The sequence below is a fragment of the Centruroides vittatus genome, unplaced genomic scaffold (genome assembly GCF_030686945.1).
Source record: "Centruroides vittatus isolate TY-2023 unplaced genomic scaffold, ASM3068694v2 contig_1476, whole genome shotgun sequence".
Classification (NCBI taxonomy): Eukaryota; Metazoa; Arthropoda; class Arachnida; order Scorpiones; family Buthidae; genus Centruroides; species Centruroides vittatus.
The window spans coordinates 457,982-530,070 of NW_027120915.1; the positions used below are offsets into that span (position 1 = coordinate 457,982).

The following is a 72,089-nucleotide window of genomic DNA, read 5'->3' on the forward strand; positions in this document are numbered from 1 at the left end:
AATATCTGCGAACACGCCAGATCGCACTAGACTGGCAGATTTGCTGAACAGTCTATCGGGACCAGTCCGCTATGAAACGAGACATCAGAAGCCGCGTGTCCGTCGTCAACGGGTGCATCTGTGTCCACTTAAATCATTCGCAACGCATGAAGGCGGGCTGCATGCGCAGCAACCAGCAACTGGGGTAACGTTAACCATTCGACACAGTGGCACGCCTGGCGTGGTGTCGTCGTCATCGCAAGTGGACCGCCGATGACATCGGCAGTCCACATTCATCCGTATTGTCTATGGATGAATCCCGCTTCAGTCTGTGGAGGAATGATGACCGTGGATGGGTGTGGCGGTATTTCGGGGAACGCTACCTGCCAGCCCTTTTTACCGGCCTTACACAGGGCATCATATTCAATCAGTGGACAGCTTTAGTGCATTTCCAGTACTGTGACAGCGGACCAGTATGTCATACAAATTATGGGGCCTGTGGTTTAGCCACTGGTGCAGGCCACACCCAACACTGTTCCAGCAAGACAATGCTCAACTATATATCACAAAGAGAACTCTCACCAGCCTGAATAGAATTCATATCCTTTCATGGCCAACAGCCTCGCCAGATCTCTCTCCCATCGAACAAATGTGGGACTTCGTCTGGCGTGAGGTGCAATGGGGACCACCACAACATACCATAGACGACATGCATGGCGCAGTGGACGCAGCTTGGCAGGGATACCTTAGGCAACCATTAATCGCCTCATTGATAGTAAGTATATCTCGCCGTATAGCGGCTTTTATAGCTGCCTGCGGGGGGGGCACATGCGTTACTGAATAGAATGGTCTGTTGCATATCTTTGTTTTTTTTTAATCATTTGTTTACCTCGGTCACCTTTACCAGTCCTGTAATGTAATTGTGATTACTCATTCCATCGTGGTGTTACGATTTCACTTTTGAGGAATTCATAAACCAGCTGCCGTTGACATGGAGGAACAAACTGTATATCATTCGTAAGCACGAAAACGGAGCTACAAAATCGCCAAAGGTCCGATTAATCATATAAGAACTTCGGGTCTGGACAGGAAACCATGTGATTTTTAATCAAAATTTTCTCGTTTCACGAGTTTGCCAAAATTTTGACCATTAGTAAAATGAAGCTGACTATGACCACTCTGTTAGTATTGTCACACAATAGCTGCACTGTTTGAACAACTAAAAACCCGTAATATCCATTAATCTGTAAAGAGACATCACTAGGAAGAACGTAACTGAATCGAAATATTGATAATTTTTTAGAATAAATAAAAAAAAGGTAAATAATTTAAATCTGCAGTCGCTTAAATCTTGTTCGATCGATCTAACAGTGAAATTCAATCTCTCAGGTTTTTACAGTGGCGTGCCGTCATTGGAAGCGATGGAAGCGCCGATTCCACCTTCCAATGACCTTCCCTTGAATTTTATAAAATATAAATTTTCATATTTTAACGTACTTTGAATTAATTAAAATTAATATTTTATTATAACTGCATTATGTATCTTTTACAAATTTCTATACTACATGTGAAAAAAAAACGATAAGATTGCTATTGTATATTCGAATAATTCGGTGGCGGAAGGAATGTCGAAACCGGGTCAGTCTCCAATCAGCCAGATTATATAGGCATTAGCACATGCGGTTTACAATGCACCAACCTCACCCGGTTTAGCTGGTAGAAGCGACACACTCGTAAAGAGTACAGCTTTATATCCCGGAGCGGTTGTGGGCTGTTACCCGCCTGCCTGTCAACTTCCAAGCAGCCAGATTATAGGCATTGGCGCATGCGCTTTACATAGCACAAACGTCACGGTTTAGCTGGTAGAAGCGACACACGCGTAAAGAGTACGCGACTTTATATCCCGGAGCGGTTGTGGGCTGTTAGCCGCCTGCTAGATATTCGGCCACCCTCGCTCGATTATGTGAATCACGAGCAGACTAGATCAACGGCGGCAACCCGCGGGCCAGCTACGGCTGGCGAAAAGTTTCTATCCGGCCCGCGAGATCTTTAATAGATTATTAAATTGGAAAAATAACTAATTAATAGTTATTTTTCCAATTCTTTGTAATTTTCGAAAACGATAAGAGAAATAAATGTAGTAATTAACTTTTTATATATTTATTTCATATTTGCAGACTAAAAAAATTACGAGTCACAAGAAGGCGTCAATTAACTACTACGGCGCGGAAAAAAACGTAAAATTTATTCTGGCCCATGTTATAAAAAGGGTTGCCCACCCTAGACTAGATTTATAACAACCCAACCGATAGGAGTTTACTGGCACGTTTTTATGATAGTTCTGTATAGTTGACAGGAGTTTAAAAAAACTCCATTAAAATATTTGATATATTTATTCTGCGTTTATTCCGCTCTCCCATCTTATATTACTTACGGATTTCGATGTTAAACCGGTGATATTACGATTTAGTATGTCTCATCTGTAAGGGGATGCAGAAAAAACGTGTACAATTCTAGTACAGTGTTAAAAATTAACTGTTACTTTGGCAGCATCATTTACAACCAAATTTAATGAATGAGACGTACAGTACATACAATGGTACAAAAAAAAAGCTCTAGAATTTATTTTCCTTAAATTTACGATTTATATATCCGTTGTCATAAAAATTTGTCTTTCCACTGTTTTCCCAAGACTACAGATATTCAGGTACAAAGTAACTGGTTTCGACTTATTTCTACTTAAGAAGTGACTAAATAATTAAGAGATTAGGGAATGGGGACATAAATAAAACCCTGTTGAAAGAGCCAGAATTTTACTTCAACAAAAGCTTAACAGAACCAATCACTCGCTCAGTACAGTGGGAAACTGATTTCCGTGTACACCTGGTATTAAAACGAATTAGTTAGAAAACGAATGACTATTAAGTTTAACATAGTTAGATTTTTACAGCTACGGTGAGAAACGTTTAAAATTTACAACAGCCCTGTGGCGTCCTTTGAGATATACTAGTGATGCGACAAAAGAGGCATTTGACATTGACCGGTATCGGCACCCTCGGGATTTGGCACGCACACACTCACTACACACCTACCTGGACCGGCACTAGTTCCATCCATTAGCTACTCGTATCAAGATATTTGACTAAGTGGATTGTTTTAAGATTTAAAAAGTAAAGACTATTTTATGTTATTTTTATGTACGTTTCTTTACAAAGCTATATTTTAATTATAATTTTCTTTAAAAGTATATTAATACAATCGAACAATACATTGTACCAGGTATGTATATCCACCGCACATTTTATTTCACCGAGTAAGTTTTTATAATTTATTTTTAATTTTAGCCCTTATATCGTGGCTAGCGATTCGGAATGTAATTGTGATATTAAAAATACATTTAGAGAAGTCTACAGTTTTTACTGGTTTATCGAACAAATGAATACGAATGGACCCTAGACCAGTGATTCTTAACAGGGGGCCGCGGCCCCTGGGGGTCCGTAAGAAGTTTGCCGGGGGCCGCCAAATTATGCAAAATTTCCTTCGAATATAATAAAAGAAAATTGATGTATAATCCGAATATCGTATTGAAAAGTGAAATAAGAAAGATAAAGTTTTCCTATTTAGTTTTTATTTATTTATTTTGTATTTCTTCCTACATACAACTTTGTTAGTACAGAAGAAATAAATGTAAATATGCTACTTACACCGCAGTATTTACTTCTTTTATTCCAAAGCAATTTTAAGAAACTATTAATGCTTGGAATTTTAAAAATAATTAGGAAAAATAGTAGGCTTTGAAAATTTAAATATTTTTGCAAAAGATATGCAAAATCCTTACCACAAGTGGGCGTTTTAGTTTTAGTTTAGTTTTAGCATCGACATTGGATCGATTTATCGACATGTTTCTTATTTTATTTTCTGTTAAAAATTAATGAGTTTTCATGTTTAATTGTGAAGTTTGAATGTTATTTAAATAGATAATGAAATAATAAAGTTATGATTTACATTTATTATATAAAAAATAAAGCAATAATAAAAAAATCAATTTATTATAGATAAATTATCAAATTATCAAATATAAATTATTATTAAAAAATGGGGGTCACAAAAAAATTATGAAATATTTGGTGGGCGGCGAGTATAAAAAGGTTAAGAACCACTGCCCTAGACCATCACTGACGCGCAATTAACTGATTGCCCCTGGAAGTCGGCTTCTTACAGAAACACAGCTTCCCTGTCATCAAATGTCACGGCACGCCACTGGGTTTTTAAATGTTTTCTTTAAAAAAAATACACTTAACTGTTTGTTTGTGGATCGATAAACCTTTAAAGCAAAAGTTTTATATCAAAACAGAGCTGAAATCACAAAGACACGTGACGAATTAATGTAATTGCTTTATATCGGCAGTGTATGTGCGTGACACGAACCACATTTCGATTATAAAACCTAAATACACAGCTACGTACGGATTCAGAATGTGCGATGTCTCAAACGATCAATTTCTACCTCTTCTGGATAATGGCGAATATCCGTAACGTTCTGGCATCGTAAGATCTTTCGTATTATTTATACTTAGTTCATTATCTTTGAATACACAACCGTTAACTTTTCTATACCAATGCACTTTACTGATATTTCCAAAAATAAATGTGTGCGCTACCTCTTTTATTTCTTATTAACGTATGTATTCTGTCTTAAATATTAAGTTTCAGGTCACAAACTCGTCTATACAGTTGCATTACGTAGCCTATTATATAATCACGCGATTTCTTACGTAAAATTCTATTGTACTCGACTTTATCTTCTTATCATGTATACAAAAATAAGAATGTTTGTTCGCAATATACTCCTAGGCCTTTCGACCAACTGCTACGAAACTCGGCAGTTACGTTTATACAGGGGCGAATCCTGATCAAAATTTTTGGGCATGCTGAAAGTTATAATAAGACTAATAGGTCTATCTCAAGCACTAAACAATAGGCAGAAACGTTATTTGGTGTGAATAAAAAAGTATGGACTATTATAAAGCCCATTATATCTACATGAAATATAATGAAAAAGTATGAAAAATTTATGATGATAATTTGATTTTTGTGGGCCCTTGACGCTGGCGCCCAGGGCTTAAGCCCTATTAATCCTTGTGTAGATTCGACCCTGTACCAGTGGCGTAGCGTGGCGGGGGCGGCCCTCCCCGGGCGGCATTTTTTCACAATAAATAATAATAATATCTTGTAAAAATTTGAACCATTTCATTTCATATTTTTGTCGCACCTACGATTCGGACCGATTGAAATGAGCACGGAATTTTTCATTACTTATTCTGTGACGAAACTGGGAATCCCCTTTTTTTAAATGAATATATAATAATGACATCTTGCTCATTGTAGCGACTGACAACACCGTCTGTACTGACTTGTAGGGACTCCCCGTATTTTATTTAAGGGGGCGAAATTTTCCTCCGATCCGGGCGGCTGACACCCACGCTACGCCACTGCCCTGTACATAATACATGTATACTGACTGGGTACCGCAAGCTTTCTATACAATCTGACCGTGTTAAATGCTTTGAATGACGTCATGCGAGCGTACTTGTATGCCGCGGCAAACCCCCACATCGAGTTCCCGCAAGCATGGCACTGACAAAACGGCTAGTTGCTAGCTGCCAATGTAAAAGAAAACACAAATGATAAGAGTTTACACATTAGAATAAATTATTATTGGCATATTTGTTCTCATATGAAAATATATTGACAGTTAAAACTTTCTCTTAAGCATGCGGCGCATGCGAGCAAGCCCAGAGAATTCGCTCTTGCGCTTAAATACGTCTAACTTAGATAATGTTGTATTGTACAGTACATCCCACCCCAAAGAATCTATTGAATTTCTGTAAATTAACTAATTTCTACCTGCATTAATTTGCTAGTTTACACGTAGCACAAAAATCTATTGGCAAAAAATTTAACAAAATAATAAACTAAATACAATTCTTATAAAGTATATATTATATTCACTTAATAACTGCGACAATGATATAGTGCGAAATAGACGCGCTATATAATTACTGCAACAGGTAACATATAGCACTTGCCTGCATGCAATCGAAAGTGTTACCTATAAATGTTACCGAAGTGTTACCGAAAAATCTATAAGTATTTCATTTTCCACATCTAACGACTCGGGTGTTTTCATTTCCGAACGGTACTTTCTCAATTCTAATAAGCGGCCTCCGGTAGCCAAGTGCATAAAACTACCAAACTCTGGTAGTTAATCGTGAGTTCGGGCATGGCAAACGGGCTGGCTACGTGGAGTTTTTCGGGTTTTCTTCACCTAAATAGAATCACACTTCTAACACGAATCCCTTTTCAAATATTAATAGTAGGCTAGTATTTTAAATAGTAGTCGTTGACTATCCTATCCTATCTTCCGGGAGGAGTCAACTACTACTTTTGCTCGAATTACTTCAACCGTCTTCCGCAACACTCTCTTCTTTCTATCGAACCAGCGGTATAGTGGCATTGGAATTGAAAAATTCAAAATACGAAGTTACCAGCCTGCACAAAATATGATTTAAGTGGTTTCGAGGGTCCGAGTTTAAATATTTGGTTTTTTTTTCGCGAAATTTGATTCGTCAGATGATTATTTGATATTCGACTGTGAATGGAAGTTTCTAAGAGTAGTTATATAAATCAAATACTATAATATAATAGAAGGGTTGGAAGTACGAAAGAATCTAATAATCTTAATGTTTGTTATTAATATTATTTTTTGCCTAAGCAACGCAATGCTCATCTGCTAGTATAATAGACGGCCGGATGGGGTCAAGGTGGCAGCCTACCGCTCTGGGTACCCGGGATCGAATCTGAAAGGGTCGAATAATCCCCAGGAATTTTTCGGGAGTGGTCCATCCGGATATATCGGGCTCCGTTCCTCACCATCCGGCCGTCCCATTGTGGGCCTGGCAAAACCCATAATGGGTTTGCTAAAAGAGGGCCTCTTAGTGCCCAGAAGGCGGAAAGAGTTTTGTAAAGAAAAGTATAATAATATTTCAATTGTCCTTCTTGCCAGTTGTTACAGGTAAATGAAAGTTGTTTACACGAAGTTTATCTTGATATTATTTTTACAAAATTCGATAATGTTTGTATAGCTAACTGCTAGCTCGATATATTTTTCACTGATTTAAACTTATTTATTATATAACTTTATTATACAAGTAACAAATATTTATTTGTTTTAAAATTTTAATTTTAAATTAATATGAATATTTAATAAGGAAAATTATTAATAAAATGTTCGGAGCTGACAATAAAACTGTGTAATCATTTTAATGCAACTGGCAACGTTTATTTTAATATTAAAAATTATAATTGTCTAAGTGTTGCTATCTTTATTAAAATTATAAATAATTACGTCTAAGTACTTCATTTTATACATAATAGAAAAAATAAATAATAATCGTTAACTTTTCTCACTACATAAAATACACAGCTTAAAATCGTTACAACAGCAAAGTAAGCAGAGATTCGATTGGGCAAAGCAAGCGGGTAAGAGAATTTATCAGATAAGGAAAGCGAAGCGAGTGGAGGCTGGTCAGAGGGAAATTGATTCTTTTCAAAGGGTTGAATCGTCACAAAAGTTTTGTTATGAATAGTGTGTATTGGGAAAAGTCGGTGAAGAGAGCTTAGAGTTGGGTCCTGTGGGAGTACTAGGGGCCTGAAGTCTTGTGGTTTTTCTCACAGTCTTTGTTATAAATGAATAAAATTTTACAATTTGCAATAAAAATTCTAAAATAATTAATTTTAGCAGTGTTTGTTTATCTTTCTATTCGTTATTGATCTATATTTCGAGTTATATTGTGTCAAGCTTTTTCAATTAATTTGTTTTTATTCTAAAATGTCTCAATGTACGGAAATTTAATTTTATATGGAGGAAACAAGCACTACTTTGTGTTTTACTTCGATATTGGAAATATTTATCAATTAAATTATGTAGGAATTTAAAAACATCTGGGGTTTCTTTTTTTTTGTTTTTTTTTTTTTTAGATTTCTGTAACACAATGATAAGAACAAATAGTTTTTAACTGTCTTATTCTACTTAACACGAGCTTATCTGAAATTAACAAATCGATAATTACTTCAACTTATTATTTATGTTTACGAGTAAATGGAAATTTATATTTGCTTTGTGACGTAAATAATCGAAGGAATTGGGAAAATGACATATCCTGCAATATTAAAAAAAATGAGTTATTAAAAATGTTTGATTTGTGCATGATTAGAGTATTCGAGGTGATCAGATAAGGCTTTTATACATTTATGTAAGAATAAATTCTGCATATGAACATATTTCCGATTCCCTCTCTAGCGAGGACATTTGGATTGGATTGGAATGATAGGATAGGGCAACACAAGGGGAATTTTCCAGGTGGAGTTTCTCTGGAAACTGGCCTCTATTTAAATGTTATACCCCGTTCGCACCGAGCATTTCAATCTAGATTGTGACCGAGGTCGGCGACTGTGCCTCGGTGCGAACACCCTCGACCGTTTCGATCTCGACCGAAACGAGGTTCAATCGCGATTGACTCGAGAGTGTTCTCGAAACTAGATCCAGTCATAAGAGAGATCCCACAATCCCACGCGCGTGAGAAAATACAAGATGGCTACAGAACACGTGTCGGGCTATCGGCAAAGAAGTAAAAACGATGTTTGGAGAGACGATGACATCTGTCTAGTATTAGATATATGGCAAGAAAAAGTATTTATTTCTAATCAAAACTTCCATTGTGTGTGTTGGTGTTTGTGACTTACCGAGTAGTTATGCCAGTTTTATCATCGCTTACAATAGCCGGGTTGTTCTCGAGCTGACTGCCTATGCGAACGCCACGACGTTCGACTGGCGACAGTCACAATCCAGATTGTAGGCAAATGAGATCGAAGTGAGTCGTGGATCGTGTGCGAACGGGGTATTAAGCCGGGAAACTCCACGCTGCTAGCCCGTCGATCGGGCCTAACCTGCGACCAACAAATTACTATTGTTCAAAGCATTTTTTTTACTTGACCATTGGCACTAGAGTAATATCGGGCAAGATTCTAGATGTTTATGAGGGGGTCGGGACCTTGACAGGGCGTTAGAGCATATTAATAGGAACAAAAAAAGTCTAATAAACTATGGGTGTACGAGCGACCCTTCGCGAGATATAGCCCTCGAAAGATGCGCCTACGTCAGTTCCGGCCTCGCTATCGCGATCGGGAGTCGCGTCGCTTGCCGTTAAAATTGCCTTTAGAAGACGTTTCCCCCCTTTTTTACTTCGTTTAAGAGCTACCGTGAATCGATCACTAGTTTAGCACATGGCGGCGTGTGGTGGCGCCCGTACGAGAGGTCAATCGGGCCGCCATGTTCGCTGCCATAAGTAACATTTATTTTTCGTCTCCGGTCCAAAAATAGGGTACCGTTGAACTCGTCTCGGTCCCCTGAGTTCAAATATATAATCAAAGTCCTGAAATTCCATAGGAAGTAATCTATAGTACACCCAATAGGGCTTGCTGCCTGTTAAACGCGCGATAGGCTTAGCGGAGAAAGCGGCTAAAGTGGCTAGAAAATATAGTGTCGAAATCGAGCTTATTTTCTGTCCCTCTATTGGAGGTTGCCGCTAGAGGCGCTGCTGTCAATCGTTGTGCGACGTTGGCTGTATCATCCTATGTTTATATTGGTTTTAAGTTGGATTTTTAGTAATAAAAGAATTTAGATCGATAATAAATCATATCACAAGCAATCAATTATTATATAGTATCATTTTATTAACATTTATACATAAAGGAATTAGATTTTATTAATGCTAATTAAGATTCTTTTTAAATCAAATAGCCTATACTGAATTGTCTATTTTTACATTACAACTGTTGAGTACTGTACAAACACGTATTATTTAGAGTACAAGAGTATTCTACTCTTGTTATTACCAACAAGGTTTATTTATATTTACTAAAAAATACAGAATTTATCCTACTTTTAATAATAAAACGTGTTCCACTGTGAGGGCTTAGCATTTGCCTAATAAGTTCTATTCTATCAGTTACATAATACTGTATACTGTTCATACAGTATTATGTGACAGTATAAAGCAATATTAAAATTACAATTAAATTCTACACAGTATATAAAATATAAAGGCAGAATGTTACTTTATTGTTCCAATATAAAATTACAAAATTATGTATGTAACAAATAAACAATTATTAGCCTACTGCCAAGTATCCACACATATAAACTAAACTTATTAATGTGCAGCTGTTTCTCAAAATGGTACAAAATTCATGTTACTACTCATACATTGAATAAAAACTTGAAAAATTTCTCTTAAAAAATTTACAGATTAATAGGCATGTAGATTTCTCACCCTTTTCAAGAAAAAGAAAGGAATTAAAAATTACAGTGGAGTAAAATCTATAAATTAAAAATACACACAAGTCAGTGAAATTAAAATTAGGTCAGAAACTTGGATGAAATCATTTATTGTTAGCTATCATACTGCAACTGCAGAATTAGGCTATGTGATTTGTCTCTGTTTTAGGTAGAATTTTTGTTTTCTATTGTATTCTTTAGATTTATTTAGACCCTTTATGAGAAAATGTAATCTAGTAAGTAAGTAAAATTTTACAATATATTTAGTGACAATTTCTTTGTGTTCACTGCAGCCAACTAAATTGATATGTTTCATTGAAATTAAATCATTCAAAACATCTTGTATAAAATTCTTGTGCAGTTCTCTTACACTAAATGAAAGAGTATAATTATTTTCTAGTTTCATCATTAAGACCTGCAGTTCTTTGGTGGGATATGATAGACCACCTTTATCAAATTTCCTTGTAAATTCTGCTAGTGCATTTTCAGAGTTAGGAACATCAGACTCAAGCAATATGTTAAGACAATTTTCACAACTTGAACAAACTGTTGAAATACATTTTCGAGCAACATAACCAGCTATATAATAAATTAAACGCGAGTCACTGTTCTTTCTGATATATGGGTAATGATCTTTTATCACCCAATTGCTACCAGAAATATATTTATCTGCAGCATGTATTTCTCCAGCATCAAGTAGCTCATCAATCTTTTTCTGAATATTTGTTTTATCAAGCTGTGATAAGTTTGGTGCAGAGATAAGAGAACTTAATATATTTTCTTGCACATTACCTGTTTTTGGTGACCTAGCCAAATTATAGAAGCTCAGGCAATTAATAATTGTGAGGAACTGACTTGCATTAGGATGGTCATTGCAACCAGCAGACTGCCGGACAATACCAAACAAATTTTCTATTTTGTCCTGGCTTAAACGGGATGTTAGGATATAACTATATTTGAATTGTTGAGTTAGGTATTTGAGTAACAAAAGAGTACTGTTAATGCTCACTCTGAGCCCTGTAGCTGTGCTTTTGCTTAAAAATCCTTTGCCATCACTACTACCAGCAGATTTCTCCCATTCATCTATATAATTTAAAAATGTCACCAAGAACTGACATTTATCCGAATCTAATCTCAACCCATTAGATGGAACACGTGAGGTCATAATATTAATTAAATCACTAATTTGCTTAACAAAATTTTGTGTAGCTGATATACTCCCAAAACCTTGCTCAATTTTGTCTTGATAGGCATATAGACCTTTTAGCATTTCATCACTGAACAGTCTGAATGCATAATTAACCCTCATTTTTTCATAATTATTTGGATTAATTACATAGCTGAAAACATGTGGCATAAATTTCAGGGTTTCGGGAGTATCATCCAGTTTCCATGCCTCTTTCATATGTTCAATACACACCTCCCCCTCAGGAGTTTTAAATGGACATTTCAAAAGATTGTTTCTCAAGCACTTAATGAGATGAGGGAAATCTGATATGAAATGAAGATTTCTCTTTGAATCTACTGGATGAGTTACCTTACATGAAATTTTTTTGCCAACTGGCTTATATCCAATTCCAAATTGAGCCCACATGTTCCTGTTCCATGATGCACCATCACATGTAATAAAGTCCACCATTAGCCCAGATCTTTCAACCAGTGCTATAGCTTCCAGAAGTAGTTTTGATAGCAGCTCACCTATAAAATAAGGATAAAAAATGTGTTGATTATTATGAGTTTATGTAATATTAACATGACATTTTTTTTAGAAGTATTTGCAAAATGTACAATAGAAAAGTACTATACTTTACTTACCTGATATATTTCCTCGAGTTGCAAAAACTCCCAGAATCTGTTGCCAGTCACCTGTTAATGGTTGGTACATTATCACCATGCCATGATCACATGGAGTAGTCTTCATTTGTTCTGGTGTAAAATCACCCAAGTCTACAAATCCTTCAATAAGACCAGAGGATGTAATGTGATAACTTTCTGAAAGTTTGAGTTCATCTACTAAAAGCCCACCATGTTTTTGAAATTCATCTAATTCTTTAACTTTTTCTTTTAGTGCATCAAATATTTTTGGGTTAAAGCCAAATCCACTTTTAAAACTTCTCATATACTTCTGTAGTGTGTTATGGCATGGTAGTGCAAGAATTTTATTGATTCTAAGATGCTCATACAATCTGGGACTTTTCATCCTCATGATGATACATTCCAAAATCCATTCTGGGTCATAAGGTAAACCACGGTTGGATTTACGTTTAGATGCTAGAAAACAGTGCTTTACTGCTAGCTGTTCTTTTGCAGGCAATGATTTTATTTTTTCTTCCAATGTAGACTGCTGAATTTTATTGTTTGATGTATGAATTTGGGTGATTACAGACTGTAAGTTATTTACTTTCCTTCTTAATCTAGAATTTATTTTATTCAAAGCTCTGTAAGTATGTTGAGGCTTTCGCACAGTTTTCGATGTTTTAACTTTAGTTTTTCTTTGTCTTGATTTACGGTTTATGAGTAAATGCCTTGTATATTTGCAGGGGATGCAGGATTTACCATTATTAGCAATAACCAAACATTTTGAACTGTAGATACAGCCAAATAAATTTTTCATATTTTTAAAGCCAAACAAAATGTTTGATTCTAATTCTGTCTCTGTTGCAGCACCATTGCATATTTTCAACTTATCTGTATTTTCAATAATATCCTCAGCTTGCTGCAAAGAAGAAATTGGTGAAATATTTTCAAATTGAACACCCTTGATATATACTTTGCATGAAAATACATCTTCATACTGGGCAAAAGTTATTAACTTTAGTGCATTTAGACTAGCATGATTATCTTCTAACTTTAGCTTGTTTTCTGCATACACAATTAAATTAGATTCATTTTTTAAAGGGCACCTTATCCAGAAATCTGGCACTTTTAATTTTTCAAAATCTTTAAGCTGAAGGGATGAAAATGAGGAAGATGCTGAGGATAATTCTGGCTGGATATCTAGTTCCTCTGAAGAGAGAAGAGGAGGGTTGACCTTCTTCTTCTTGTTTGTATTATTACTTAAATTTCTGTTTGATCTTTTCCTTGGCAGTGAAACATTACTATAGTACTTTGGGTAACCTTCAAACTTAGTAGGAACTGCATCAACAGACAGTATTGGAACATCACGGGGGATAATAACTTCTTCACCCTTCACAATATGTTTCCAATTTCTGATTATAAAATGTTCCTCAAAGTGTAATTCACAAACCCTATGCCAGGGCTCCAAAGTTAAGTCACTGCGTCTGATTAATTTTTCCCAATCTTTTCGACGATTGTCGTCTTTTGGTGCCAAGAAAAGAGATTTTTTTTCTTTGCAGGATCGGTACCCTGTTTTACACAATGGAACAAAACACGTACCTGATTTTGATTTTCGGGTGTTTGGTTCTTGTTCAGCCATTATTTGATTAACATTTCCTATAAATATATTTACTTTAAAAACACAAATTTAATCGCTTTCAATGTTGTTGTATGAAAGGATGCTATGTAAACAAAGCGAAAGTAGCGCTACGATTGACATCAGCGCCACCTTTTCTGTGACGTCACTAACCTCGACGCAGGACTGAACCGTTATAATAGAGGGATATAGCGCTTTCGACACTATATTTTCTAGCCACTTTAAAAGCGGCGTCAGTTCCGACGTCGATAGTCATTTTGGGGGCCTATATCTCGCGAAGGGTCGCCCGAACACCCATGGTTTATTAGACTTTTTTGTTCCTATTAATATGCTCTAACGCCCTGTCAAGGTCCCGACCCCCTCATAAACATCTAGAATTGTGCCTAATATCGTGGCAAAGGGGTAATTTCATGGACATTAAAAGAACCTTTAATATCTGATCTTAATTTTATATTAAGTTAAATTTTGTTTAAATTTTAAATTCAAAACATCAACTACTTTTAAAAATATTCCATTTATTTAATGTTCTCATGAGATTCCAATAAAAATTTCGGTTAATGTAAACCTAGGTAGCCAAGATGGCGGACCTTCCGGTAATCTCGATCCAGGTTACTTAGTGACGTCAAGATGGCGGGCATCTTGACTGCGATTTACGATGGAGCAGATGTGATCAGGTGATTTGCTCCGCAATTTATTAAATACTAAATCCCGATTTTAGAATTTAAGGATTTTGTTAAAATAATTATTATTTCGAAATATTAAAAAAATAAATAAAAATAAACGATAATTATATAATGTTATCACTTACGTCATTGTGCATGCTGCTGTTCCTCTCTTTTTTTTCCGACGCTTGGTTTGGACAGGAATTGATACCGTTTGACTACTTGTCTTTCTGTTCTTTCTTTCGTTCCTACTTTTATCGTTATCATCATCGGTAATATCGCATTCCTTTCTTTTCTTCACCTTTTCTTCGACCACCTTTTTTACTTTTTTCTGAATATTAGAAACTGGGGCTGCAGGGACTGTCTCGGGTTCTTTTTTTAGCGTGATTTCGGAACGATCGTTTACTTGACAGATAAAACAGCTCTTGTCTTCTCGACATATTCCCCCTACAACCCATTTCGTACTTTTTAGTTTGCGGCCTTTTTCATATTTTCGTTTACATATGACAGTCTCGTCGATTTCGACGGTTTTCTTCGGACCTCCGATTTTAAACGACGTCATATTGTGCAGAGCAACTAGCATAATAAAACATATATATGGTTGGACCAGTCGACAGCAGCCTTATTCGAAATGCCTACAGCAATACCCGAGGTGGTCGAAGAGCATTCCAATGCAATGTAATGCCATATAAAAGAAAAGATTCTACTCCACGATATTTTTCCACATTTACCTTTAAAGGTTCCTTCGAATGCAGAATTATTTCTTCGACATTTTTTGCATCTCATCACACACGAATCTCGGTCGTGTCGATAAAAAATTTGGCACGAATTCGAACAATTCTTACAAACACTTCTTCAATATGCTGTAATCCTAGACTCACCGCAAATTTAAAACCTTTATCGATTCTGGGGTCCATACCTAATTCAGAAAATTCCGATTCGAGCACTCGATAGAAATCATGGGCGGTGCAAGCTGCCCAAAACTCTTGGGAAGAAATATCGAAAGAACTCATAACTAACCAATTAATATTAAACGAAAAACTTCGAAAAGAAAAAAAAAATTACGTCTAAAATCAAAAATCAATCGAATCAACACAATTATCACACCTGTTACCACTTTCCGCCGATAACTCTACACGAAATGCGTCGTTACTATTAATTTGCATATCACAACGTGATAGTCCGCAGCTCCCTCCATCTTGACGTCACTAAGTAACCTAGATCGAGATTACCGGAAGGTCCGCCATCTTAGCTACTTAGGTACACATTGTATAGAATAATGTTTAGAATTCTAAAATACGATTAAGCTGCCGGTACCGCGCATTAATCAGTTAATCGAATTATATTATAATTAATTGATTAGATTTCCGGGTCCTAGAATCTCGGTTCGAACAAGGTTTAAACCAAAATAGTTTTTCATAGGCATTACAGGCTTCTCCATTCTCAAGTTGGTCAACCCCATTGCGAGTTAGGGCCTTCCATAGTAGGCATAACTGTAGTGATTTGTATAAGATTTTTACAGCTGCCGCGAAGAATTTTGAGACTTGTGGTTGTTTTACTTGCTTGAACTGTAATTAAAGTAATTCTAAAGATGCCAACCTGTAATTCTGTATTTTATTCAAAAAACATTAATATGAACAGAAAAAATGAGAACAGAAGCCATATTTTGTTAGATGTTTTTCTATCAAAATTTTGCTGTATTTTTAATGATGTTATTATAATGAACGTTCTAATAATTTACTATAATCGTAAATTTAAAATTGTTTTTCCAATAGGTACGTAGAGAAACGAAAAATACTATAAAATACAATAATTATTCGGATAAAGTCGTTTATCCTGTAAGACTTGTCACAAAATCACGACTCAACTGATAGTCACGACTTGATATTTTTAAACATTGACAAATTTAATTAATGTAAATTATATCACTTAAAACACATGCACACGTGTTTAATAACAGTTTTTTAACGACTTTTTTTAAAAAGTACGTTTTTTTTTTTTTTTTTAGTGAAATCCACAGATTTATGCATGTTTGGTATGGAGACAGTACAAAAGTTCAAATGCTCATAAATTCTGATTATCGCATCTTTCAGAAAAGTGTTTTATATAAAAGTTTTCCGTTTTTGATGTACAATTATAATATGCAACAAAAATGGCCATTTCCATTTATAAAAATGAAGTTGACTCTGTTTTCACCGATTCTAGTGCTATCTATGACGAACCTGATAGTCCTATCTTGTGGGCTTTTGACGTCTAACATTTTTGATTTAATGAATTTTTTTATAGGATGCGTATTCTTCGCGTTTTCCCAAGTGGATTGGTTAAAATGGGCCTGCCTGAATAAAACGGAAAAATATTGGAATTGTGATCAAATTCGATAATCTGGGATTTTAGCAAATGTCGACGTTTTGCGATCTGTTTACCCCAAATATAATAGCAGGTTAAGAGGATCAAAAGGAAATCCAATAATTTTCGATTATGCTAAAATGTAAAATTTAAATAATAACAAAAACTTAAAGAGAATAATTTTTTTAAATTATGATAAAAATCTCATTTAAAAAATGTATAAGTATAAATACCATTATGACACAAACTAAAAGTTAAAATTGTATGTAGTGCCGTCTGTCACAAGATGTTATTAAAAATAACTTTTATGTTATTAATTACTATTTAAAAAAATCAAAGGAAACCTTAATTTTCAGGCTAGAAATGAGTTTTTAAAAGTATTGTAAATGCCAAAAACTAGTAAAATTTTTATTCACTGACCCATATGAAGATATGACTCATGACTTCCGTCATGAGTCAATATCCTACCTCCTTGAATTCTATACCCGAAATTTAATAGCATCAATGCCTTTTATATACAAGTCAGAATGCCAAATTTTATTCCTTAATTTTTACCCGATCCTGAGATATTAAACGAAACACACAGACACACACGTCCACTGAATTTTCTTTTTTTTTTTTGTTTACTTTCTGGAGTTTAAAAGTTGTCGAGATTTGCAAAAAATCCGGAGTGTCAAGTTTGACACGATTACGTTTTAGCAACACGGGAAATACTTTCCCGTGTTGCTAAAACAGCTGGGAAAGTAAAAACGACATTTCTTTTTAAATTTCAAATTTAAAAAAAAAAACCTTAGGAATATCAAGAATCGAATTCAGAACAACCAGGGTTATACACTAGTAGACCAAAATGTAACTACTTCCCCCATACATTCTTACTAACACAGAGAATGTATAAATCCAATAATTGAAAATTGGTTCCTTTTCTTTTCGAAAATGCTTAGAATTGAGGATTTTTGAGTATTACGTATAAGTTTAATTTTATCTAAACTTTCATATAAACATGAAATATTTAAAAGTCAAATATATATTAGAAAACAGAACCAATTACCGTTTGGATGATTTGTTTCTAGTCCGGCAGGAACAATATTTCATGAGCTTGATACATCCACCATAGACTTGTGGGTGTATCGTGCTCGTTCCTCAGATAGAACACCATGAATATTGTTGGATTCTTTTGTTCCCCGGCTTCTATCGCGGGCCTGTGAGAACGGCAGACTGACGCATTAACTACTTGGTCATCCGAGCAGTTAAATTAAGATGTGAAACTAACCCTCTTTTTTGTAAAAGACTCTTTTGTGCTCCCAAGGTAAAAACAGTTTATAAAATAGAAAATTATGTCTTAGATTAATTTTACTTTATTCTCAATAAGGAGAACCATTACGAAGATGAGTAGAGCATTCATTTCAGTAATTCAAATTTTAATATTGTGATACAATGCTATTGCGGAAGTTTATTCAATTATGTTTATATAAAGCTTTTCCAATATTTTCTACTGCTCATGATTCATGCGATATAGTTTACATCACAAGTTATACCAATTATAAAATGAATGGTATAACTTTGAATAATTGATGTTAAATTTAATTTTTAATTAATTTTGACAATAGTAACCATAGCTGTTCTTTGGACAAAATAATGCCTGAAGATTACAAGAAAACAGAGGCACCTAGTGAGAATGGTTGTAATTTTTTTAATTTATATACTTGATGAAATTTTTCATTCACTAAACATACTGTAATCGAATTTTTCAGGTAAAGCCGTCAATGTTTACATCTCTTTGAGGGTTTGCGATATTTATGACTTGGACGAGTCTACAATGGTGAGTTATGAAGTTTTTCGTGAGAAACGAGAAATTAGATGAGTATTCTTGATGAATTTAGATAAAAGGATCGTTTCTCATTGTTCACTTATGAACATTTTCACTCGGGCAAAATGTTTAAAGGACAGGTTATGAAAGATTGTGATTTTTAAAAACACGATGTTTCATAACCTGGTTTATTAATTAATTAACATAAATATACAAAGTAACATAATTCAGTAGACCAAGGAGGAACTGAACGTGTATAAAATAAATATAAGACAGATGATAAATGTAAAACAATATATTGTACTGTATGTAAATACAATGTACTGTTTTTATTTGGTACATTTATTTCATTTTTAAATCCTTCTCAAATGGGAGGAATTAAACGCTCAAAATCCTCGTTCAATGTATTATCACTTTTTATGTACAAACGTGAGCCAAACACACAACCCATACATGCTCATGCTGTTTCAGATAAATGAATTTCAGTAAGTTTCAACATGAATAATAGTATAAGGATTCAGTTTAAGAAAAACCACTAGAATTCCAAACAAATTTCTTAGTCGACATTTTTAATAAATTGTATTAATGGTAATAGCAATGGCAGGTTTTAGATTAGAGACTGAAAACAGTAAAATTATAAAAAATTCTGACAGGTTCCCAGCTTAAATTTTGAAGTTTATAAGATTATTTTCACAATACCAGCTTTATTTATTTTATTCGTAACTATTTTAAAATACCACAGAGTTTAATACAAAGACCAAACTTTTCACGTAACTGAAAATTATTTCGTCATCTGTCGATTGTAGCGCTGCGAAACTAGGTCATAAAATACGTAACATTACGTTAAATTTTGAATAAATTAATTTAATTTCAAATGTAAAATTGCATTAAAGTATTTATAGTTTATCATACCAAAGGATTTATCATACCTGAACAAAATATGAATTAGATTATATTTTTTCAAATAAAAAAAGTCAGAATTACTTTTTCGTTGCAAGTTTCAAGTTTCTGCAATTGCGTGAAATAAAAATTAAAATATTTAAAATTATTTTCATTTCAAAATTTTCTAATTTAAGCCTAATTTATAACAGAACATAAAATGATAACAGTTAGCATAATTGTTGATAAACACAGAAATTTTACATAAGAAACTACCCAGAGAAATTCACACAATAACATTGAAATATCAGTCTTATTATATACTGTAGATTTGTGTTGGCAGTTTGAGTATATCTGTATAACGATATTTATTTTATTTTCAGGATTTCCACATTCATATGTATTTCAATGATTACTGGAAAGATGAGAGATTATATTTGGAATGTCTTCAGAACGATAACGGAAGACCCAGGATCCTCCCATTAGAAATTCAAAATAAAATATGGACTCCCGACATCTGTTTCGAAAATTCAATCTCTGGAAGGCTCTTCTCTATTACTCTACCCAATATAGCAATGAAGATATTACCTGATGGATATATTTATCGTTATGCCAGGTAAATATTCTTTACATTTCTGTATGAGAACTCATAAAAACCAAACTGTATTGGTTAAAATTAATATCAAAATAAACAAGTAAAAAGTTGAAATTATTTCAGATACGATTTGCGTATAAGTTGTCCCATGGATCTCCATCGGTATCCACTAGATCATCAAGTCTGCAGCATCAAGATCTCTTTATGTGAGTATCTCTTTGCTTAACTTGTCATTTCGTTACCGTGATTCCTAAAGTTCTTTTTAATAGTCTCTTTTCCTGATGATGTGGTGGCTCTTCATTGGATTGAAGATGTGGGAGAACCCAGTTCTTTTATGAAAAATAAAAAATCGATCACCTACGAAACGGAGATCCTATTGCCCCAATTCAAGATAATCAAGACCACTACAGGAAGAGAAGTTAATTCATGGAATACAGGTAAATGCTATACAAATGAAGCATAATAAACAAATTGAAACAAAAGAAATTTTTTAGGTAACTACACCACTTTGAAAGCGATATTTGTTTTCGATCGCATGATAACCGCTTACTTGATCAACACCTACATTCCGAGTACATTGATAGTGGCATTATCCTGGCTCTCATTTTGGTTGGACGTAGGAGCGGTACCTGCAAGAATCACCCTGGGAGTGACTTCGCTCTTAACACTAGCAACCCAAATAGTACAGAGCAAGAAGAACTTGCCACCAGTATCATACATAAATGCAATGGACGTCTGGCTCTTCGTCTGCTTAAACATGGTTTTCGCCACTTTAATGGAGTATGCAATCTCGTATTACATGGCCAACTATGCGGAAAATAAATTTGAAAACTGGTTTAGTTCTTGGAAGCAGAAATTAATGGTATTTATATTTATAAAAAATCATCTTAATTTGGACTATTGATATAAATTATCAAGGAATATATTTATTCTGAATGATAATTATAATTTTACAATATTGACATACTGTAGAAACTCGATTTTCCGAAACGATTAAAAAAAAACTTTAACGTGTAGCGTTATACATACAAAGCGATCAAACTTTTCATGTAACTGGAAATTACTACGTCATGTATCGATTGTAGCGCCACGAAACTAGATCATATACGCAACATTACGATCGTGAGTAAATTAATTTAATTTCAAATACAGAAATCGCATTATAGTATTTATATTTCATGAAATTTTTAATGCACATGCTTAATGCATCCAAAACACAAAAACAAACGAGTTTCTGAATTATCTGAAAGATCCATGCCAAATAGTGGCCATGGATAAAACCACAAAACACTGGTACTAGTACTTGTAGTTGGTCGTGGGTTCGCGCGTGGCCAAAAGAGACGCCACCCACGTGTTTGATATTCCTTGTGTCAATTCTAAAATTATAGCTTATGATGACGATTTAAAGAAGCTAGCAAGGGCCCTTGATCGACTTTCCTGCACTCAAACAGGAGGTTAAGGAGACAATTAGGAGGTCCGATAATTTATCATTACACAAGGATTTAAAATTTAAGTAACGATAGAAGGTTAATTAAAAAGGAACTATGGAACTATGGAACTATGTAACTAATCTTCAGCAAAATTAAAATTAAATTGTAATATTACTACTAGTTCCCCCTGTAACAAGGTAACCTTACTACAATAAAGTGATTAATTAATTAAAAAAAAAGGTTAATTAAAAAGAATAATTTTATGAAATTATAAAAATTTTCGTTAAAAATTAAGTTTAAAAAACTCTATAACATATACAGTAACTCAAATTTAAACTTGTTTGTGTTAAACTTAAACCATCTGTCACGAGATGTTATTAAAAGCAACTTTTATATTATTAATTATTATAAAAACTGCAAAAAACCGCTTAATTTTGAGGGTAGAAATGAGTTTTTTAAAAAAAATATTGCAAATACCAATAATGAGTAAAATTTTTATAAAGCCCAACCCAACTCCAAATTTAATATACCATTTCTCTGTTTCTTCATGTTCTCGAGTCCTATACTCCAAAATTTAACAGCATCAATGTCCCTTATATACAAGTCACCATGCCAAATTCCGTTTCATATTTTTCCCATGCAGAGATATTAAATGAAATTCAAGTATCCTTCGTATAATACGGTAGTTACGTTCCGAAAAAGTGCAGTGTTATGCAAATCCATGCTATACGAAATAAAGAACTGATGCATAACATAGGGATAGGTTCCAAAAGTTAACAAAAGTATACTATTGTTTACTAAAGCAATTAATAATTTATTTCCAATGAATAATTAAGTAACAATCACAATTAAAAGTTCTGTAATATTAAATTTAGTTAAACCAGGACAGTTTTTCTTTTTACGAAGTTGCGTGGTCTTCTCAGCTTTCTTGTTGATCTTGATCAGAAATATTAGCAACATCTTCATTTTTTTAAAATATTTTTATATAACAACAACATAAAGATAAAAATATGTTATTAATTGTAAACCCTTTTAGTATTTGGTAATTTAGAAGAATTTTGTTTATGTATTTAATACTAGTATTTCAAACAATAAATAAAACGTCACACATTCCCTTGATTACTTTTATTAAATAGAAATGTAAGATAATAAAAATTATTATTATTTCTTTGCAGAACGTACGAATTATGGATTTGAACGAAAAGTCTGGTCAAGGTTGGGTAGGAACAGAGAAGACAGATAAGAAAGTCACCAATTCAAACAAAGAAACTGTCAAAGTTTCTGTAAAACAGGTTCAAGTTTTGGACGGAATATGTCGGAAGCTATTTCCGATTACATTTTTTAGCTTTGCTATTTTTTACTGGATGTATTTTGGCCTTAACTCTGAATAGAACAATTAAAAATATAGAAAAATCCATAAAATGTGAACAAAAAAAAAAAAAAAAAATTTAAAAATTATTTAAAAATTCTCTAATTAGTCTGGAAACAGAGGGACCTAATTCTTGCGTTCTGTGAAACGGGTAAGATTGGCTATAATGTAATCATCTTAATCTTTGCTATCGTTACTTTTTTGCCCGAGCAACGCCGGGCTCATCTGCTAGTATTATATATAAAACTTTTCATCGGTGTATTATCGCTTAATTATTACTAAAAATTTGGCAGGCGTAGATCACCAGGCTGCTAACCTTGTTAAATAATATAATTATAAATAAAACAATTAATACAAAGTAATATTAGAATATTCTAGAAGAAACGATCGGCCCGAAGCGGAACTCAAACCTGCAATTCTATTGCCAGTTACATTATTGTTCTTTGAGAAACGTTAAATCGAGATTCTGTTGCATACGAATAGTACCGGAGTTACGACGAAAATTCATTCCAAGATATTTGTCGATTCGACTGGACCGAGTCCTGTTGAATCATAATTTGAACCCAAAAGCTAATAGCAAAAAATGAAATTCTGATTCAAAATTGCACATACGTATTTGAAATATTGCATACTTGTCTACGTCATGATCAGTTGTTGTGTGTACACAGCGTAATACAATACAAATATGCTGTTCTTGAGTATTAAAATAATAGCATTTGAGAACCTCCCCTTATAAGAAACCTTGTAATATTAGAGAGAGAAAATGTAAAACAAAGATAACAATAGGTCAAAACCAACACATTATAAATTATGATATAAACATGTTATTTATATTTATAATATTTTGATTATGGCATTTTATTAACAAAAGTCTACCGCTTACGATTCTACTCCATTCGGATTCGAAAATTCACGATGAAAACTTATTGCTGGCTTCGTGACTTTCATTTCATTATTAATTATATTTATTCAGTTTCAATTCAAATTACATGTAACTGCAGAGCGTTTTAATTAGAATGATAATAATGGATGGAGCAGCTCTGCAGGCAGATGGGGGTGCTTATCGCCACACGGTATAAGGCATGCATAGTGTTGCCACCTTTTCAAAATTGCTGACCCGGACGGCAGGTCAGGTTTGTTCAAACAGAAGTCCCTGATGCATGCGCAATGTTATTTTACCATGCGAAGAATAACGTGCTTGCCAGTTCTAAACCAGTTAGGCACCTGTCTAGGAGCAACGTGAATTAAGAAATCAAATAACAGCTTTAAAAGCTGAGAAGCAGGAAAAAAAAGTCGACAGGTTGCGACAAACGTCGGCGTAAGATGGCGAACTAAGTTTCGGCAAGAGTGTAAGGTCTTTCGCTGTTAAAATAAAGTAAATTTATAAAAATAATTGCTAGTACTTTGTTTCATCATAATTTTACAATTTCTACGATATCCCGGACAAAATTAATAGTTAACCCGGACGATGAATTAAAAACCGGACGGGTGGCATCACTAGGCATGTGTGAGGACCCGAACGGGGGTCGACGGGGAGGTCCGAATGGAGGTGTTAACAAGATATTAAAAATCTCCCTTTACAACGCAAAGGGACGAAATTAAAGATCTAAATTACACAATGGAAGTTTTTTTTGAAATATTTAAAACAATGGAAAGGAATAAAGTCGAGGAACACGCGACGAGAGAGGAATCATATTCAGTCGCGACGTTGACCTCTTCCGCGCCCTCCATCGGGTTTCGAATTGGCACCAGGTGACAATGAGAAACCAATGGAAAGGCGAGTTGGGAGAAACACATTATAAAACCATCGTTTTCAAGGACATTTTTGGTTCTTGGATTCGTGAGTTTCCTCTCTTGGTCGTGTGTGCTCCCGAAACATTGGAAAGAAGGACCCCTTTCGGACCCGGAGGAAGCATCGTCATTGCTTTTTTCTATTCTATTTTTGTAACTCTTTCGCCCAGTGGGCACTAAGAGGGCCTCTTATAGCAAGCCCATTATGGGTTCGGCCAGGCCCACAATGAGGCGGCCGGGTGGTGAGGGACGGGGCCCGACATATCCGGACGGACCACCCCCGAAAAATTCCTGGGGATTTCTCGACCCGTCCGGATTCGATCCCGGGTCCCCCAGGGCGGCAGGCTGCTAACCTTGACCGCTCGGCCATCCGGCCGCTGAGGAAGTATCGTCAATTGCTGTCTTCTAGCTATCTCCAGATCGTCGGTTCGCCCGGAGAGAAGCAGCCGAAGGAAGGCGAAATATCCGTGACGCCCCGGCCCCACGGATATTTCGCCGTTCACGTCGAACTACAAGTCACGTAGACACGAACTTTTGTGGAACTCTTTTTTTGGACAATTATTATTGCGCTTTGTGTGGTTCTACCTCATCAAACAAGAGCAAATTGTAAGGAAATTTCTATGTTTATTAAACGGTTTTTGATGGTAACCTGTCTCAGTGAGTCCGTGCACTCCCACAAGACCGTTTGACCGCCGTAACATTCTTTCACTCCAATCCGCTAACCTCACACATGCACATCAACAGAAATATTTTTATTTCGTATGATTTGATTGGCGCTCCTATTCATTAACTTCAACTTATTACAATAAACGTCTTTATCAAAATCAATGCCAATAAAAATTGTATACTAAATCAAAATGATCAGTTGCTGATTGCTTAGAGTGATTGAATACAATTTGCTTTTTACCTGTATTGAACTGAATTTCAAACAAACGTTTAATGTTTTAAATCAATTAATGGTATTTGATTACAGATCTTCTGTAGTTTGCTCGATAATAGAATGAAATTTTTAATAATAACATGAAAGCCTTACGACAGGAAGCTATAGCACCAAAATTTCACCATTTTCTCGGGTACATCATACGGCGCTTGAAATAATCGTACAAATACGATAATTATTGTACAAATTGCAATATTGATTTGAATTATAAATCGTAGCTAAATTATCTGATACAATAATTATATTTTAAATAAGTCGAAATATTTTTCTTTAATACGACGCAGTTAATAAAAAAACAAAACAGTAAAATTTATTTTTGTAAAACATAGAGTTATTTAGATGGCGCTGGTAACGTTAAAATGACAGATGAGATAATTACTTTTTGAGGAAATAGTAAATGAATAAATATATTTTCTTGTACGATATTACTAAAAAATGACATCTCACGGAACAAAATCGTAAGTAGTTTATTAGATTTTTAATAGTAAAATTATACTTTAAGTATACAAATTATATCTTAATTAGGGTCCAGCCTTACGGAATAATTCTGAACTACATCTTCACCTTAAATGGTCATTTACTTGTCTATTCACCATGTATACATGTATTCTTACATTATTTGGTTACTGTATTAATATTTATTTACCTTATTTACAATATGTCTGACAATGGATTATCTCTCCCATATTAACAATAATGAATAATAACATCATTTTACAAAAACTACATATATTTCAAAATTGTGTAACTAAATGGTTCAAATTAAATATGACAATGACCATGTGACTGCAGTTAGCCATTGCTGACTTGGTTTGAATCTAATCAAAATTTGCTTAATTTACGGTTACTACTAGCAGTTAGTACAGATCATTTACATATTTTGGCCGAGAGACACATGATGCTCTGTTGGGGCTTTGAAAGTTTTTAAAAGTTTAAGAGATCCTTGTTAGCAATGTTGCCAAATGAAAATCATGATTTTATACTAGATTTCAGTGAGTAAAATGCTTAAAAAAAATGCCAAATACTAATTTTAATAAAAATTCTTATTAATTGTATAAACTACGGATTGGGCCGTAAAATATTTAATAAGTCTGCAATTTTTCTTAAATTTAGTATGCTAAATAACGTATTATTCTACCATATTTCCGAAGCAGACTGCCACCTTTTGACATGTGGGCTAGGCAGACGAGGATATCGTCTAATACATTATATCGAAATTCTTCATTATGTGTATTTTGGGCTTTCATCCTAGTACGTGAACTTCAAAAAGCATATTTCTTAACATTTTTTAAGTTTTTTTTAAGAAATGTATACATATAAATATTAAAATTGTTTTAAAAATAAAAACAATTTAAACATGTTAATAATTTTTCATTACATCTAGAAATTCTTGTATATCACTAATTTATTCAGTTTTAACTACCACTTAGAAGCTAAATTAAGTATACCTATGCTAATTTATAATTATTAGTGATGTAACGAATATTCGGTTACTACCCAGTATTCAGCCTATTCGGCCTATTTTTCGCTATTCGGCCGAATACTGAATATTTAAATCACTATTCGGCCGAATACTGAATATTTAATCACTATTCGGCAGAATACCGAATACCTAAAAACAGGAGTAAGAAATAACAAAAACACAGTAAATTAATCATTTTGGAAACTTTTATTAATGCTAAACATTAAATTATAATTATTAACGTTAATAAGAAATAGCGTCTAACTCTAGTAAATTATTTCGTAATTAAAATAATATTATTTTAATCTTTTTTACGATATTTTAAAATGATTTACGAAACGTTTTATTGAAACTTATCGTATTTAATGAAATAATTATTTATTTCTAGAAGATGAGTAACTACTATATAATTTATTTTATATATAAAGCAAAGAATGGGCATTTCTCATTATATGCAAAAGATAACATTTGAAATCATGTTAATTTTAAAAATATTGACAAAAACAATAGCACTAAAATATCACGAAACTTCACAAATAGAAATCCCCCCAATAATATACTTGAACTGTTTCACATCTGGGGAGAAACTAGACCATATGTCCCCACTAAAGTATATATCCTTAGGGTACTATTCAGTCTACAAATAAGTAGTAAAAATAAAATTTTACTGCTTAATTAAAGAGTTAAAAGATCGATTGCAAATAAAATAACATAAGTTATAACTTACATCTAAATACCAACAACTGCCGAATCATATCGGGCTATTTACAGCTATTACATAAATTATAAACCAATTTGGCACTAGAGGTAGACATTAGGCTCCATCTCATATTAACTTTAATAATTATAATTTAATTAATACATTTAAATAATTTAGACCTACTGGAAGAAAAAATCGGTGACATCGGGCCAATAGAGAGCAGGGTGAGCGATCCTTGCATAATGAGGTTTGCGCGCTAATTTTTATATGTGCGTTAATCAAGCCGAATAGTTTGACCGAATATTCGGCCATTCGGCCACGCTTCTGGCCGAATATTCGGTATTCGGCTCAGGCCGAATGTACTATTCGTTACATCACTAATAATTATATATGAATAAATAAATCTGATTTACCAACATTTTTTTTTCTCTTTCTCTTGTATGCAGCCCGCATCAGTTCAAAAGTCTTAAAATGTGGCCCTTACATAGAGAAAGGTTGCCCATCCCTGGTCTAGGGTCCATTCGTATTCATTTGTTCGATAAGCCAGAAAAACTGTAGACTTCTCTAAATGTATTTTTAATATCACAATTACATTCTGAATCGCTAGCCACGATATAAGGACTAAAATTAAAAATAAATTATAAAAACTTACTCAGTGAAATAAAATGTGCGGTGGATATACATACCTGGTACAATATATTGTTCAATTGTATTAATATACTTTTAAAGAAAATTGTAATTAAATGTAGCTTTGTAAAGGAACGTACATAAAATTAACATAAAATAGTCATTACTTTTTAAATTTTAAAACAATCCACTTAGTCAAATACCTCAATATGAGTGGCTAATGGATGGAATCAGAGACGGTCCAGGTAGGTGTGCAGTGTGTGCATGCCAAATCCCGAGGGTGCCGATACTGGTCAATGTCAAATGCCTCTTTTCTCGCATCACTAGTATATCTCAAAGACGCAACAGGGTAGTCGTAAATTTTAAACGTTTCTCACCATAGCTGTAAAAATCTAAATATGTTAAACTTAAAAGTAGATTGTCTGTCATTTGTTTTCTAACTAATTTGTTTTAGGACCAGTGTCCACGAAAATTTCCAAAATTTACAACTTTTTAGTCACTCTCATTGAACTGGAAAAATTTCTGTCTTTATTATCTAATATTATGAAGAAATCAGTCCCCACTGTACTCGGCTAGAGATTGGTTGGGTTAAGCTTTTGTTTAAGTAAAATTCTGGCTCTTTCAACAGGGTTTTATTTATGTCCCCACTTCCCTAATCTCTTAATTATTTAATTACTTCTTAAGTAGAAATAAGTTGAAACCAGTTACTTTGTACCTGAATATTTGTAGTCTTGGGAAAAAAGTGGAAAGACAAATTTTTATGACAACGGATATATATACCTTAAATTTAAGGAAGATAAATTCTGGAGCTTTTTTTGTACCTTGTGCATCTCATTCATTAAATTTGGTTGTAAGTGATGCTGCCAAAGTAACAGTTAATTTTTTAACATTGTACAAGAATTGTATACGTTTTTTTCTACATACCCTTATAGATGGGACATACGAAATCATAATATCACTGGTTTAACATTGAAATCCATAAGTAATATAAGATGGGAGAGCAGAATAAAAATATCAAATATTTTAATGGATTTTTTTTTAAACTTTTGTCAACTATACAGAACTATCATAAAAACATACCAGTAAATTCATATCGGTTGGGTTAAGTTATAAATGTATTTATGATTTACATAATTGGACGAGGGCAGCCAAATATCTAGTAGCAGGTGGCTAACAGCCCAGAACCGGTCCGGGATAGAATCATTGGAAGCGTTATGTGTGTGTAGCTTCCACCAGCTAAACCATGTGAGGTTGGTGCTCTGTAAAGTGCATGCACGAATGCATATAATCTGGTTGCTTGGAAGCTGACCCAGTTTCGACAATACAGCGCTTCCATTCCACCACTGATATTCGAATATACAATAGCAATCTTATCATTTATTTCATACGTAGTATAAAAATTTGTAATAAGATACATAATGCAGTTATAATAAAATATTAATTTTAATTAATTCAAACTACGTTAAAATATGAAAATTTATATTTTAGAAAATACAAGGGAAGTGGCATTTCCACTGCTTCCAATGACAGCACGCCACTGGTCAGGCCCCATCCCTCACCACCTGCCTGCCCAATTGTGGGCCTGGCTGAACCTAGAATGGGCTTGCTAAAAGAGTCCCTCTTAGTGCCCACAGGGTGGAAAGAGTTAAAAAACAAAAAAAAAAAAGGCAGAGGGATGAAAAGTATAGAGAGAGTACTTGCCCTTGTTGCTCTCTTTGATGCCATGTTGATAAGCATTGGATAGAGACTAGCTACATGAGCATGTTTAAATAAAGGAAAACAAATCAGTATCAAAGATTATTTGAAAGACTTATTATGTAAAATACATGTCTTTACATGCATGTATTTCATTATGTTAAATTTATTTATTTTAAATATTAACTTTTAATTACTCAAAAACAAAATAGTAACATTTTTTTATCTATTGTTGTGTAGTGTATTAAATATATTTTTTAAAAAGAATTTAACTTAAAAATTAATATTACAATGAACTCACTCAGCAATATGTAAATCAGAAAAAACCAAACACCTTATGTTGCTGAGAAAAAATTTAATAAATAACGTTGCAAACGTTTTCAGCCAAACCTGTTGGCCATCATCAGGCTAAACATATTCGAATGCAAACAAAATGGAACAAAAATTTAAATACAAATAAAATAACGGATGAAATATACATATAATAAAAAATAATAATAAATAACAAAGAAATATAAAAATATGTATAGGTTAAATAAATAAATATTAAGCCATTACATAATAATAAATTACATGAAATTCTAATAAATGCAAGATATGCAATGATAACAAAATCAAGGCATTAAATTAAGAGCTCTCAAATCTTTTAATTAAATACTTCCAGGCTGAGGGCAATTCTTCAGCATCCCTGGCATTAATGCAGGTATTATGCAATCTGCTCTTAAATATTTCAATTTTCTCGGCACTAAACGCTAAAGTCGGGGAATGTACAGGTTTAATAATGCCTGCTTCGCCCCATTTGACTATCGAGCCTTCAACCTGCGCCATCTGAGATAGAACTGTGGCGTTAGATCTTTTGCTGATGTTGTACCTGTGTTCCCTTAATCTAATCCCTAGGTTTCTATTAGTGACCCCAATGTAGTTTTTATAAATGCCTAGTTCTTGGTTTTCATAAGGAATTTTGTACACTCCAGCCATTCTTTCTTTATCAATGTTGTCTTTGTCGTTTCTTAATAACGACAAAGAAGTCCTATGTCAGGATTGTGTGTGAACTTGTATTGAGAAGGTTGGAAAAAAGTGTTCTTTGTGGCTTCATGAATGACATTGTATATTTTAAAAGGTACGTGGACGATGTCCTGGTAATATGGAAGAATGACCAAAAGGTCGAGGAATTTATTAATAAGATGAACAACAACGATGACAGCCTCAAGCTAAAGATTGAACAGACGTGTTCCTCACGGATACATTTTCTAGACATTGACATTGAATTCAAAGAAGGTTGGTTGGTTTGAGTTTTTTGGCACAAAAGCCATATAGGCTATGCTGCGCCATGACAAATGATAAAATTAAACAAAGCCACATATATATATATATATATATCACAAAATATCAATATAACACAAAAACATAAACAAGTGCAAATAAACAAAACAAAACAAATATAAGTATATAATAAATAAACAAATAAATAAATAATCGGTTAACTCAAATCTCTTTATTAATATTTATAACTTTCAAAAAGTTCAGTATCTTATCAAGATTTGGCCTCTGGCCCAAAATCTCGCTCAAATTTGCATTTCCGAAATGCTGTCTGCGACTCTGGTCAAAAGCAACACAGTTGCAAAGTATGTGTTTAACACTTAAAGTACAAATGCAATACTGGCATACTGGCTGGTCATCACCCTTCAAAAGGTATTGATGAGTAAGCCGAGTATGTCCAATCCTCAGACGAGTAAGAATGACTTCAGATCTCCTATCATACTGTTTGTTGTGTGTCCAATTTTCTATTATAGGTTTGATCTCGTAAAGTTTATTGTGGACTTGTTCGTTCCACACATTTTGCCATCTCTCTGCTAGTCGTTTTTTAACGACCAGCTTCAAGTCACCTCCTTCAATAAACATTGTATGCTGAGAAGGACTTGCTGACTTTGCAGCTGCGTCAGCTTCTTCATTCCCTCTTATACCTACATGGCCTGGGACCCAACAAAATTTTACAAAAATATTACTCGCAATAAGATGGCAAAACAGTTTGCGAATTTTAATCACTATAGAGTGAGAACTAGGTTCATGTGAGATCAAAGCCTGAAGTGCACTAACTGAGTCAGTGTAAATAACACAGCGACGATGACCTTTCCTAATTACATATTTTAAGGCTAGGTAAATAGCCTGCAACTCTGCAGTAAAGATGGAAGAATTCGATGCAATTTGTTCTGCCACGATCTCATCCTGGCAGACAAAGGCTGAGCCGACGTAATCAACCGATTTCGATCCATCTGTATAAATAGAAATTAAATTCCTGTCGTGGTGTTGAATTTCTGCAAAGTGCTGCCTATAGATGTAGTCCGGGGTGGATTCCTTAGGAAACTGCTTTAAGCTAATGTCAACATTTATCACAGGAGTTGACCAAGGTGATATATTATCGACCTCGGCCTGTGAAATGTTGCTTGTGTCCAGGTCAATCGTGCTGCTTACATTCTCCATTCTAATGTCAAATGTAGGGACACAACTTGGGCGAGCTGTAAATAATCTTTTCAGCTGAGTATCTGATACTCTACAATAAACTGAAGGTTTAGCCAGAGATTTCTGTTTAATGTAATAGAACAAAGACAACTGCTCTCTCCTGAGAGATAGTGGAGGCTCATAAGCATCTACGTACAAACTTTGGACAGGAGAAGTTCGAAATGCACCAGTGCACAAACGCAATGCTTGATGGTGGATTGGATCCAGCATCCGAAGAGTAGATTCTCGCGCAGAGCCATACACAATACATCCATAATCAAGCTTAGAGCGAACAAGGGCTCTATATATTCTGAGCATTGAACATTTGTCTGCTCCCCAGAATGAGCAGCATAATACCTTTAAAAGGTTCAGAGATTTTAAACATCTACTCTTCAAATTGCGCAAGTGTGGTAAGAACGTCAATTTATGGTCAAACACGACACCCAAAAATTTTGCTTCGTTGACCATTGGGATTTTAACCCCATTTAGGTAAATTTCAGGGTCCAAGTGCAAACCACGCCTTCGGCAAAAGTGGATGCACAAGGTCTTCTCTGCATTAAAAGAAGGACATTTCGTCACTAAAGTGTACGTAAAACAGACGCATAGCCCTCTGTACATTCCGTCACGTTCTAATGATCCTTACCAATACAAAATGGCTGCTTTCCATGCCCTCATACACAGGGCTTTTCTCTATTGCAGTAGTGTGGTTGATAGACAAAAAGAAATCTACAGAATATCACATATCGCTAGAACTCTAGGGTACAGGGTGGATATGGTAACAGCACTAATCAAAAACTACAAGATTAACAAAACAAAAACTCAGAGAGGGGATTTCGGCAAATTCACAAAGTTCACGTATGACAGAAAGAAAGAAGCTATCATGAAGGAAATCTCAGCCCGCAAAAATTCAAAATTAATTTTCAAGAGTGCTCCCAACCTGTACAAGTTATTAAGAAATGACAAAGACAACATTGATAAAGAAAGAATGGCTGGAGTATACAAAATTCCTTATGAAAACCAAGAACTAGGCATTTATAAAAACTACATTGGGGTCACTAATAGAAACCTAGGGATTAGATTAAGGGAACACAGGTACAACATCAGCAAAAGATCTAACGCCACAGTTCTATCTCAGATGGCGCAGGTTGAAGGCTCGATAGTCAAATGGGGCGAAGCAGGCATTATTAAACCTGTACATTCCCCGACTTTAGCGTTTAGTGCCGAGAAAATTGAAATACTGTATTTAAGAGCAGATTGCATAATACCTGCATTAATGCCAGGGATGCTGAAGAATTGCCCTCAGCCTGGAAGTATTTAATTAAAAGATTTGAGAGCTCTTAATTTAATGCCTTGATTTTGTTATCATTGCATATCTTGCATTTATTAGAATTTCATGTAATTTATTATTATGTATATTATTATTATTGTTATTTATTATTATTTTTTATTATATGTATATTTCATCCGTTATTTTATTTGTATTTAAATTTTTGTTCCATTTTGTTTGCATTCGAATATGTTTAGCCTGATGATGGCCAACAGGTTTGGCTGAAAACGTTTGCAACGTTATTTATTAAAATTTTTTCTCAGCAACATAAGGTGTTTGGTTTTTTCTGATTTAAAAATTAATACTAAATTTATATATAATAAAATTATGATCATATTTGAATACTTATTCACTTTTTTCCCAACATTAAATTCTTTTTAAATTTTAAATTTATTGTGACAATCTGTATAAAAGAAATAATATATATATATATAAAAAAACCTAATTTGTTACAAATTCCATCAATATTTTCTAAACAGTCTTAATTAAATAGCATAAACTTAATAAACTGAATATTATGATTTGTATTTGGATCAATAAATTGATCAAATACATATAGAAAAAATACAAATCTAATAGAAATTTATTTGTGAAAGCTAAAAGAACTTTCATCTAGATTTTTTTCTTACAATTATGGAAAATGACTGCCAAACAATATCTTTTAGTAACCTTTCTCCAAAACAGTTAAGTTTTATGACTTTTAAGAAAGCTACAGATTGTGAATGCTTGTAATGTCAAGTAAGACTTTCTTCACTTGATCTTGTCCACTTTTAATTCAGCACTGTTGAAAAGCAAGCTTTGTAGGAGAATTTCTGTACACCTATTGAATTTTACAATTTATTATTTTACACATTTTAATTACTTTATTGCGTGTTTGTATTATTATAGACCTAAATTAATCTACCTTCTCCTCCAGCATTTTTAATTGGCCTCAAAAATAAGTTTTACCTAGGGCCTTACAAATCCTAGGACTGCTGTTAGAAAATATTAATACAGTTTTTAATGTAAATATTAATTATACACGAGGTTAATTAGACAATTGATTTTCGGTTAATCAATGCTCTACTGTAACTCTAATATTAAAATGGTTAACCAATTTAATTGTTTTTTGTGTATCTCCAAAAGCAGATGAAACATCAGAATCAATGCAACTTTTATCTTTATTAATCATTTACTCTAGTAGATATAATGATTTTTATCAATTAATATAATTTTTTTAACTTCTGGAAATCCATGGCATTATAACTTTTTACTGCTGTGGTATTTATTTAATAAAATAATATACAGGGTTCCCAAAAAAAGAAACCAAATCACAAGAAAGCAATATATCATACACTTTACTAAAAAGTAAGTAATATCTAAATTTATTGATGGAAAACTATATGCTCTATATGTCTGCCATCATGTTTCAAGCATAGTTTCATTTGCTGAATATCTTCTACCAAGGCATTACATGTATCAGGTGAAATTCCTCTTTTCACACATTGAATGTTGTCCTTCAATGTAACATATGTTCCCAGTGTGGAGTGTCTGAAACATTGTTCTTTAACAATTTCCCACGGATATATTAGATTAAATTTCTACTACATACATTGCTGTTTCAAATATAAACACAACCGAAACTTGATGCTTAGCAAATAGACATCCACAAATTGCTGTAAAAATTGGGCTATAATTTGGAAATAATAATTATGAATTACAAATAAATTTGGCACTAGAGAGAGGGGGCAATTTGTGGGTGTCTAATTGCTGTTTCATATTCATGACACAATATATACACGAAACTTTGGTTACTTTTTTTGGGCCACCCTATATAATATTGCTAATTACTTTTGCTGCAATTAAATTCAAAATACAGTGGAACCTTGCTTAACGAGCTTAATTCGTTCCAGAACCTTACTCGTAATGCAAAACAATTTTTCCCATAGGAATTAATGTAAATTATGATAATGTGTTCCATGCTGAAAAAAATACTCAAATACCGTATTTATTTGCGTATAAGACTAGGTTTTTATTCATTTTTCACTGCTTCACAAACGAAGGATCTTTTGCATTTTTGCAATAATTTTTGTGAACCGTGTATAGTTTATGCTGCCATCATAGCAGAATGCTATCAAGATCAAGATGAATGTAGCTTTTAAAGAGATGATCTGAAAATAGCTGGTCACTTAGCAATGATTATAAATGTAGTTATTTCATATTTGTTAAATTGGTATTTTTAATGAATGTACATTCTGAATCATTAAAAATAAACTTTTTTTTCTGTCACGCATTATAATCTTTTGGTTTTTCTACATTGATTTCCACACACCTGATACCCATCTTCAAAAGCTGATAGCAGTCATTCAGGAAATATTGCTTTTTAAATCCACTCGACGGATCAGAGGACAATGCTTTGTGGAGTAAGAGTGGAAAAGAGGAGAATTGTAACAAAGCTTTGGAGGGCGAGTCCGAGTAGACAAAAGGTGATAGCTTTAAGAAAACATGATTGTTTGTCTTAATACATGCATTTGATAATTTATTTGTGATTAAACAAAATAAAATTAAAATTGTATTAATAAATCTAATTTTCTTTATTTTGATCTTTAAAGTCACACCTCGTCCTATATGCAAGATTGTCTTATACACGAGTAAATACGGTATTTTACATATAACATTTAATCAAAGAAAATTATACGTTGTTAAGGAGCGTGAATCATCATCATCTTTTCTTGCATGGAATGAACCAACCTGGAATACGAATTCGATTTGCAGAAAACAAAAAAAATCACAGATAATAAGATGATGGAACATGCGCACAATCTGGGACTTCCCCTCTCCTTATCACTCGTGATGTGAAACTTTGCTTGTTAAGCGAATCATTTTTTAAAAATTTGATTTGCTCGTTTTGCGAGGTGCTCATTAAGTGAGGTTCCACTGCACTGATTATTTCAATGCTGTTTTTAAAATATGAATCATTTTAAAGTCATGTGTTGTTTAATAATTTTAATCATTTTGAATTTAAATTTAAAATGATTAAGCTAACTCATTATTTTCAGATTGAAAATTGCTCATGGGGTCGTTGTTTGTAAAGACTGTGAATTGCATGGTGATATTACTATAGGTAAGCTATAAAAATTAATTTTTATGCAGTGTTATGTTTTTTAATATAGATATTATCAATATAAATGAGAAAGAAAGATACTATAATAGATTAGCTTTTTTCAAATATTAGTCCTATTACAAGGAGATGAATAAAGTTTAATCTTAAAAATTACCTTCTTCAGAGTTTAGCCAATATCATTCAATTCGAAAAGTTATTAGGATATTAATATCCTAATAACTTTTCTTATTGCATGATAACAATACAGAAAACAGAAATTACTACTAATATTGATCTATTTATACCATACATATGTAACTTACTCTGTAGAGATTTATACATGCTTAGTTTTATCGTGTTTGAATTTTTTTTTTACATTAGATTAATCAATACAGTCCTAAGTTTCTAAAAGCTTAAAAAGTATTATCCTTTATGGATTATGACAGTTGGATCTTTGAAATATATCAATTGTATGTATCATAACAAATATATAATTTTATTAACTTATATTCAAAAGAATATGAGTGGAATTTTGATTAGTGAAAATAATACAAAATACAAAAAATTTAACAATATTTTCTAGTTCATGATTTTATAATTTTCAGTAAAATTCATGAATGAAGGCAAATCTAAAGATATATTTTGGTTTTATGAAAATTACAGACATATTATAAAAAAAATATAGATTGTTGAGTCTTATGTAAAGAACTGATTCAATTTTAAGTTACAAGTCAAACTTTGTTATAACAAGCATTAGGGGACCAGTAAGATTTCCTCATTATAACTGTTACTTGTTATAGCCATGAGGAACAGTGACATAACTAGGGGGAGAATGGAGGCTGCTTTGGGTGCAAACACATGGGGAGCACCCTGTGAGTCGCAAAATTAACCGGACCATTTTTCAATCTTCACTTCAGAACATATTAATTGCCTGAGGTAGATGTGATGGCTAGCTGAGTGCCGTAGTGGAAAATTATAGATCGTAGGCACTGAGTCATCTCCAGCCAGTGCCATAATAGTCAATTATGGCACTGTACAGTTATATCCAAATTATTCACCTTTCTATGATGTGGTGATATATCACCAGTTTTGTTTCAGCTGAAACAAACGAAATGACAATATTTTGTCATTCTGAAAAATGTTTAATTTTAATCAAAAATTTTCTGTCATTTTACTTGCATTTGGTGATATTTTGATGTGTATTTTATTAATTTATTTTTCTAATTTTTCATTTTAATTTTATTTATTATCATTACTATTTTTTCCAAACAAAGGAAACGTGCACCAGTCAATTTTTATCTGTAGTCATTTTATTGTTTTACAATTTCAGTATTTATCACTTATTGCCTATAAGATAGTTTCAGTATTTTCCACTTAATGCCTAAAGTTGCCTACTGCCTAAAATGAAACATCCTACTAACCTAAAAGAGTTTGATGTATTTTGAAATTGTGCTGGTAATTTTTATTGATTGATGAATCAATCAACAAAAGAGTTTATCAAAGAGAGACAGAAAACTGGTATGTAGTACTGTTTCATATAAAGTGATATTGTTCACGAAAAAATAGATAAATATGATGGCAGTAAAGATGCATCAATAACCCCTAATTACGAGCATGACATGCTGACTTATCGGGTTTGTCGGCATACTGGTTGCCAAGTTAATGGAATTTTACTGTATTGGAGCACATATAATCAAACATGATCATAACATAATTGATAATGATAATGTTTTTATTAAAATACAATGTGATATAGTAAATACATTAAAAACATAAATGATTTATAAACTTGAAAAATTGATGGTCTGTTTGCATATTTTTTTCTCATATGCTTTTCTGCAGAGACTATGCAGGTAAAATGATAGTTTTTTAGATTAATGTTACCTATGGTTCCAAGATGGTGGCTCATCTCTGATCCCAGCAATTAGAAGACAGGGAACAGTGGGGATGCACGTTCTAACCTAACCTAACCTAACCTATTCTAATAAATTACCATAATTATTACCAACAAAATTATTAGAATAGGTTAGGTTAGGTTAGGTTAGAATGTGCGTCCCCACTGTTCCCTGTCTTCTGATTGTTGGGATCGGAGACAAGCCTCCATCTTGGAACCATAGGTAACATTAACCGTTTTTTTATATTAATTATGAAAATATTACGCATTGTCAAAAGTATAAATATAAAAGAAAGTTGTAAATTAACATTATTATTATGATAAATGGAATTAAACACCATTGAAAATTTTACAGAAAAATGATTATAAACTATCAAAAATATTTCAATATTTGTGATAGATATATATTTAGACTGTTTCAAATTTTTTCAATATCTATTATTTTTGTTAAATGTTCTAATACAGTATTTTCAAAATTATCTTATAAATAACATAAGATATTTTGATACTAATCACATAATTTGCTTTTAATCTGCTAAAAGATTTCACTTTATATTAAATTTTTCTCATCTGCAGGAAATAGAACAGTAATACATCCTACTGTTCGTATTATTGCTGAAGCTGGACCTATCATAATTGGTGAAAATAATCTCATTGAGGAACAAGTACAGATTATCAACAAGTAACAATTATATATGTTAATTTATTTAAAAATATATATGATATTCTAAAATGTTTTTACTTGCAAATTGTAAAATGTTACAATTTCTTTTGCTCTTATACAGAATATTAAAATAATAATTTAAAATAATGAAATAATCAGTAATTAATGAAATTGTAATTTCTAGGCACAATATATATGATATATCATTTATTAAAGGAAAAATAATTCACTTTCTTTTTTCAAAATGAAAGAAGCAGAACATTAAATTAATTGGTACTATATATATATATATATATATATATTTAATTGATACATACATTATTATTATAGATAGAGGTATATTAATTTAAACAATTAATTTAAATTTAAACATTTTGTGACATATACAATAGAGCATCGATTATCCAACCCCCGATTAACTGACTTATCAGTTAACCGACCGTGTTCTAGTCAGCAAATTCAAATGTCTGCTAGTGATGTGGCACTACAATGTTTGGTTATGTCTTGGCTACTTTAATATTATTTTTGTTAAATTTTTCCATGTTTTAGCTGGCAGCACTGGCTCGACCATGAAAGGGAGGCTAGTATTTAAACCAGGCCTAATACACTATACTAATAATGTATTTTTTCATATTTTTTGGTTATCCGACTTTTCAGTTATCCGACCAACCCTAGTCCCCAATTAAGTCAAATAATCGATGCTCTACTGTATGTTTTTATCAAGACAATCCAAATTATATTTTTGATTCTAGAGAAATAAAATTTCTTTTCAGTGATGCATTTTTTACTTTTATTAAGCACAGTTTAGAACTGGAATTCACTTTATAACAGAAAATTATTATTCCATGATTCTTAAGAATGAAGTTCAATGATACTCAGAAAAACTGGTATAATAAATACCAGAATATTCATAAAATCCTAAAAGTCACAAACTGCACGTTTTGTTGTCAAATATTTAATGGTTCTAACAAGTGTGAGTTCTGTAGCACAGAACCTAACCCCTGAATTGCCCAACAAGATAAAAGTGTTGACAACAACAAAGCATTTGATAACAAGATAAAAGATTTTTTTTTGTTTCTTTAGACAGCTAGTGAGTAATGAGAATTCAATAAAAATAAATGGAAATGTCAAAAAATTATATTAACATATTAAAATTTTTCCTGCACAAAAGCTCAGAAATATGTTATATAATATATACTGCAATTCTTTAATTGTATTAGAGCAAAACAGTGTTATAGAAGTTCCACTTTATAAGACTTACCTATACTGGTATGTTAAATTTTGAATTTAAAATACAGTTGTCCCTTGATAATCTGACAGGTATGGGACCAAAGGGGTGTCGGATTGCCAAAAGTGTCCGGATTACCGAAAGTGATTACATATTGCATTGTTTTGCTAGCAGTAGCCTATAATATTCCTACATGATACGAGTAAAATGCTGCCTAGGTGAATATGGAAATGAAACAGCCATTTCGGTTAACTAAAACATGCTTATTAAAAGAAATATGGAAGCCAATAAATGTACACACAGTATGTATAGGCATAAATAGTACAGTACATACAATAATTTATAAACATTATAACTAAATGCTACAACGTAGGTAGATTAATTATGTACATATGTAAATATGTACATACTGTGCTCACACTTTGAAGACGGGGATTACGGTGACCTTCACGGGAGGTGTGTCGGACTGCTGAGCATGTCGGATTACAAAACGTCAGACTATCAAGGGACAACTGTATGTTAATATTTAACTTATTATCACAAGTCTACATTAATCATTCAAAATAACATACAAATGTGTTTATATTTTTCTGAACTTCCAACAACACACATACATTTATAATTATCATTATCAAATTTATTTTTACAAATAATAATAGTGATTTTATAAAATTGGAAATAAATGTTGGAAGTTGCAAACACAATTCAATAAGAATTTTATTAACCAAATTCTTTTCTTGAAATACAATTAATTTAATTTGTAATTTGCATTCACTATATAGTAGTGCCTCATACTTTAAATTTAATTCATTCCAGGTGGCTGTTTGAACTCCAAATCATTTGAAGTTCGAATCAGTTTTTCCTATTAAAAATAATGGAAACTGATTTAATCTTTTCCCAGAGCCTAAACAATACCCATTTTCATAAACTTAAAATATCAAATGAACATGATTTAAGGTAAAAGTAACACAAATAAATACCCTAATAAATGAAAATCTGAAAACAGTAAATGAAATATGCAAATACTGTATAATAAAATGAAAAGTGCATATACTGGTTGCACACTGTTGAGTTTTGGCATCTTAAACATGGCTGCTGGATCTGTCACATATGTACTGCTTTCGTGCTTTGTGAAAAGTTCCTTTTTCATCTCAATAGTTGATTACAACTTTCTTCTTAGACTTTATTTATTAAAGTTTATATTGGCTTGAACAAAAAGTTTGTGTATTTTTTTTAACAGCTGTCCTTACTTAACTTATAATTGAATCACATCCATGTTGTGAAACTTAACAGATTATTGCTATGTGAAATATATAACCAAACACCAAAACTAAAGTGAAAAAAGCTCTGAAAATATTCAACCATAATGCGAGAATGAGAGACATTGCAACCTGGGAATATAACAGATTGCATTTACTCTTTAAGCACATTTTTCACAGCAAGTGAAGTTCGAACTTTGAAGTAAATTTTTGTTGAATTGAGCACTCAAACTCTGACACGTCTGAAGTTATTGTTTGAAGTATGAGATACCACTGTATTTTCACTTTTTTCAAATGATATTAACTTACATTAACATGTAAGAGATCAATTAATGTCAATGTAAAGAGACTTGTTCCACTTGCATCTACTATTTTAAATTTATACAGTGCCCTTTATAATTTGTTGGAATTGCCAGTAAGAAGATATTTTAATTGATGGATAGATTTTATAAATTAATGGCTTATAATTCATAATTGCAAACTTATAGTTGGTTATTTAAAGTAATTTAGGTATGTATATATATATATATATATATTTTACATATTTATTTTAGTCTTCTACAAAAATTGAATTTTGATTTAATATTTTAAAAGTTAAATTTAAAAAAATTTATTTTTATTGCAATAGATTGCCTGGAAACAATGATGCAAAACTTGGTAATGAAAGTGTAATGGTTATTGGAAATAATAATGTATTTGAAGTTGGATGCTGTATCCTTATGTTTAAATATAGAATAGTTATAAATTTTGATATGTGATAATTATATGTATGTATAATGTAATAGTCTTGAGTTTATGATGGCTTGATATATTCCAAGTTGAATGTTTGCAGGTTTGAAATTTTCTAATAATCTTTTTTTTTTTTTCCTCTGCTTTCTTCAAAATTTAAAAAATTTCTATAATGAATTCTTATCAACAATGGTCTTTATACTTAACTTCTTTCCAAAACTTTAGAAACACCTTGATCAATAATTGCACTATATATATTACTGCATCATAATATTAAGAATATAAACTTTGTTGTGAACATGTTAAAGTTTATTGAAATTACATAAACACTTACTGCTATTCATGTGATCCTATCAAGTTCATGTTTCAAAAGTATAGAAATATTGGTAATATGTTAGAAACTTTAGAATCATGAATAAAATGTTTAAATATTCAAATGAAGGCATGATATTAAAGCAAGGAGTGCATATGATCATGTTCTGTAAATTATTTTAAAAATGAAAAAGTTACTGAATTAACCTTTGAAGGAAAAATAGAGCTTGTTGCTTTGAAAGAGGCAAGATTAGCATTATTAATGATAGCAGTTAAATTGCACAAGTACGGTGTCAAAATGGCTGAAATAATATGCTGAAGAAGATTGTATGGTATACAAAAGTAAGTCGTAAACTGCACTCAAGCAGTGAACTGTGAGAGGAATCTCCATGCTCCTTCCCTGGGAACTATACTCAACATCAAAAGTTTGAACTATGTCTGTGAGCATCTGTGCTTTGTTGAGTTTTGTTTATCTGTTAGCAAAAATGGAAAAGTGAGAAAAAAATAAAAACCTAATACTTACATATAGTAAAAGCAGGAAGGCTATGTGTTATTTTAGTATGATTTAGTAAGTTAATTTTAAGTACAAAAATTTTTCTATATAAATTAATGGTAATTGCTGCTTCACTTTATGCCATTTTGGTTTATGAAAGGTTTCATAAACCAACATGACTTAAAGTAGGACTGATATCCAGCCAATTTGCTCGATATCAGTCGTATTGAAAATTTGGAGGTTGATGAAATGTTCAGTGCAGAAACAAACTGGCAAGTGCAGAAGAATTGAAGCATCATATATTACAAATTTGATAAGAAATAATACCAATGTATTGGATATTTTAAGTTTTCTTAAGTAACCGTACTATATTACAGTAGTCTAGTGTATATATTATCATTATGCATTAATATTTTTTATAAATTTATAACAAATTTCATTAATAAATAAATTATATGAGTTACTAGAGCAAAATCTAAGAGACCCAGTAATTTTATGATTTTTGTATACCAAATATAATAAATTACATCCTTATAAGAAAATAAATTTCTCATGTTAATTTACAAGATTATTATATCTTAATAGAATAAATTATATTTTTACTTAACAAAATTAACAGATAGTGAAGCATTGACTATTGGAGATAACAACGTTCTTGAATCAAAATGTAAGTTGAATATTTGTTAAAATTTTTTTGTATGTTAGTTAATAATCAGAATGTTAATTTAATACAGGTGAAATTCTCCCAAAATAAGGACAAATTTCTTCAATGTATTTTTCTAATAATAAGCATCATTCAGAAGTAGTTTGTTGGTGGAAATTACTTAAATTATTTATAAAAAATAAAAATACGCATGCAAAAATGTGTTATGCTTATCACATTGTGTCATGGCTTCATTAATAAACATCCACAATGCATTGTAGCATTTTCACATTGCCAGATCACATTTTGGTTGATTATTAAAAAAATATTGACACATATTTCCCTCTGTGATCTTATTGAACATGCCAAATGTATTGTGTGCATTTTTGAAAGTGCAATGACATGAAATTTGCATTGTGGCTGGACCTGAGAAATCAAAATGCATTGAGGTTGATTTTTTGCTTGGTGAGCTTTTCAAACTTTAAGCCTAACATAAACACAATTTAGGTCCAAATGGATCAAATTAAAGTTGTTCAATAATGCATACTTTAGTCTCAAAAATGATTCATAATACTTATTGCTGTTTTTATTTTTGATCATGACATCGGTTGGGAACAAAACATAAATAATTACAGATTTAATATTGAAATATGTAAATAACTTAACAATCATTTACTTGATTGAATGAAACACAAATTACTACTTAATTATTTATAATCATTTATGGTGTATGTTTTTATTGATTAGCAAAAGTTGGACGGCATACAGAATTAACATCAGGATGTGTTATTGGAGCCATGTGTGAAATAACAACTCGAGAAGTCATTCCAGAAAACACTGTCATATATGGTAGAAATTGTGGACGCAGAATTCAAGAAGAGAAACCTGCAGTGAGTATTTTATTTAAATGATTGATAATTACGGTGCTATTACAGGTTTACTAATGAATAATTTATTACAAGTAATATATATGAGCTATCCAGCAATATTAAATGTCTAAAAGTTGAACATATAAAATTTGAATCTTCTTATTTTCCCCAAATAAAACATTTATCTACAAGATAATTAATTCTCCTTTATTTAGATTTGATTTCAATTGCAGATTACTAATAAAAATTTTAAATTCAATCTAAAATTGCATAATTAATCCTTCCTAGAGGAATGAATAAATTATTTAATTTTTTAACATTACATTTAATGTCTAGATAACAAATGGCATAATGATGTTTTATCCTTATTTCAATATCAATATTTGATAGAAATTTTCAAGTGAATAACAACATCTTATTTAAAGGAGTGTTATTGCTATAAACAATTATGAATATGCAATTCTCCTTAAATCTGTCAACATACCAAGGATGAAACTTGCTTGTTTAATTCTCATCTCATAATTCTTATAACAACAAACAAACTCCAAATGAATCTTGAAATATACATGTTAAATTACATCAGATTCTCAACAAGTTATACAGTATGTATTAATATGTATTAGTTTAGAAATCAAGACATTTTTATCTTATTAATTTCTATTAAGTGGGACGATTTTCTTGAAAATAGCTGTACAACATATCAAATAGTAGGCATAATGAGTATTATTTTTCAAAGGAAAAAAAAAGTGTATTGTCATTTGAGTCCTACTTGTAAGATTCTAATATATTCCATAATCCTATCTAGAAAATTTAACTTAGTGGGAATTTTTAGGTCTACAATTTTTTAAAATTGCAAATTCAAGTTTATTGGGCTGCATAGAGGATTTTAACAGAATGAAACCATTTGTCCAACAAAATCACATAACACAATCTGTTTCCAAGATCTTGCCAGGATTGTATTTGGAAATACATAAAGGAGAAATAATAATCTTTGGATTTTGAACATTATTAAAATGTTTTTGACACACTGCCCTGTGGGCAATAAGAGTTGTCCAGGTCTACAACAGGGTGATGGTGATGAAGGGCAGGGTCTGACTGCCATGAAAAATTTATGGGGTTTTTTTGACTGCTCAAATTCGATCCTTGGTCTCTAAAGCAGTGGGTTGGCATGCTGGCTGTCACATTATGTTTATCAAGAACATCTCAACAGAGAGACACTTGAATTTTTTCTCTAAATGGAAGATGTTGGAAAAGAATTTCAGAGTCATTATGTGGATTGAGTTGTCATGCCAGGATATTTCTGGGAATGTAAATTTAAATACATACCTATTTTTTAATCAAAATGTAACCTCGAAAAAAAAAAAAAAAACTGAATTCATCATCACATTGGATGGTTAAAAAAAATGCAGTAATAGAAATTTATTATTAATTATAAAATTTAGATTAATATAAGACTTCAATATACTTATAGTAATTTTAGGTTTTTTTTTGTTTTTTCTAGTCACAATCATTACAGCTGGATTTTCTGAAGAAGATACTTCCTAATTATCATAACATTAGAAAACCAACAAAAACAGAAGCATTTAAATGATTAAAACAATTTTTGAATAAAGTTCATTTAAGCTTCAAATTTTGTAAATTTTGACTTTGCTTTTAATCTTGTCTGTCAAAGTCAAAAATATTGCTACAGTAATTTTTATTTAATATAACTTTATATGAGATAAGCCAAATTATTCAAAAAGCCATTTTAAATAGAAGAAAAACAAGTATTCCAGTCATTTTTGTTCTTTAGAGCCTATTTTCAATTTGATGTTAACATTAACATAAATAACTAAAAAGACTGCATCTTGAAGGGTGTTTAAGTGCAAGAGACGATGTTAGCATTAATAAACTGTGTACTAAACCAGAAGTCAGTCAGATTATTAAAGTAATTTATAACAATTTAAATGTTGTATTAAGAAATTTTAATTCCTAGTTACAAAAACAAAATCAAGTTTGTCATCATTGATGAAAGGATACATACCTTGTCCTCAGACTATTTAGTTAAAATATAACACAATTCAAGCTAAATGAAATTAATCTATCATTCATGTAAACTGCATTTAATGGAATATTTAATTTTATCTGTTAAACTTTATCTCTCTCTCTCTCTCTCTCTCTCTCTCTCTCTCTTTTTTTTTATTGCTATTCTATGTACTGTACAGTAAATGTTTAATTTAACAGACTAAATGGAGAAGGGCTAGCCACTATTACCAAATGTGTTTTAAAAACAAACGGTGATTTGCTTGGAACTGAACACTTCATTTTATATGGAGCTTTTCCATGTTGCAAAAGATTAGCATGAAGCAGTCAATCAAGATATGTCCTATACAATCTTTGATGCGGGAAGCAATACCTTCTCCCCCCCAAAAAAATGGTTAATTATTTTATGTTCTTTGTATTTAAATCATTTAAATTATAGGTTAATTTATTATATAAGATGTAATATTTAAAGTTTAATGTTTGAGAGCATCTGTCAATAAATAGAAAAATAAAGCAAACAAAATAAGCAAATTGCTTACCTATAAAAAAAAGAATAAATTAGTATCAATGACACAGCAATGACTATTGCTGGTGTTCTTTGGGAGCATCTAAGCCAAATTTATAGCAGAGGAATCACGCCCCTTAGAACAAAAAGATCAACAGATTTCTTTAGAAAACAAAACACTTAAAACTTTATCAAAACCATGTTATCAATTTAAAGGAAATACCTGGAAAAAACAATGCAGCCAAAAATTTCTTTGCGTAATACTTTAAGACATTCACATTTAGCCAAAATATGCCAACCATCCACATATTCTTCCTCAGCACAAAAATTACACAGTTCTCTCGAATAATTATTTAAAAAATTCAGTGAGTTAAACCTCACCTGCATAAAGAAAGACAAAATAGTAAGAGAAACATCTTGATTATATAAAGAGTTATCAAAAAAGGTAACATCCTTATACCAACAATTATACATGCTATTATTTATTTATTCCATTTATGCTATGTAAAAAAATTATCAAAGATATCAGCAAGGAGAAGCAACCAGTCCATTAAATCCAAATTATCATTTATAAGACTAATACCATGATTATTACAAGTATCAATAAGATAATGCATCCAATCTACAGAATTCTTGCCAAGTATAAATTTCAGGCAAACCTTACTCAAATGAGAAGTCATCAATATTAGAGATCCTAATAATCCAATTTCTTAATCTACTTAATATTAAAAGTTTTATAGGAGTCAAGGCACACAACATCATAATTAAATATCCTGGTGTACAATGAGGTAAACAAAATTGAATTTATTAAAAACCTATCTGTATACCATCATATTAACCAAATTAAAATCCCAAATCTCTGAAGCATATAACAGAGGGCAAAGCACAGTTTTCAATAAACGTAAGTAATCATTCAAGTTACGTAATCTGACAATTTCCCCAGCTGAGTGATTTTATTCATCAATAATCTAGCATGTATTTTCCTATTAATGTAGTGCATTCAAAATAAACCATTAGATGAAAAAGTAACACCCAGATATTTGTAGTTAGAGACAACTTGAATTGGGAACCCTTAAACCACCATTTATCTGCCCTTACCACCTCTTCGGAAGACAACGACTTTAGACTTATTCAATTTCAAACCATTTTCATCTAAATAAATTGTCAGTTTATCAATCAATATTTGAAGCCCAACCACAGTCAGATAAAATTACAATATCATCTGTATAAGCAAGAATTTTAATTTGGAGATCTATTTCTATACCATCACCGGAAAAATTAATAAAAAGATTGTTAAAAAAAATACTAAACAAAATTGGGCTCAGAATACAGCCCTGCTTAACACCAATCTTAGAGTTGGAGGTACCTGTTTGCCATTAATGTTCTCTTACCATAAGTGAGGAGTTATCATACAAAGCCACAAGTAAAGATACAAATTTATAACTAAAACCATAATGCAACATGTTTAACCACAACAAATTCCTACAGACTCTGTCAAATGCAGAACATAAATCAACAAAAAATGCATACATTTTCCCATGTTTCCTTAAAAAAGTTTTTTGAATAATCGTATACAAAACAAAGATATTCTACATTGGATAATAACTAACCCGGAATCCCACCTGATTTTTATGCAATATATTTTTAACTTCTAACCATCGGGTCAATCTTCTGTACAGAATACTACAGAACACTTTCAAAACACATGATCATAACCAAATGCCTCTATAATTATCAGGAACATCCCTCCTTCCGTTCTTAAAAATCGGAATTAAAATACTTGTCTTCCAAGATTCTGGTACCATCCCAGTATCAAAAATTTTTGAGAAAGACTCAAAAGATTCTCACTTCCATCATTATTATTCTAATAATAATGGAAGTGCTAGATAAAGATATTGATGCTAAATTGATAGACACACTAGAAATAGAGGCTAAACTAATTATAAGGTTTCTGCAATGGTGTGACAGCAAGTAGGTTATGCCTACTACAAGAGTTTTGAGCGTTTTCTGGAAGGCGATAATGTGATCTTGTAAGAAAGACTAGGGGTAAGAGGATGGAATAGGAAATGGCAAGAATCAGTTGGGAAGGAGTCACTTGACACAATTTACTATTCCTAATTGATGGCAATGAAAGTTTGTATATGTTACATAACTAAAGACGACAATAGTATTTGCATTTACATGTAATATCATTGCGGAGAGAGAGAGAGAATTCACGAATTTGGTACCTTACGAGTTTGAAATAGAAATCCCACATCGAGGAGAAGGGGAGGTAAGTTCTTGACGTCAATTAAGTCTGGAAAATGGCGGCGCACACACCATAGGATGACGAGGAATCCAAAGGCATGAATGAAGCTGTAGATAGTAATAGCACACAGGCAGAGATCTGAGAGATGAAAAACAGGCCCCGACTAGAATTGGCTGTTTCTCGTATATTAAAAATATTCCCTTTATATTAAAAGTAGCAAATACCTTGAAGGTGTCACTTCCGACACCGAGAAAGCATAAGTTGAAACTTTCTCAGGTCATCTTTGAGTTGTTTCCTTTTCTTCAATTCTCACACTAGCATATTCTTGCTCAAGAGTGTATATCATGCAGTAACAGAGAAAATGGTTAGTTGGATTTTTTTTGGTGCAAGAGCCATATAGGCCAAGCTGTGTGAGAACGAATGTCATTAGGTTTTATTAGTCTTGAAATCTTTGATGTTGGAAGCATAACTAGTTACATTATATTATGTAGGAATTATCACATATTTGAATTGAAACCATTTTTTTTGTTATAAACATCTTGGTTTCAAACTTCTACTTAAAATTATATTTAAACTGGAAAGAATGAATTTGGTTATTAGATTAACATAAATATCAATTTAACTCCAAAAAATTTTTCTAAAACATTGTTAAAGTGTTTAATTAAAATTTCTTGTAAAAGAAAAACAACCATAATCATTTTTTAAAATCTAATATTGTTTGTGACACAAACAAAAATATGCAAACAGATTCTATGTGAAGAAATGTGTGGCTGTGTAAGAGTTTACATAAAATTCATTTTTTATGGAAAATCACAATAACTAAATTAATGACTAAGTAATTAAATTATTTAAAACATTGGCAAAAAATACTTAATTAAAAATAAGCATGGAATATAATGGCAATAAAATACATTATATTCAGTAAATTAAATGAATTTTTTATTGTAAAAAAGTGGAAAATTATTTTTCTTCCTTTTAAACCATAAATACATATAATCCTATATGAATTTTTATATTTATAACTTCATTTTAATTAATTAGCCTTTGTGATAAGGGCAAGTGTTACTAAACACTTCTTATGTCAATTGAAAATAGTATTCAGTTATATCAATTCGACACTGGATTTTTTAATTATACACTAGATGTAAAATTTTTCAAAATTTGTTCTAATTCTAATTAGAATCATGATTTTGTAAGGATTTTAATTTTAGAAACATTGAGAACAGATGGTTAGCCAGAATAAGATTCAAACTCACAACTCATTTGGGACAAAAACAAAGTTTAGATTGGTATTTATTTTTTTTTATAACTTTATTAACATTAAACCTGTAACAATTTATATAAACATTTTGTAAAATACCTACTACTATGTAATAAAATTCAAAATTACACTTGGATATTTTATGTAGTAGTTTTTAAAGCTTATTGTGATATGTTCGAAGAATGTGGTTATCTTAAATGAAAAACAAATCAACAACAAATAAGATTAGAATGATTTTATTTTATATACACCTATATGCAAATGTAAAATTAGAAAGGGGGGAAAAGATTGCCATTAGAATTTAGCTTTACCAATCTTCTAACAAAAATTCAATTCATCTAAAATTAAGAAACTTTGGATCTACAAAATATCTTCAGTATATATCCTTGAAAAATATTGGATCTTTTTGCATATCAATTTGTCACTTAATAGAGAGGTTGAGGTGCAAGTACAAACATTAAACTTGTACGGCAAGCAGAAGTACACGTTTGACGTTTTAAGTCCAAGTAAAAGACCTTGCGGTGCTCGTTCGCAACATCACGTGACTCGGTGAATGTCGTGCATTGACTCATGGGAAATTTGTTGAAAAAATGGCAGATACATTTAACATCGAGGGTTACCAGCAAAGGTAAATAAACAAATTAAACTGTTTAAAAGTATTTACAGGATGTTTAATAATACTAAATAATTATTTTTAATTAGCGTTGTGTCTCCTACTGTACTATCGGACGATAGGACTACCTCATACTTTTATCGAGGGAAGTAGTGGCTTATGTAAATTCAAAAGCAGCTCGGAAAATTAATTTTTAGAAAATTTACAATTGTATTACGCTGTTGAAGGTAGAAGATGCCATGGAAGAACAAACCTACCTTAAGATAAGCTATTATGAAGACAAATATATGTAAATTCTATAGGCACTTCACATCACTTGCTAAAAAATTGAATAATTAAATAATTTCTGGATTAAAGTCATCTGTTTCTTTACATTATTATTCATAAATGCTTAAATAATCATTATTTTAATAAAATACATCATAATTTTAACCACAAACACAAAAAATGAAGAAGTTTAAGCCAATCATCTAATCACCATTCTACATGTAGCAAACGCCATTATCGACCAGATAGAATTTCCAGATAGCGGCACTTGTCCGTCTGCTGTTCACATTTAGGGCTGAATACGTGTGCCTCAACCTCTCTAATAATTCATATTTTCTAAAGGTAAATTTCTCTTTATTGCCATAAAATTAAGAATAAACAGTTACTTTCCAGAATGAATTCATTTACATTTGTGAGAATTTAAATTAATGATATAAAACAATTATCATTGTTTTGACTTTAACATATTTTAGAAACAGAAATTTTTCATTGCCAACCATCATCCCATTAGAATGATATCAAAGTGTATATTAACATTTAATAAATGTTGCACTTTCAGTTTTGATTCGCTAAATTAACAAAAATACGTGATTCTGTGCACAGAATAACCAAATATAAAAATTTATATCATTCAACAATGAACTATAACTTTCAACTAAATTCATGTGAAATGATGTCTTTTTTTTTTACATTTTACAGCTGAAATTTAAACAATCTGTACCAAATTCAGTATTAACATGTTTAGTTCAGTTTACCATTCATCTATTCTGAAAACTATATTTTGTGTATTTGAGATGTATGTATAACAGTTTAGGTCAAGTAAGATATTTAATTGTCGTCATAATCATCTTGCGAGTCGTCATCGTCATCGTCGTCCTCATCTTCAGAAGAGAAAAATCCACCACCTTTAGCCAGTGCTAGAAAAAAAAAAAAAATTTAATTTTTACATAATAAATGTCAATAATTACTGCTTTAATAAATCAGAAAAATAATTACTTAGCATACATAAATGTGGATGTTTTAAAACAATTTCTTAATCAAGAAAATTCTAAACAACAAGCTATTATTTATTGTGACATTGTCACAATGCTCTCAACTTTAGTAGTGTCTTGCCCCTGTACATCATACCTTTCCTGTTAACAATAGTCATGCCAGTCATGTCTCTCTGTTCAACAGAAAATTTTTGAATTGAAACAACATGACTTCTATTCCAAACCAAAAGTTTGAATATAGTTAATTAGAGCCACCTGCCGCTAAGAATAAAAACTGCCATTATGACAATCGAGCTATGAAAAATACTAAATAAAAAGTATATAAAAAAACGTTTTAAAGTAACATTTTTTTTATTCAGATAAATGTACTAAAAAATAAAAAATCTTCAGGTTATAGAATATTTCTAAACAGAAGTGTCCCACACTTTTATTTTTGGCCACATAATACCAAAAATATTGTGAAAGATGAAGAAAATTTATTTTTTAAATTTTAGTACATTTATCTGAATAAAAAGCATTACTTTAAAATGTTTTTTTAATATGTTTTTTATTTTTTACTTTTTAGTTATACTACATGTATGTAACATTAAACTATCAAAATCCTTAGTTTAGCATTTAATTTTATGTATATTGTTCCCTGTGAGATTGATTTTGATTCAAAAAAGCTTTAAGTTGTTTAAATTTGATGTAGTGAGTAATTAGTCCTCTTAATTACTTTGGTGATAGAATGCTACTTTGAACATGACAGCTTCTATGGCCTGCAAAATTGCTGATAATGGGGTTAATAAAAGTAATGAAGACTTAATATCTTTTATGAATATTTTTTTATTTTCTTAAAGATTAAAGGTTTACTTTAGCCATTTGGTAGGATAATCATGTTCTTTGTCTTCGTGTTTATTCCCACGTGTAAGATGGCAAAAACATTCATGTGTTGTAGCACCATATGTTATCAGATTTTATTTACAAATTTTAATTATTCACTAATTTTTTGCTAATTGTTAAAAATGTTTGCAAACTATTAAAACGCGCACTGTTGTTGGCATGTGTGCAAAGTTTCAATGAGATTGGAAATTGGGAAGTAGATGAATTGCAACTTTTTACCTGGACAGATGGACAGACAGAGTTAAGTTAATAAAAAGCTTCAAAAATATTTCAAATACCTTTCCTCAAATATCCAATGTAAATTGAAGTATCCCATGTTCACTTGTCATAAATGGGTAAGAAAAGCTAAATGAAGTACTCTATTTGAGGTATGCTCTACAACAAAAATTAGTACATACACTGTAACAGGCATCTTCATGTATGCCTAGAAGCATTATTTTTGCTGCTTCTGACTTTGTATCTTTCCAAGTTTCTTTCAAGTAAATGAAGAGCTAAGAGCATCGTTTAAAGACAGGCTAAAATGAGCATAAATTTGATGGTTGTTAGATCCATAACTCTTAGCATATTTATTAATGCTGAACTGTACAAAAATGTTATCTTCTGAAAGCAGTTTCTCAAAATGATTCTTTTAATACCATACAAACATTGGTGTATGGCAGGGATGTCCAACCCGTGGCCTGCACTCCAGCCTGCTGTACCCTAAATTCTTTTAGGTATATTTTCATTTATTTTGGTAAAGTATGTCGTAAAACTTATTCACATTTCACCGTATACACTTTCATGTCATAATGACCTAATTGGTGTTAGAAAACTTATGCATGTGGGATAGTACATACTGTTGTGAACAATTTTTTCTTGCATTAAAAACATCAAAACTACTGAAATAGGTTGAGTGATTCCTGTTTAACTAACATTCTTAAAATTAACTAGTATCATAAAAGCAGATATTGACAATATTATAGAACAAAGGCAATGTCAAAAACTGCATTCAATTTATTTTTATTTTGTGTAAATATAATTTTTTTTTTTTTACTGTCAATAATACAGTCTTTTTTGTAATAATATAGAGTCCCACTATTCCGAACACTGCTAATCCGAACATGAAAGTTTCAGTCAGTGGAGAGGAAATTTTTTAGCTCACAAAATATATGTTTTTTTGTATTTTCCAGAGGAATTAAAATTGTACTAACAGTACAAAAAGGTTTAGAATTCCACAACAAAAAAATTATTTTATTGTAGTACTATATTAATACTGTACAAAATTAATAAATCAGTGTTTGACATGGCCTATTAAAACAGCAGATCTATGCTGTACTTACACACAAAAACAGAAACAAAGTCATTGATGGTGTTGGATCTATATAATCCAGATCTGTTTTACTACTTGCTTCTGCGTTATTTCAATTATTTGGCTAATCTGAAAATCTGCTAATCCGAACAGGGCTCAGTCCCAACTAGTGTGGACTAGTGGGATACTACTGTATATTTGTTGTGAGACATTGGCTGTATACGATGTTATGGCCAATGTCTTTCTTGTATGTATGTATATTTGTTGTTAAAATTTGATATTCACATTTTGAACTGTTTAAAAGCATATATTTATATAAAGTACCTTTGTGGCTCACTGAATATACCTAAATTTCTAATTTGGCTCATTAGAAAAAAAGGTTGGATAACCCTGGTGTATGGCCAGGTGAGCTCAAGAGGCTCACCTTCAAGACAACAAGTAGTTTGGAAGTTTTAATTTATCATTGATTTTAGAATTATTGATAATTTTGTTAGTAACCACATTACTGAAATGAAACTAGTCATCAGAATCACCATTAAAGTTTTTAATAGATGAAAATCAAAATGACATTTTGCAAGTAACAGAAACAATTGTTTGTGTGTCTTTGCTGTTTGCAAATGCCAACACAGTCAATGAATACCTAGGTGGGTTTGAACAAATACAAAAATCTATGTAAATTCATGTTACAAATTAAGTTAGTGATTGGTCTATCCAGATCAATCATTAACTTAATGCATGCATGCACATATATGAAATAGAAACAAAATAGTCACACAGTAATCCAAAACCAAAATTAGAACTAGCACCATAAAAAAGATGTTAAATTGCAAGGCTTTCTGCATAATTAAATAATTTCTTAAACAATTTGTGTAAGCAATATTTATGATAAAAAAATCAAATATTTAATAATTTGAGCATTAACAAAATATTACTTATACTGAATATAATAGCTGAATAAAATGGTGAATTTTAAATTTTATTGGAAGTAAATTAGAACACTAAAATATAATTGTATTTAAAGATCTAATATTCATTAATAGCAAACCTTTTAATGTTGATTTCACATCCAAATTAAGATTTTCTTTCAAGAAGCTTTCATCATTCTGAAATTAAAATATGCATGAATAATGTAGTTTTATATTAATAATAAGTTAACTATTGTTGTTAAAAAATTATTTAACAAAAGAAATTATGAATATATTGCTAATCTACAATGATACATCTATAAACCATAAAAATAATTTTTTATTTTTAATTAAAAAAAATAAGTTTTAAACCATTCAATTTAGCATTGATACAACTAATGTTTTCTATTTACTGCTAGATTCAAAATCATACAATTATAATTTCAAGTTCTGGTAATCAGTGTGACATATAAGGAGTAGGAATGTAAATTAGCAATGCTATTGTAATGGCATTCCAATCCTAATGACATCACTCCAGATATCAGATTATGATTTGCTTCTGGTATCAAATGCTGAATACAGGTATCCATTGATTAACATGGTTAATTAATCCCTCAATCCTACCAGTCATTTTTCTATTTTATTTCGTACAAAATTGTACATTTTTCCGGCCCCGCAACAAGCATTACTGGGGCTCAATCCTACCGTGTATATCAAAATCTTGTTAATCAAAATATGGTATCTATGTTAAGTAAAGACAGCTGATAAAACTACATAAATTGAAATGTCTGCCGCATATATAAAGGGATTGCCGTAATTAATTTTGCACATTACTCAAATCCTGCATTAAGCAAGGGATACCTGTATTATTAATGATTAAAGTAATTTTTGGTTATTCTGTTTTTAATATTAGTGAAATAAATAATTGCTAATTCAGTACTATTTATTTACTAATTAGTATAAATCAATTATTGATAAAATATTCATAAATGCATTTATAATACACAACTAACATCCATAAAACAATACAAATAAAAGATTTAGTCCAGAGATGAAACAACTTCACTTTGGGCTGTGGTTTAAAGTTCTAATGCAGTCCTAATTTTCTCCCAATCTACCTCTTGCAGCAAAGAATGAGACTTGCAACCTTCAAAACAGTTTTTAACCATTGACTGAGAAAAAGAATTCTTCCAGAGATTCTTTTAAAATAAAACTCACCTACCTTATGCTCACTAAGCCTTGCATTTAATTACAAAAACTGTTGCAAACATTTTTGGTCCATACTAGGACCTTCTTCAGGTAGATTTGTTTAGAATATCAAATTCCTCTGATGCTGGCATTCCAAGCTGGAATGCCAGCATCAGAGGGATCATATGCATTGACTCATATGCTTTAGCTCTTGAGAACATTTTAGTCCTAAGAAGTTTGTTATATAATTTATATTTTTAAATAATTCCTATATCTTAAAATTTGTGAATTTTCCTACAATTTTCTGTATAGTCAAGCCTTTAAACATAGCCTGTTTTTGAAAAGTCTGTCAAAGCCGATTTTAAAAATGGCATAAATGTCAAACAACAGAACTTGTTATAAAGGAACTTTCATTCCTGGAAGGTTAAAAAGAAACATGAAATGTCTTATTAAGATACTTAGTAGGAAAATTCTTTCTTACAGTGATTATTATTTATAATATTAAAATTGAAGATTAAACTAAAAAAAACAGACAATAAAAACATTTATTTTTACAAACGATTTTGCTCTTAAAACAAAAACGTGTAGCAAGTGTTATCACATGACAGCTGAAAATGAATAAATTCCAAATTTGGTAAACAAATGGATATTTTTGGATATATTACACACGAGAGACTGAGTTTTCTGAAGGTCAAGGGTTGCATTACTTACCATATTTTCGTCATTTTTGTTACTATCCAACAAGTTTGCTACATTTTCATCTCGAATAGCAGCTTTGAGAGCTAATTCTTCAATCTGAAATAAATTACATGATTATTTAAATTGTTAACATATCAGTATTATTTTCATTTCCATTGTTCATATAAAATAATAAGTTATCATAACATATATAAAAAACTAAAAACATTAAATTTTCAATAAATAACTATAAAATTTTAAAATTTGAAGGAAAATTATACCAATATGGATATGCATATATGTATAGTCAGCAACAAAAGTAAATTGTCTCATGCCAATTGATATAAAGATGATGACACATAATCAAATTTGATCTAATGCATAACTAGACTATATCAATAGAATATCATCAATAACTTAGAAATATGCTTTCAATAAACTTCTTGAACTAATTTATCTTAAATAAATAAATATATTACAATAAACTCAGTTTTCATTTTTTCAGTCAATGCGTGTACAGTACTGCACTCTTAGGAAGGTGGATTGAAAAGTTTGTGGAATGACAATGAAAACAAAATATATGATTTCCAATTATGCTTTATTTTTCAACACAATTCCCTTGAATCATAACACACTTGATCCAACATTTATCTTTTCAACACCCTTCTGAAAGCAATTTTCTGTAAGCCCTGAAAATAGCTGTTACAGCCTTGATCATCTCTTCATTGGACCAAAATCTCTTTCCAGCTAGGAATGTTTTGAGTTTTGGGAACAGGCAGAAGTCTGAGAGAGACAAATCTGAAAAATATGGTGGATGCAGAAGGATTTCAAACTTAATTTTTGCCAGTTTTTTCTGAACAACTGCACTAGAATGAGCAGGAGCAGTGTCATAAAACAGCACTGTTTCTTGATCATTCCAGGGCATTTTTCCTGGATCACTGACTTGACTTTGTCTAAAAGTGTTACATAGTATTGGCTAGTGACAGTTTTTCCTTTGGGACTCCAAAGGAATTAACAAAATTCCTTTGGAGTCCCAAAAAACCGATGCTATCACCTTTCCAACCGAACAAATGGTTTTCACATTCTTCGGAATCTGTTCAGTCTCTAATCCACTTTTTTGATTCAACATTTGTTTCTGGTGTGTAGTTGTGAATCCAAGTCTCATCCATTGTCACAAATTGTCATTTGAAATCCATTGGATTCCTCCTAAGTAACTCCAAACTCAGCTGAAATTCAGGCTTAAATGCATTTATGCTCAGGACTGAGCAAATGTAGGACCCATCTTGCAGACAGTCTTTAAACCCAATTTGTTATGCAGAATTTATACTAGTCATTCATACAGCTTCCACAGTTTAATGCACTTTGATTTGACAATCTTCTAACACCATGCCATGGATTTTATCCACAATTTCTGAAATGATAGCAGTTTTTGAGTCATCCTGTGGTCACTTGTATGTGTGTGCAGCCACACTTGAATTCTGAAATCCAAAAAATTACTGTACACAATGAAGGTGATGAATTGCCAAGAACATTAGCCTACCTGAATTTGATTTCCATTGCAGATTTTCCCTCCAAATAGAAAAATTTGATAACAGCTTGAATTTTGTTTTTCTCAATGTATGAACAAGCACACAGGGTCACTTCAATGTTTGTGAAAACCTAACTATTGGCAAGATCGATGTGAAATTTGGAGTCAATACATACAAAAGATTTACTAATGCAGTGCAGGAAAAATATTTAAATAAAAGAAAAACAACTTCATAGTGGTGATTCTGGAAACTTTTCAATCCACCCTTGCAAATGTAACACAATCCACAATGTGTCATTTTCTAAAATGAAAAATGTTAGTTCAGTTATGTTAAAAGTTTTTGTGGAAAAACAAAAGATTTGGGAACCTATTAATTATTATGGGAATGCTATAGTTTAATCCATTAAGTGTGTGTGTTTAATATATTTGAAAAATTTAATGCTTATAATTTTGAATGTTTTTTTGTTCACAATATTTTTTCTGTTGTCATGACAAGTGATCGGGTTAGCTTAGTTTGCACATAAAATCTGGGAAATAAGGCAAATATAGAAGAGAAAAAAGAAATACCGTCAGTCAAGAATGAATATGGTAGAATTGAAATTTAAATGATTTTTGGTTGATTTTCTTCTGTAAGAATAACATATATACAGTACATATCTGTAAAAAGAACATATTTATTCTTCTTACAGAAGAAACAACTAAAAAATTCGTTTTTCAAATTGAATTTTATCATAGTTAAACTGAATTTGAAAACTAATTTTATTTTGAACTGTAATAGTTAAGTGTTAAGTATATTTATATTAAAATTAATTTTTGTTTAAATGCATTATTTTCCTCCATCATAATGCCAAGTAATTTGAATAATAAGGAATTAACAAATGATAGCAAGAGACAAATTACTGGATTTTGGGAATCTAATATGTTTTCAAATGAGAACAGCAGCTCATAAATTCAATATTTCATCATAAAACTGTCAAATTGAATATGTTAGTGGCTTCGAACATACACCTAAGCACTAATTTTCCAGCAAATAAACATAAACCAACTTGCTGGAAAATTAGTGCTTAGGTGTATGTTCGAATCTATATATACTGTTCCAGTTTTTGGAGGAAGTTATATTCAGTATTATGTTAGTGGCAAGAAGAATACAGCTTACAATAAGAAAAATACCTAACAGACCATAAAAATGTCCCAAACACAGGACTGAGAAATAACAAATGATGTCGTTGAACAGCCTTTAACTAACATGACATCACTGAAACAAAACTTGCAAATATGATGCTCAACAAATAATATACAAATACAATTAAAAGAATTGGATGTACTGACCGTTGTCTGGCAAAAATAGATTATTTGACAAGTGAGCAGAAAGAGGTGAGACTTGATTTTGCACAATATTTATAATACTCTTGTGACTTTTGAAACAGTCATATTTTTAAATGAGAAAGCATTTTTATCAAATTCTCATGGAAAAATTCACTGATACAGATCAATTGAAACTCCTTATGTGAAAATGTTGGCCCTATACCTTGTTCAGATTATGGGAGTTAGAATGTTTGAGATTGAATTTCTGCAGTCCTGACAGAATCAATTTATTTCACTCAAATATATAAAAGTTGTTGAATTGAATCAGTTGTCTTTTATCGCAGCAGTTTATTCTGAAAATTATTCCTTCATTTTTGTGCACAATAACTGTCCAATTCATACCAGTTGAACTGTTAATGTGGTTTAATTGTCATCCTAGAATACAGGTTTCTCACTAGCCTAAAGTAAAGCATTCCTCTGAACAACACATACTCTAATGTGCAACTGGACACAAAATGTAGTGTGAATCCCATATTTATGCAGTAATTAATTGTTCGATTCCAAGTTTTATAAGTATTAGTTTCTTCCAATTGTGATAAAATATTTATTTAAATTTACACAGTGTATATATTATTTAGCCCACAAAAAAGAAATACTGAAGGATTTACCATTTGCATCAAATATATATAATAGATATTTTTATGCATCTGCAAGATTAACATCATCATTTAAAACTATAATCCACAACCTCAGTGCACTTATCTTATAGTCAATGATATCACTTGCACTGAATGCATCTAATGATTAAGATTGAACAATGCTGAAATTAATATATAACATATAACATTTGTATTATTGTCCTTATCTTCTATTTGTCTTTTAGAATAGCTTATTAGCCCTAGTATTACCAACTTACCAAAAACTAACCTGATATTTGTGCGGTAGAAAAAAAAAAAAAAAAGTATCTTTCTGTTAATGCCAGCTGATGCGTACAGATTCAAGCTATAAATGAGGGGTTTTGTACCACCCTCAGAATTGTCGATCCTTCACGAGATATTTGCCTCCAAAGATCAGTTTTTAACACGTATCAGTATACCACCCATTCTACATACTTCATACACAGTTGTTGCTATAGCTGGCACTTCAGTGCCCAGGTGGGGGTGAGCTCCAACACCCCCTAAAACTATATATCAACTACTCCACGAACAGTCAAGTTGACCACTCAAAGCCGGCACAGTCGCACTAAATAGTTAATGCAATAGTCTTAGCGAAGCGATGTGGACGGTACCGTGCATCAAATTAAAGTTACAACAGTCATCCCGTTAACAGAAAATCTTAGAATAAGGCCTTATTCAAAGATTTTTGAGTAAGGAGTTATTCTAAGATTTCTTCACAAATAAGCTCACTTATTTGTGAGGAAATACAATATTTTTCAAATTGTTTCTTTATAAATCATTTTGATATCGTATAAATGAGTTACCCTCAATCGATTCAGTTGGCTTTTGAACTCCGCAATGAGTTTCATTAACAGTTCTTCTTCTTCTTTCAAATATTTAAGTTCATTTGCTACAGACGTTCTCTCATTAAATTTATGTTCCATTTTTGTACGAAAATCTATAATAAAAACAATAATCTATATTACAATATAATATAATATAATAATACATTATATAATAATAGGGTAGATGTACCAGTTTTGGCCAGTGTACCAGTTCTGGCCAGAAAACTAATTTAACTTAAAAATATAATCACCACATATTCAAATCTGTTCAATGAAACAAACTTTTATTGTTAACTGTTCACACAGTTAACGATAAAAGTTTGTTTCATTTGTGATTATATTTTTAAGTTAAATTTGTTTTCTGGCCAGAACTGGTACATTTACCCTATAATATAATAATATATTACAATATTATATTATAATCTATATTACAGACTTAATACCTTTCTTTTATAAAATACCACACTGGTGTTACCTAATTAACTATCTCTTCACAGAATTTCCATCTTCAATACAAAATATCCGCTTCTTTCTTCCTAATCGTAATCTTGACGACGAATCGGTAACTAGTGCCATCTGACGACAATAAACAAAATTAATTTTTATTCTTTTTTACAAAAATAATACGCAATTATTCTTTACTAATTTTGGATATAGTGTATATATATATATACATATATATATTAACGTAACGTTAAATTTAATATAAATCATTTTTAAATAAAACGAAAATTAATTGGTATATTGTAAATCAGAGAATATTTGAAATTAACTTCCAGAGGGCATGAGCGTATTCTTAATACCAGTGTATTAAGGCCAAGAACGCATGCGTAAATTGTGTGGCAGCAGAAAACTGAATCAGAAATCAGCTTTCGTTTCGGTTTCTGTTTTACGCCGGAACACACATACGTAAAAATTCTGGCCGAATAGGAGACGCCACTAACAGTGCTACATTTTATTATCTTCTCTCATATATCTATCCTTTTGTACCTGCTATTTTTTCTCCGCTGCTTCTGTATAATTTAGAAAATTTAAATTAATAGACTTGTATTCCGAATTGAAATAAGGTGTGATCTAAATACTATATATCGATTCTACTAGACCTACCTGTTACTTGAAATTTAGCACCTATGGCCGTCCATACACTTTGTTTAAACACAGTGTCTTTATACGCGACACTGATATGGTCGAAAGGATTCAATAAAGTCTTCTATTTCATTTATTTTTCGTTTCTTGGAGACCGTCACAATCGTAAGACTAACTGCCATTGCCGCCATTATTAGAATAAAAACCACGTGTTTACTTTGACGTCACAAAAAGGACTTCTCTTTATTGGAGGAATTTTGGCATAAAAGTTTAACGCGCGTAAAAAGTAGAGGCATGTTCTACTCTTTTTTCAGTTATTTTTCAGCCAAAATTTCAGAAAATTTTTTACCCTTTCTGTTTCATACTAGATTTTACTCCGAATTTTACGCATCTGTGTTCATGGCCTAAGAATATTATGATATTTATATCCGAATTTAGGTGACGATGCACGGAACAAATTTACTTTGACACGATTTAAGTGTCAAAATTTTTAAAATTCCTATTGTTTCTTGTGTTGTCGGCTTTATTCTTACCGGCTTTAACTCACTCGGTCACTTCTCTCGCTCTTTTTGTAAAATATTTGCCTGTAGAATATGGCATTAATAATTGCCAAGTTCAGATGAAGTCAGACTAGACGTCATTTATCTAAATTTTGTTTATTTATTAGCGAGGTTGCAGCCGAAGTTTTCATCTTCAAAACGTGAACGTCGAGCGCTGCTTACAAGATAGCGGCGCTCGACGTTTATGTTTTAGAGGTAACGACTTCGGCTGCAACCTCGCTATTACTTTATGACACATGATTTACCTTCTTTGACCATCTTTCTGTTTTTTTATAAAATGTGCATTTGAGGATTCCATCATTGCTCACGTTATAGTAATAGAATGTTTAAATTGCAAACCAAATATACTTTTATTATGAAAATAAACGTTCTCTTGTAAATTTGACAAATAAAAATATAATGTTCTATAGCGCTTTTTGCATTTTTTTAGCTCTTTCCGTCTTTGGTCATTAAGAGAGCCTTCCTTTTATACCCATCGTGGGATTGGCCAGGCCCGTAATGGGGACGGTCAGATGGTGAGAAACTAACTGCCCATAAAAAATTTCTGGAAGCGGATTCCCAGGTTTGATTCCGACTCCCCAAAGCGGTAAGCTAATGCCTTAACAGTGCCATTTTGCATCGAATGATTCGATTTTATAATTTTAATTCTGCAATAATTGTATTTTTACAGAGTTTTTAATGGTCGAAAGGGCACTGCTATGGAAAATCTGTCATTAGTACTACCACTGTTATACTCATATCTTAACGTTGTTCAACTAATCTCTTATTTTGTCCCTACTTAAGCTTTTAATTTACATTAATTCTTTTATGAATTGTTTGTGCATAAAATTATTTTTCATTATTCTATTGTTATTATTTAAAACTTTTGTACCCCAAATTCTTACGCTCCTAAGCCCTGACATAGTGGACCTAATGGAAAATCCGCGACTTTTCGTATTAACGCACTGTTAACACAAAACAAACTACACACAATTATATATAGATGTATATTTGTATCATATTTGTGTGTAATATATCTGTATGTATAAAGTATTAATTTACGATTATTGTGTGTTGTAATGTATTAGCTTCTTAGCATATAATGCAGTTTTAAAAACTATAATTCATATGAATTAAAAATAAAATATAAAAAATAACTGTATTAATCTAAAAATTTTTTGTTTAATTTAGTAAATGTTTTGATTTTAATTCCATGATCGAGCACGAAAAATTTAAGCTATTATGCTCAAAGAGAACAACGCTAATAAAATTTCTATGGAGTTATTCCGTATGTTTCGAATAAAATAATAAAATTACTGCGAATATTTTATTATTAAACGATGATTAAACTGTCTGCGAGATTTCATTATCTATTATATTTTTATAAATATTTTTGATACGTCAACGGAATTGACATAAAGAAATCCGTAATCTAAACAGAACAAACAAAAAAGTATTTCCTTTGTGGCAATCATCGACGAAAAAGAAACTTAATTGAAGATGACTCGACTAAAAAAGTGTGACGTCATGCAATAGGGTTTACTCCGTTTCTTCGGGAAAATCAATAAAAGATGTATCGATCGAAGCAGAAAAGTTGAGAAAGTTTTGCTCTTACACATTCGATTTACTCTAAAAGTATTTTAGTGCCGATAGAAAACACGTCAATTTTTCTTTCAAAAATAAAATAAATGTTCGACGACAATTTCGACCGTATCAATTTCTTAAATTTTTAAAAATCTTTTGTAAAGTAAATTTTCGTAAATCAATTTTTTCCAATTTTACATTGGCTTAATCCATATATTCATTCTCTAGTTTAAACAGTGGTTATAGTAAAAGAAGAAAGGGGAAAAAAGATTCAATTGCAACGATTATTCCTTTTGATTCTTTCCAATAATCCTAAAAGTAAATTCGTAACTATTTGAAATAAGTCTAATATTTATTCTAAAAATAATATTAGACTAACTCCAAATATAGTTACAAATTTGCTTTAGGGATTAGTCTTCTTAAATTGTAGTAAAATTTTCTAAAACTCCGAGAACAATGGTATTGATTCGAGTATTTTATATATCGTATATATTGAGATGAAGCAAATTTTACATTCTTTTTATCTAATATACATGCAAAGAATAATTTAAAGATTCTATCGTTTGGCAGTATTTTTCTGTCTATTTTTATCTATCATTTTAAAACTTGCTTCGTATTAAAATTCATATTTGAAATTACCGTAAAAAGTCAATAAGGAGATTTTGACCGAGATTGCTCAAAAATGACAATAAATAATACTAAATAATGTATCGTAAAACAGGCTACACTATTTTATTACAGCACATTTTATACAATACACAAAATATAGAATAATTTTAAATGTTAAGTCTATTTTTAAAATATTTCAAGTGCAAACTTGAAGCCCACAACAGGCAAAATTGCTAATGTCCCTTTCTAGTAATGTATAATTGTGAAAATCAATACATTTCATTATTCAAATTTTGATACTAAAATCGTTGTCATTTATTAAAACCTTCCAATTATTATAATGGATACAATAGTTACCTTTAATCATACAGAGTCTAAACAGTAATCAATTCGTGTTTGACTACTTTTTACGCTATCTGCGTGATTAAAGGCCTAAGTGTTGTATCCATTTTAATTAAAAGACGGGTTTAATAGATGACAAGAATTTCTAGAACCAAAATTTGATCATTTAAATGTATTGATTTTCAAAACTATATAAAACGGAAAAAATAATTGAAAAAAATAAGTGACACTGTACCTAAACCGAAATCAGAGTTGGACGTTGTGTTGGTTCGTATTAGTGTACTATAGGGGAGATTGATAAGATAATACGTCTTTTTTCTTAATTTATAATGAAGAATTTTTAATAAATATAAATATTGAATAGAAGATAAATAATATGATTTTTTTCACCGCTTAAAGATTCATAAATGAACCAATCCGAGGGCTAACTAGTTGCTCCGAATATACATGCTAGATGATTTCTCCTAACGTGTCACTTTGGGCACGCTTGCCATTCGACCGCCTTTAAATATAAGTAATATATATATGTCATTATAACTTCGAAAAATTTAAGAATTTACTAATTATATTTTAAGTAGTATTCATTAATCATGATTTGAAAAATTCCGTAATTAATTAGGAATTAAATCGATAAAATTAAATATACTAATTAAACAAATGTGCTTGAAAGAGAAGTCTTTATAAATACGACAATACTTATTAAAATAATAAATTTTAAACTACTTAGTAAAGTTTTAGATAAGTTTATAGAACATAATTAATATACTAAATTTTTTTCTATACTGAATGAAGAATGAAATCATAAAATGTAATAATTATTAATTAGTAAGTTTATTGTATAAGCTGTAAACCTGTTACAAAGGGGGTTAAAAAAAGGTATCCAACCTTAGTTGGTTTTAATGTAATACATTAATTCCAATATAATCTACATCTTGCCAAAAACCGTTGACATACATTTTTGAGTGCTAGAAATTAAATATATAACTTCGTCTATCATAGTACTCAACTACAAAAATCTTTTAGACATTACAGAAATCATTAATAAATACAGTTTATAACTATATAGAAAATTATTACATAAACTTATCATCGTTGCTCTTAACCTACGTACTAGGTTAAGAGCAACGATGTTGTATTAATCATACCAATCACAGCTTTCGTCTATAACGAAAAATTAAGAAATTTTCTAAATATTATAATTTGTTGTCTTCCCTTCATATAATCTTATAGCATAGATATATAGAAGAACAAAGACACAAGCACAAAACCCTTAATATCAAAATATATTATTATATTATATCTCACAAAATTACTCTAATTATAGCTCTCCTAGATATCTCGACACAAATGATTTCAGAAACATTTTAGATTTGCTCTAATATACACTATAATATCACGTTACTTATTATAGATTACTTGTTGAACAGAACATTCAATAGTTGTTATCATAAGGTATGATTTTAGTTTAAATATATTCTTTAAAATCCTATTTTCATGATTGTAACGATCATATGACTAATACTTCTATCCTGTTTATCTACCATTTCGAATTAATAATCGGATCCTATTTAAACACCACTCAATTGAAACACTTTCTCCAGGTTGATATCATATGAGTATTTCTGTTTATCCTTAATGTAGTAATCGTCTCTTATGATTATTTTATTCCCATTAAGTTTTTCCTCTTTGATTGTTGGTAATAATTTTTTTTACTCCTTATTCTTAATCTTTTACATAGATCTGTGGTGATTATTATTTTGTTTCTCTCCTTTTTACTGACCTTATCTTCCTTTTTCCAAAATTCTCTATCATATAAGGAATCCAAAGAAATTTTCACTATTGACGTACTTTCATCATTAGTTAGTCTAACAACACTTTCTGTACAACTGTTAGACATTCTCAAATATTTTTTTATGAACTGGTTAATTTCTTTAGCATAATCATGTGAATTAAACGGGAAATTAATAATTATAATATTCCTATTATTTCTCCCATTAATCGATTTATCTATTTCGAATTCTATCATACCTTTTATTTGGCAGTTGTTCTTAGATATTATTTCCATTTCTTCTACTTTTTGAGACAACTTTCTCAACTTCCCTTGAAAAAAATTATTTTCTCCTTTCAGTAAATTAACTCCTATTTTAATTTCCTGTATTTCAAAATGGAGTTGTGAAAATTTGTCCTGTATTAGTTCATAAATCGATTTTAGTTTGTATTGGTGTTCCTCCTGCGCCTCTGATTCCTTATCACTAACTATTTCAAAATAATCATTAATTTTCGTAGTCTTGCGGCTTTGTTTACGGATATCTCCTTCTACTTGATAATATTCTTCGCTACTTAGAACTTCCAATTGTTTTCCATTTTCTTTTTCTTGGGAGTTGTCTTTACGTGGTCTACCACGCCCCCTTCTTTGCATGACCGCTTGACTCACTTATTGCAGAGAACGGGGTAAAGGGACCTGGATTTGATTCTATCCCAGCAATTAGTAATAAAGACATAATTAAGTCTAAGGATAGACTATTAAAAAATATCGACTTCCCTGAATTAATCATTCCCATCTATTTACAGCCTTCCAATTCTCCGATACACAACACCACGCTCCACTCAAAAGTCCACCAACACCTCCGACGATCAGCACACGCCCTTCAATAATTATTAATTAGTTCTTATTATATAATAAATGATGTAGAAAATTAATTAATTGCGTTTAATCATTATCAGATTTTTCAATAAAAATAGATAATTTATTCATTATTATATTAACTTCAAATATGAAAAAAAACATATATTGTAAGGGTTTGGTTTTTTTTAGGAATAAGATAAAAAACTATTCAAAAGTAAATAAGTAAATTATTCATACAAATACAATTACAATATTATTAAATAAGTATAAATTTAAAATTTTAAAATAATGTATTAATTCTTATTACTGTACAGTACTGTATATTATGTAATTTCCAGTGTTAACGTATCGTTTTTATCTTTTGTTTGTTTTATTATACAGTTTTTATGAGGTTTTGAAAAAAAGCACTAATTTATACTATGATCTTCTTTTGGCATTATTTGTGTAATAGTAAATAATATGTAATATATATATTATCTAAAACAATGATTAATTTTATGGTGGTGTGTATTGTACGGTACCTTATCCAGCTTATACATCTGTGCCTAATGCTATGCCGGGTCAAGGCATAACTATAGTACAACCAATTATTTTGTTTGCGTACTGTTCGTATATGTAATTGGTATTTGTATTTAAGATTTCTCCACGGGCTCTTTATGTTGTGAGCGAGTACTGCCAGATCGTACACACAGGAGAAGTTTTAGGAGTTTATCGCTACTAGAAGAGAAGAATTTAAAAATTAAATTAAAATCAAATATCATATTGCATATAACTTATATTTATTTTGTATTTGTTCCGTTCCTCCTTAAATCTACTGGACAGGATACCCTTAAAGTCTTGAGCCACTTTTCTTGAAACCGGTAAATTTATCTCTTTTTTGCAGTTGGTGAAAACTTTACAAGAAAGAATAGCCGTGGTTGTTAGTGCTCAATTGAGAGGCTTAACAAGTTGGAGAAGAATTTACGCGAACATTGCGGAAACCTTGTCCCACAAGGACAGATATTCGGCTTTTCAAGAAATTTCAGCGCACACAAAGTGTTATGGACAGAGGCAAGACACGTGAAATGTGAATCTTACGTGAATTGAATTGGAACACCAAATTGTCTACTAGGGGGCCGAGTTGACTTACCGAAGCTTTGTTCAATGACTTCCTGAGCATTTTGCACAATGTCTACAGATACAAATAGTCTGCCTAACGTTCTTCATTCATAACATTTCCTGTGCGTTGAAATTTGCTGACAAGAAACCGAATATTCGTCCTTGTGGTCCAGGTATCCGCAATGCTCGCGTAAACTCTTCCCCGACTTGCATTTTAAATCTCTCAATCAAGCACTAACCACAGCTATTCTTTCTTGTAAAGTTTTCGTTAACACCAACTGCATAAAGAATAGAAAAAAACAAAGATGAACTTACGGTTTTATAAAACTGGATGAACTTTATGGGTACCATGTAGTTTATATATCTATATTGTTAATACAGTAGGGCATCGATTATCCGACTCCCGATTAACCGACTTATCGGTTAACCGACCGCGTTCTAGTCGGCAAATTCAAATGTCCGCTAGTGATGTGGCGCTACAATATTTAGTTATGTCTTGGCTACTTTAATATTATTTTTGTTAAATTTTTGCATGTTTTAGCTGGCAGCACTGGCTCGACCATGAAAGGGAGGCTAGTATTTAAACTAGGCCTAATACACTATACTAATAATGTATTTTTTCATACTTTTCAGTTATCCGACTTTTCAGTTATCCGACCAACCCCAGTCCCCAATTAAGTCGGATAATCGATGCTCTACTGTATTAATAAACTAAATTATGAAAAAATAATGTGTATTTTAAAAATCCTTCGCACAAAGCTATAATTTGAGTGTTTACTAATGTTTTCAGTATTTTATATGCTATGTATTTTATATGTTTTTTTATATGTATATTATGTTATGGGTGTTTTGTACAGTCATGTCTATGATGTATGGGATTTTGTTTTGTTTGTTAATGAATATGCTGTAGCTATGATCTACAGTGATGAATTATTTTGTTTATGATTATAAATCTAAGTTATATTTTGTAGTATTGTTTCCTTATGACCGCCGAATGTGTTTGTGTTCGTGCGCAAACTTTTGATGTATTATATTTAGGCCTACCATTTGGTTATGCCATTGTAAGTAGTCTGTTTGTACTAGAAGCTTATTATTATTATTATTATTATAAATTATGCTAAGATAAAATATACAAAGACTTATCAAAAGTGCAACTAAGAAAATACTGTATATCACAAGTCTTAGTTGAATTTTATATCCAACAATATTTAAAAAAGAAAAAGGGACAGCATTAATTATGTTAGGACTACAGGTCTATTTAAAAATTTAAAATGTAAAAAGTTTTTTTAAAAAAAATAAACGTAAAAAACTTTTTTAAACCTTTACAAAAAGAAAAAAATAGACGCGTGGTATTCTTTTCTTTCTGCCTTTATATCACAAGAAACAAATCACAATACGAAAATTGGTAAGAAAAAAAGGTTACAACAGCTATAAATCGCATGCTTGATGGAGCAGTTAGGTAAATTTTTACATACTCATTAAATAGATGAAATGGAATGGAATACCTTTTATCACCAACCAAAAAGTTCAAAGTGAGAGTAATGCTGGGAAAATTATTGTTACCATTTTCTGGGATTCGTCTGGCGTTATCTTCTTGGAGCCGGGACATATCATCACTGTCGATCGATACTGTGACACCCTTAGAAAATTTCGTGAAGCCATCCGACGAAAATGCCTAGGCTTGTTGAGTGAAGGAGTCATTCTCCTTCACTCGATAATGTTAGGTTTCTCAATGCTATTCACACATAGCAATTGCTCCAAAAATTTGTGAATTGTGAAGATATCCAGTCTACGGTTTGGATATGGCCCACAATGATTTTTACTTTTTTTTCTTTTCTCCTTAAAGAACATTTACCTGGCATCAGATTCCGTTGTGACGACGATGTGAAAGTAGCTACAAAAATATGGC

At 31.4% G+C, this 72,089-nt stretch overlaps 2 protein-coding genes across 2 annotated transcripts; both read left to right on the forward strand.

The window, feature by feature from the left end:
• Window positions 1–4,402: 4,402 nt before the first annotated feature.
• Window positions 4,403–22,921, forward strand: LOC136968402 (glutamate-gated chloride channel-like). The gene is made up of 8 exons (XM_067262419.1): window positions 4,403–4,527; window positions 18,427–18,497; window positions 18,571–18,638; window positions 19,889–20,121; window positions 20,224–20,306; window positions 20,370–20,537; window positions 20,595–20,962; window positions 22,706–22,921. The coding sequence occupies exons 1-8, from the start codon at window positions 4,463–4,465 to the stop codon at window positions 22,919–22,921; spliced, it is 1,272 nt and encodes a 423-aa protein (XP_067118520.1). The 5' UTR covers window positions 4,403–4,462.
• Window positions 22,922–25,960: 3,039 nt separating this feature from the next.
• Window positions 25,961–47,060, forward strand: DCTN6-p27 (dynactin subunit 6). Its single transcript, XM_067262436.1, has 7 exons — window positions 25,961–26,088; window positions 36,979–37,043; window positions 39,493–39,598; window positions 42,696–42,778; window positions 44,221–44,268; window positions 44,992–45,134; window positions 46,615–47,060. The coding sequence occupies exons 1-7, from the start codon at window positions 26,066–26,068 to the stop codon at window positions 46,702–46,704; spliced, it is 558 nt and encodes a 185-aa protein (XP_067118537.1). The 5' UTR covers window positions 25,961–26,065; the 3' UTR covers window positions 46,705–47,060.
• The last annotated feature ends 25,029 nt before the right edge of the window (window positions 47,061–72,089 follow it).

Excerpts from the sequence above, each read along its gene's own strand:
- LOC136968402 (XM_067262419.1), top strand. The coding sequence starts at position 4,463 with ATGTCTCAAACGATCAATTTCTACCTCTTCTGGATAATGGCGAATATC. Across the intron at positions 18,498-18,570 it reads AGAGGCACCTAGTGAGAATG|GTAAAGCCGTCAATGTTTAC; the intron begins GTTGTAATTTTT and ends CGAATTTTTCAG. Across the intron at positions 20,122-20,223 it reads TATATTTATCGTTATGCCAG|ATACGATTTGCGTATAAGTT; the intron begins GTAAATATTCTT and ends AAATTATTTCAG.
- DCTN6-p27 (XM_067262436.1), top strand. The coding sequence starts at position 26,066 with ATGACATCTCACGGAACAAAATC. Across the intron at positions 42,779-44,220 it reads TGTATTTGAAGTTGGATGCT|ATAGTGAAGCATTGACTATT; the intron begins GTATCCTTATGT and ends CAAAATTAACAG. Across the intron at positions 44,269-44,991 it reads CAACGTTCTTGAATCAAAAT|CAAAAGTTGGACGGCATACA; the intron begins GTAAGTTGAATA and ends TTTATTGATTAG.